This window comes from Bos mutus, chromosome 8 (genome assembly GCF_027580195.1).
Source record: "Bos mutus isolate GX-2022 chromosome 8, NWIPB_WYAK_1.1, whole genome shotgun sequence".
NCBI classification, from domain to species: Eukaryota; Metazoa; Chordata; class Mammalia; order Artiodactyla; family Bovidae; genus Bos; species Bos mutus.
The window spans coordinates 92,510,783-92,582,871 of NC_091624.1; positions in this window are offsets into that span (position 1 = coordinate 92,510,783).

The following is a 72,089-nucleotide window of genomic DNA, read 5'->3' on the forward strand; positions in this document are numbered from 1 at the left end:
CTGGAAAAACCATAGCCTTGACTAGATGGACCTTTGCTGGCAAAGTAATGTCTCTGTTTTTCAATATGCTGTCTAGGTTGTTCATAACTTTCCTTCCAAGGAGTAAGCATCTTGAAATTTCATGGCTGCAATCACCATCTTCAGTGATTTTGGAGCCCCAAAAAATAAAGTCAGCCAAGGGAAGTAAGCATGGGGCATTTTAGAGGCGAGAACTCCAAGCAAAGGGGACCACAAGTACAGAGACCCTTAGGTGGGAGCACATGTGGTATATTCCAGAACCAGTAAATTTAGATAAAATTATTGAGAAGATTTAAGATAAATTGGAGCAGGGAAACATACTAGAGCATGATGATGATCCAGGGTGGTGTTTTTTTGTGTGCTAGTTGTTATGTATGGTTCTTGTTTAGGATGAATAATAGAAAAGGAGGAAATATAGAGATTCAGGAGAAATATTGGCTGGAGAAAAGTCTTTGAGCAGGTAAGAGAAGATTTTACAAGCTGAGGACTAGAGTTTGGGCTTAAAAAAGTGCATGGAGGAAAGTCAGAATATTGTATAGGGAAAGAGACAGAGAGGATGATAGACATTGTGTTTGAAGCACAGGAGAGGTTTTATTTGCACTTTTGTTTAATTGCTTCTCTTTTCTCAGTGATAAGGGAAGAGAGGCATCAGCTAAGGATAAGGAGAGCAGGGAGGATTTTGAGTGTTTGAGGAGAGAAAAAAAAAAAGGTATAAAATAGTTGTCATAAAAGAGGGAAAGAGATTATGGAAATGCAGGAAATGTAGTAAAGTTTGATGGGCTGGAAGTTAAGGTAAGGCTTGTCATTATAGTTATATGTTTAGCTTCCCTGATAGCTCAGTTGGTGAAGAATCCCCCTGCAATGCAGGAGACCCTGGTTCAATTCCTGGGTCTGGAAGATCCACTGGAGAAGGGATAGGCTACGCACTCCAGTATTCTTGGGCTTGCCTTGTGGCTCAGCTGGTAAAGAATCTACCTACAATGCAGGAGACCTTGGTTCAATCCCTGGGTTGGGAAGATCCCCTGGAGAAGGGAAAGGGTACCCACTCCAGTATTCTGGCCTAAAGAATTCCATGGACTGTATAGTCCATGGGGTCACAAAGAGTTGGATATGACTAAGCAACTTTCACTTCACTTACCAACCGTCATTAGGTTGATAGAGAGTTGGATTGGTTAGGGTTAGATTTTGTTGTTGTTGAGTGGGCTGATTCTAAGGGAGAGACGAGAGTGATTCTAGGACTGTCTTATGAATCACAAGGATAATCTAGATAAGAATCTAGGTAAGAAGAGAAATGAGCTATTAGAGATGAGAGTGTTGGAAACAATGCAGAGTTACTCCAAACTGTAAAAGAGTTTTTCAAAGCAGTTGTACCAAAGCAGTACTTCTTAAACATTTTATGGTATGTCAGATAGGTTATAAAGCTTGTAATAAGTAAATGATCTGGGAGTTCTAGCTGTTCATGCCTAACCAGGCCTCCTAGAGGGCTAGAAAGATCAACATAGCCACACATTTATATTTTTATTCACTGCTGATTACTGTACAGTCCATTTTAAAAGCTGTTATATGAAAGAAGGTCATAATAGACAAGGAATGGTCATTTAAACTGAGATTATGGCAGAGTCAGGCCTTCATTTTTAGGGTAAAACCTTGTTGTTGGTGGATTTTTAACCAAAGGAGTTGAAAATAGATTTGGCTTTAGGGTAGAAAATGAATTTTCATGGGACAAAGGTAGCATGGAGAGGTTATTCAAATAGGAAATTACTGTGGCTTTTATTAAGTTGGGAGAATTGGAAGACTTGTGAGAAGTAATTGGATTCTTAATCTAGCCATGGGATAATATTAATTAACTTTAATAATTGACAGGATATAAAATTAAAAAGAGATGGAGGAATCAGAATTGATACCTCAAATTTCTGCTCTTATTATCTACATGGGTACAGAGCTAACAGCTGACTGAAAATATGGAAGTAAAGTTTTTTGGGGAAAAAAATCAATGTAATTTGGGACAAAGAGAAAGATTGAATATATGGTAAAGGTGATGGATTGAGGGAAAAGATCAAGGATGGAGCTATACATTTGAGAATAATCTGTATAATTGCATATAAAATATACGCCTATATGCCTCACAAAGTCATCAGTTATGCATGCAGATTTGTTCATTTACATGAGTATATTTCTTGTAAATTAAACTAAATACAACATATATGTTAAAAAACATTTAAAAATAGAAAGTAAGCAACGCTGGATTCTCTAAAAGTCCTTCATCAGGCAGATGACTAAAAAATGATGGTGTCTAGTTGCCTAGTAGAGTTACTATCAAAAGTAGGAGATACAAAACACAGTGTTTGAAATTGCTTGAATTTAAATATATTTGCCATATTTAAATAATATGTCATTTCATTTTCCTAATCTCTACAAGTAGGTTGTTCATTGAATTTAATTAAATTTAAATGAATTACACTGAGTATCATGGCATATAGTTTTTCTTCTTCCAGTTTTTTTTCCCTTAGCTTATACGTTTCTGAACATATGAGAATCATGTTTCCTCCTTTGTGTACAATGAACTGATGGCCAACTCTAATTTAGAAGCTTTTAATGAGACAACCTGAATGAATTCAGAGCTCCGCACACACAAAGCAATACAGATTGTCACTCGAGAGATGTTTTAGATTTATAATGCACCCACAGAATCCAAATATGCTGGATCTGCAAAATAAAAAGGTGAGGAAGGGAACAGCCTCTCTTAGGTTTTATTTTTATCTTGCATGTAGGATATTGGATATTAATTTTCTTGTTTCTTGGATACCATTTCTCCTTACTTGTTGAGGCCCATATTGTCTTTAGATTCAACCAAGATTGAAGCATGAACAATTATCCTGCTTGTTCCCCTTCTCTGCCATGAATCCACCTTAAGGTGGATATATCATAATTTATTTGGTCATTCTCATTCAGGCATTTCTTTTTTTTTTTTTTTTAGTTGTAAAGAATGTAGTAACTTAAGTCTGTGTACTGAGTTGGACAAAAAGTTTTTTTGCATTTTTCCAGCTCTTATGGAAAAGCCCAAATGAACTTTTTGGCCAACCGAGTATTTGCCTAATTGTGCACTTCAGCCATGCCTCATAAATGTTAATATGAGGTATTCTTATTGACTTTGTGATATAAATATTATAAATAATTGTACTTTTGATTTTCTTGGAAGTTTAAATGGATCCTTTAATAATATTTGAAAATTTGGATTTTCCCCAATTATTATCTTAATAAACAGAGCTTAAACAAACAACTTAGGCAAAAATTTTATGTATTTGTTTCATGATAATTGTTTTCCACCAGATTTGAGTTATTTGTCTTCATGAGAATATATGCTTTTACTGGCTTTTAAAACAAGTAAAGGATTATGCTAATTAATATACTCACTAGAAATGTATGTGTGTATGTACATATCTATGAGGGAGATATTGGCACTTGAGTAATAACCATCATTAATTTACATCACAGATAAATGATAACCCAAATCCTTCACCATACCTACTTTTCTAGCATGATCTTGGGAAACTTTCCCTACCTAATTCACTAAATACTGGACACACTTCAGGGCCTTTATTCATGGTGTTTCTTCCACCTGGAATGTTCTCCTTTGCTCCTTATACCCTCAATCTTGCTTATTCTTCAGTTCCCTGCCTAAATTGTACCTCAGTCAGTAGGAACCTGATTTGCTCTTTAAGGTAGCCATTCCTCCAGATACTTTACGTTCTTCCAGCCCCCTTCTACTGTATTTATTACAGTTCACAAAATTTATCTGTTAGGCTTACTTCACTCTGTATAATTGAAAAGCACCAATACAGTATACTAATGCATATATATGGAATTTAGAAAGATGGTAACAATAACCCTGTATACGAGACAGCAAAATAGACACTGATGTATAGAACAGTCTTTTGGACTCTGTGGGAGAGGGACAGGGTGGGATGATTTGGGAGAATGGCATTGAAACATGTATAATATCATATATGAAACCAGTTGCCAGCCCAGGTTCGATGCACGATACTGGATGCTTGGGGCTGGTGCACTGGGACGACCCAGAGGGATGGTACTGGGAGGGAGGAGGGAGGAGGGTTCAGGATGGGGAACACGTGTATACCTGTGGTGGATTCATGTTGATATATGGCAAAACCAATACCATATTGTAAAGTTAAAAAATAAAAAAAAGCTTAAAAAAAATATATATATATATCTGTTAGGACTTGCTTATTCTCTGTTCCATTCCCTAGATTTACATCTCCCTTGAGACTTAGAAATATTGTCCTTTTCATTCATCATTGTACATTCAGTTCTGAGTATGGTGTCTAGAAATTAATAGGTTTAGATGAATATTTGTTGAATTGTTAGGCAAATGAATAATGAAGAAATGAATGACTGGAGGTAAGAGACTCTTATATTTTCCTTTTCCATGAATAACTAAAGGAAACTAAATACATGTAACTAATAATATAATACTTCAGAATTCATTGTAGTTACATGCTTTATTATTTTTAAGGTTAGTCAATGTATTATCTAATTAAGAAACATCCAAATTTAAACAAGTAATCACCAGCTCAATGATAGAGTAGTATTTTTTCGGTTCATGTTGTCATTGTCTTATTTATTGGCATTGAACCAGATAAAATCAGGAGGCTATATTTTACCATTAGAAAACCTACCACACAATGAAAATATTTCATCAATTTAATAAACATTTCTCAAATGATATGTAAGAGAAATGATTATTTTCATAGTAATATTGAAATTTCCAAGTAATTGCAATTGCAGTAAAAAATTAATTGCTAATGAACTGTGTTTGAGATCTAAGTAATGCACAAATATTTTTTTGACAGAAGATCTTTTTATGTTAACCACTATTAACTGTATCCTGAAACAAATAGGATTTTAAACTATTTTAGTTCATTTTTTCCCTGAAGTTTTGCTGGCTCGTTACTATTATCATATAGTGCTATTAAAGGGCATAATTTTGTGATTGTCACTTATAAAAATGACAGCTTTATTTGAGTAGTAGGAATGATTTTTTTTTTTTCAATTGTGTAGCCAGTTCATCCCTGCATGTCACCATAACAGTCACACTGAAGCCCTAAAGAATTTGGCTGCTCTTGAGTTCACAGTTCTCAGACATTACGGGTGTTTCTTCTCTTCCTGCTTTCTCTTCTGTTCTGCCTTTTATCTAAAAGAGACACAACCATGAATTTGAACAAAGTGGTGTTTCTATCCTTAAATAGCTAATGGTTACCTTCAAGTGACCTTCAGAGGTGTCCTGTTTACCACCCTTTTTGTGGGTGCTCAGATTTCAGTTCAACTTTACAGGAGATACACGTCCACTTTTAATGACAGGGTCCCTGTTGCTCTGATGAATGTCTGTCCCCTAGTCCTGATTGACACCAGCAGGCTGTGGAGGATGACAAATTGTCAGACAACAGATCAATCTGTTTTCTCCATTAAGTAATGAGGAATGAAAGGGCATAGGCTTGGGGTGGGGGGTGCTTTCTGCGATTACCTGGAGGCCTACTAAAGATGTTTGTAAATCAAGCATGTCAGCAGTATGCATATGCTTATTATACATGCAGTAGTGTGCATGTTTGAGTGATGAGGATCGAATACTCAACAGATACCTTCAACAATAAAACCACAAATAAAAATGATGAGAAGAAAAGTATTGAACTAGCTGTGAATGTAAAACTTAGTATCCCCTGGGGATGCTAAGAATACGCTGAGTAAAGAGATGGAAAGTATTAATAAAACCACCAGAATAATAGACATTTGAAGAATAGGGAACTGTGTTAATTATTAGTTATTACCTTTTTTGCAAGTGTCTTTTGATTGACAATGAGGATTCATGGGAATAGCTTGAATTATAAAATATTTGTCATGGAGTACATTTCATAAAGACTGTGCCTGGGAACTATCATGGAATATGTATTTTGTCCAATTTTGTCAACTCAAAATTCCAAAAGAAGAGAGACCTACTAAAAAATAGGTAGTTTTCAGGGAAATGATAGATATTTTTTATTTTCCTTGACTCAGCAAGCTAGAATTTATATGCCACTTTTTGGTTACATGATGTGCTTATGAAACAGTAAAGAATAAAAGTTAGGGGCTTAGAATGGAACTATGCTAACACTCTGGTTATTAGGTGACCTTAGAACCTGCCTTCCAGGATGGGTATATACTATTTTTTGCTTGTTCTCTTGGTTTCACAGTAGACACAGTGTAGTAGGCTTAACCAGAAAGAGGAATTTCTTAGAAAGACAAAAGGAACATTTCTAACTATCTAAGGAATGGGATACAATTACTCCATAGAGACAGATTTTAGCCTGGGCCTAGGGAAATTAATCCATCAATCTCTCTCTCATTTGCATTATTCCTTCCTACAATCTCTTCTGTTCTATTCATACAGACTATATATATATATATATATATATATACACACACACACACACACATATATATATATATGATATGTATGATATATATGATCTATGATCATATATATATATATATGATCTGTATAAAACCAGATAGGTGTTTTCAATATTTTCATCATCTTAAAAAATAATCTCTCTTTAACTATCCAGCAACATAAAAGGAACTACTAAATCTATGTTCCAAATTTCCAAACCAAACTTTGGTTAACAACTCAAGTCAGGTGCATATCTAGTTGTGCTCAAAAAAAAAAAAAGAAAGAAAGAAAAGCCAATTAATTTAAATGTACCTATGAGCATACAGACAAAGAAGAGACTGTTCCAGAAAATGGGAGACAGATGCTCCCAAAGAAGGCTGCCTTAACAGCCAAAACAGTAAGATTCTCTGATAAAGAATGTTTTTGAAAAATTCCAGTGCAAGTAATAATTGTATACAGACCTTACTTCTCATAGAATTTTAGTTCAAGATCATCAGTGCCTCTGGGAAAAATGATGACCCCTAAAACAAATCCAAACATATTTGAGATTGTAATAAAAATTTAATTACCAGAAAATTTAAGGCCAACACACTTATTTTCATTGTACATTTTTTAGGACATGCTTTATTAATTGCAGTGAGAGAAACTTAGTTTTAAAGTTAGGTCTTAAAGGATTATAGATGCCACTGGTGTTTGGAAATGATTTGAGTTAGTCTATACTAAATGGCAACAAAAATTTAAAAAACAAAGCAGCAATGAGAATACACATTATGAGGGACCAAGGGTATTGAATTACTTGCAGAATTTGCTTGTGAAAGGCTTTAAAAAGTGTAGGTATAAGAATTGAAAGAGACACGTGTACCCCAATGTTCATCGCAGCACTGTTTATAATAGCCAGGACATGGAAGCAACCTAGATGTCCATCAGCAGATGAATGGGTAAGAAAGCTGTGGTACATATACACAATGAAATATTACTCAGCCATTAAAAAGAATACATTTGAATCAGTTCTAATGAGGTGGATGAAACTGGAGCCAATTATACAGAGTGAAGTAAGTCAGAAAGAAAGACACCAATACAGTATACTAATGCATATATATGGAATTTAGAAAGATGGTAACAATAACCCTGTATGTGAGACAGCAAGAGACACAGATGTATAGAACAGTCTTTTAGACTCTGTGGAAGAGGGTGGGGTGATTTGGGAGAATGGCATTGAAACATGTATAATATCATATAAGAAGTGAATTGCCAGTCCAGGTTCGATAGAGGATACAGGAAGCTTGGGGCTGGTGCGCTGGGATGACCCAGAGGGATGGTATGGGGAGGGAGGTGGAAGGGGTTTCAGGATTGGGAACACGTGTACACCGTGGTGGATTCATGTTGATGTATAGCAAAAACCAATACAATATTGTAAAGTAATTAGCCTCTAATTAAAATAAATAAATTTAAATTAAAAAAAAAGAAATATATGTCTAGGAAAGGTTCATTTAACTTCAAAAAAAAAAAAAAAGTGTAGGTAGAAAACTATTTACTGAAACAAGTTCCTGACTTCTAAATTGCATTATTTCAATTTCAATATATTAAGTTCATTTGAAATGAATGAAAGTCTCAACAAAATGCTACCATCAAATATATGTGGTATTTTTATCATGTTTCCTGATTTCTTTTTGTTTTTTTCAATATAAGACTCTTGAAATTACAAGTTTATGCTAGAGATCATTTAGTATAAATTTCCTATGCTCCATAGGAATTTTTCCTGCTGTACTTCCCTCTGTTACTCCACAGACATTTCCATGACCTGAACCAACTGTCAGGGTTCCCAGATACTCTATTTATTTGCCATATAAGGCCACCCCAAAAAACTGAAAAAAATGATAGTTTAAATTACATATAATCAGAGTTCTGTCTTTGTTAGAGAAACTAGTATAATAGAATATTACACACTAAGTTTATAATGAGACAAAACTAACAGTATATTGTCAAAAAGAGGGGAAAATCTTATAAAATTTGCAAAAAAAGATGCACTAAAAACTTATCACATGGCTAAAATCTCTTACACTAAGGATTTTTAAATTGTACTTATGAAGACTCCAGAGAATTTAAGATGATTGGAAAAACATAGCCTTGCATCATAAAAAAAAAAAAAAATATTTGGTGAAGATATAGAAAAAGGTAACTCTTGTTCACTGTTGGAGGGAATGTATATTGGTACAGCCACTATGGAAAACAGTGCAAAATTTCCTCAAAAATTAAAAATAGACTACTAGAGGGTCCAGCTATTACACTTCTGGGTACATATCCAAAGGAATTCAAGAGTCTTCTCTAGCATCACAATTCAAAAGTATCAGTGCTTCAGCGCTCTGCCTTTTTTATGGTCCAACTCTCACATCTATACATGACTACTGGAAAAACCATAGCTTTGGTTATATGAACTGTTATCTGCAAAATGATGTCTCTGCTTTCTAAAACACTGTCTATGTTTGTCATAGCTTTTCTCCCAAGAAGCTCTTTTTGAGTGAGAACATTTAGCCATCTGTTATCTAAGCAATATTCAAATATATTGTTATTTATTAGATATTACTAGTGTTATTAGATATAATCGTCCTCCTGTGCATAAGATTCCCTGAACTTGTTAATTTTATAACTCCTTTAACAAATATACCCCCATTTTCCTCTTTGTGATCCTACGGATTATGTGACCCCATGGAGTCGTGTCTGACTCTTTGCTAGACTGCCAGGCCCCTCTGTCCATGGGATTCTCCAGGCAAGAAGATTAGAGTGGGTTGCCATTTCCTACTCCAGGGGATCTTTCCAACCCAGGGGTTGAACCCCATCTCTTATGTCTCCTGCATTGGTAGGCAGGTTCACCAGCACCACCTGGGAAGCCCCTTCCACACCCCAGGCCCTGATAATCACCACTTCACTCTCTTGTTTCTCCCAATTTACCTGTTTTAGATTCACATATAAGTGATAAACAGTATTTGTCCTTCTCTGTCAGACTTATTTCACTTAGAATAATGCTCTCAAGTTTCATACAAATTGTTGTAGATGGCAAGATTTCCTTCTTTCTCATGGGTGAATAATATCCCTTTGTGTGTGTGTGTGTGTGTGTATGTATATATATATGTGTGTATATATATGTATATAAGTCTAAACATACATACATATATATATATGTATGTTTAGACTTCCCTGGTGGCTCAGACAGTAAAGAATCTGCCTGGAATGTGGGAGACCTGGGTTTATCCCTGGGTTGGGAAGATCCCCTGGAAGAAGGCAAGGCAACCCACTCCAGGATTCTTGCCTGGAGAATTCCATGGACAGAGGAGCCTGGCAGGCTAGCAGAGTCAGACATGACTCCATGGGATCTCAAAGAGTTGGATATGACTGAGTGACTAAGTGTGTGTGTGTGTGTATACATTTATATATATCACACCATCTTCATCCATTCATCTGTTGATGAGCACTTAACTTGTTTCATATCTTGACAGTGAACACGTGGTACAGTAATCTCTTTAAGATCTTAAGTCAAGGAAATATTTACCAATAACCAGATATGGGCCACATGTCTGAGAGAATTCACATGAAGCCCTAGAGAATCAGCAGCTCAGGAGAAACTGAGGGGTGATGGAAACTCTAAAGGGTCTCACTGAATAAGCAAAGATCAGGACCGAGGAAGAGGGCCAGCTGTAAGAAAATCCATCACTTTTGACATAGGAAGTCCAGTTAGTTTTTCAACACCCCCACAGCACACATACAACACATACACCTTAAAAGGGAGAAAAGGAGTCAGCTTTACATCAGCCAGATCTAGAATGCAGAAGATGAGTAGAGAGCAGTGAACAGTTAGGTGCAAACAGCCTAGCTCTTTTTATCTTTTACCACCCAGGCTCTTTCCATCATCTGATGAGTGGGGCATAATATAATCAAGAAAGTAGAAGCCTGTCTGCAGGAGAGGTCTCAAGCAGCTGTGGGCCTCGCTGGGGCAACAGGAATTAGCTATAACTTACAATTGTATTGAAAGTTTTGACTATTTCATTAGACTGGACATTTAATTACTGAATTTAAGAACTGATGACAGAGGGACTGTAAGGCATTCTATTACTTAAAATTAATCAAAGACATAATGGCTCTGCCAAAGTTTTCATCCAGGAGTGTGGAGAAGCTCTGTCTGAATAACATTTAAATGAACAAAGTAAGTTTACTTTTGTCTTAGTCATCATGAATTATATTAGACACCAAAATATCCCATTTGGTGATAATTCTTAATGCAGTATATGTGAAACTTGTGGTATTCAATTATTCAACAATTGTCTACTCTGAATACTGTGTGATGATTACATTCCTAAGTATTGGAGATAAAACATGAACTTAACAGAAATAATCCTTCCTGGACTGTTAACAGAACTTTCAGTACAATGGTAGAGAAAAATAAATAGACTTATTGATAACTTAATTTGGGCTTGAGTAATGAGAAAAGGGATCCCAAATTAAGATGTATCCAGATAGAGGTCTGAAGGCCACGTAGACAGTAGCCTAGCGGGCAGACTGAGAAAGAATTTTCAGGTAGAAGAACTAGTCCTGATACTGAAAGAGAACATGGGTCATACAAGGACTTAGAAGTTGAATGGGTGTATGAATCCTATTTTAAAAATAGAAGTATAGCATGATTCTGGAGAGAATTTCAAAAAATCAGACTAGAAAAAGAGAAATCCAGATGACAAAAAGTAATACAAAAGGTGCTGGCCAAGTGTGACTTCATTTTAAGGGCAATCAGCAGTCACTGAAAGATTTTCAATAGTTACTATATTTGCATATGGAAAAAAGAATTTTCTGAAAATATTAGTGGGCATTTTTGGCACCAGCTGGTATTAAGGGAGTTATTTTAGATGGGCAAACAATGTTGTGCCCACATATATTAATAATTTAAATACACGTACTTAAACCCTACTGTCAGGAAAATTACAGACATTTTATTTAATCCTGTTTTGCCATGATGAAATGTATTAACCATTTTTGTTACCTTTACCTTAGAGGTAAGAATGCTGAATTACAAAGTGGTAAACGTGTAGTTCATGGATCCACACCTAGAAAGTGGTAGAGCAGGAAATAAAGCTCAAATTTTTAACTCCAAAATCTAGACCATTCTGTTACCTACTGCCATAATTCTAGACAATATGAGGAGAAGCTGAAACATTTAACTAATGATTAACTAAAGCTTAATCATTTAACCGATTCAAGTTTCACATTCAAGTGAACTCATGTCAGTTTTACTGATCCAAGATCACTTGCTTTTAGCATCCAAAAATTCTTGCACTATTTTCAGTTTTATGGACATGAACTTATAACTACAGTCTGCTTTTCCTTCTCAGTTGTAAAATTATTCCTATTTACCCTCTATAATGTCCATGTATTTGTATGGTTGCTGCTGCTGCTGCTGCTGCTGCTAAGTCGCTTTAGTCGTGTCTGACTCTGTGCGACCCCATAGACGGCAGCCCACCAGGCTCCCCCATCCCTGGGATTCTCCAGGCAAGAACACTGGAGTGGGCAATCAGCAAATTCTCTTCTCTCTAACAATATATATTCAGGCAGTCTTCAAGGCCTTTCTCATACAGTTCTAGTTCTGGGACCCACAGGTTTTATTAGAATACTCCAACAGTAACATTATACTGTAGGCCTGTACATTAGAATGATGTATCATAGTAATTCTAATGCAGTTATTCTAGTATGATTTAGATTGTAATCCTAAAGCATTATCTAGATATAACACTAAAGCAATCTCTGAGGAAATTTTGTTCATTCCAGCCAGGGAAAGGCAAGTCCTATTTCTATTTCATGCATGAATTATTAAATATATACTTAAAGGGATAGCAGCCCTTTTAATTTGGCAAAGCTCATGGTTTTAATTGGTAAAACTGACAAATGACCTAAAGTTTGCTGCATCTAGACCCAAGGGAAACAAAAGAAAAGGAAGCAAAGAATGCATACTTGGCCTGGAACTGAGCTGTCTTTCTGTGAGTAAAAAAAAAAAAAAAATTCTAGCAATTGTTTGACAGAGCTACCAATTAGTGTCCGACTCCATAGAAGAGATCATAAAGTTGAAGGAATTTCTGCACAATTAAGGGATGTAAACATAGGGACTTTTGGAAAACACAACTCAAAGAAAATAATGTGTCAGGCCCTTATAAGTGACTGAACATGCTATTAAAGCAGATGAAAACCTAGTGGAGCAGTACTTGCCTGCATTAAGATGGAAGCCACCTACGGTCCTCAGATTTAATACTTACCATTTCATCTTGGTGACATTTAGTTTAACCATGTTTTAGTAGAATACAAGGCAGAGGGCAGCTTCTGTTCCATACTCTAGTGCTTCTGAGATTATCCCCTTATCCTCGAAGCTCTCTAACTCTATATTCTTCAGAACAAAAGATGCAAAAAAAGAGACATAGTATGTCAACAGAATACAGATAAACAATTTAGAACATCCAGACCCCCAAAGACACAGAAATTATGTGGTGGTTTTACTTTTGCAGCACAGATCCAAGTAAAAGACCTAAGTCTGTAGAGTCAGTCTTTGCAAAATCTGAGTCACTTTCAGGATAAATTGTAAGGTGTTTTTTCCTTATATTTTTTTTTTTTTTTAATACCAGTTCAGAAAAGTTTAAAGAAAAACACTATAGACATCCCTATAAAGAAAATTCGCTCAGTTATGTCCAACTCTTTGCAACCCCATGGACTATAGCCTACCAGGCTCCTCTGTCCATGGGATTTTCCAGGCAAGAGTATTGGAGTGGGGTGCCATTTCCTTCTCCAGGGGATCTTCCTGACCCAGGGATCGAACCCAGGTCTCCTGCATTGTAGGCAGATGCTTTACCATCTGAGCCACCAGGGAAGTCAGATAGAATTTTTACCTATTTGCTTTATCTCTTTGTGTACAGGGGAGACACACACACACACACACACATGCTCACACAAGTATAGTTGTTTTGTTGCTGAACAATTTGAAAAGAAATTGCAGCTGTAAGTATATTTTAAATCCTTCAGCATGCATATCCTAAGGAAAAGGACTTTTTCCTATATAATTAATTATGGATAAGACGTATAGTTCTAACAACTAAGAAAATTAGCAAGTATATAATATCTAATATTGACAGAATACTCAAGTTTTCTCAATTGTCTTTGATTTACTTTCCAAATGAGAATCCAATCAAGGTCCACATATTTCATTTTTAAATAATCAATTTAATTTTTCAGAGCAGGCTTCAGTGTATAGCAAAACTGAACAGAAAATACAGGACAGTTCCAACATATATATTTGTAAAACTAATTTTATGTGTTTTTGGCTGTGCTGGGTCTTCACTGCTGCGCGGGCTTTTCTCTAGTTGCAGAGAGCAGGGGCTACTCTCTAGCTGTGGCGTGTGGGCTTCTCATCGTGGCCGCCTCCCTTGTTGCGGAGCACAGGCTCTAGGCACATAGGCTTCAGGAACTATAGCATGTGGGCTCAGGGGTTGTGGCTCCTGGACTCGAGAGCACAGGCTCAATAGTTGTGGCAAACAAGCTCAGTTGCTCCATGGCATGTGGGATCTTCCTGGAATCCATGGATTGAACCCATGTCCTCTCCATTGGCAGTCCTCTCCATTTACCACTGAGCTACCAGGGAAAACTTCCAAAATATAATTAAAAAAAAAATTCCCTTAATCCATTTTAATCTAAAATATACTCCTTGCTTTTTAAAATTCCATTGCCTTTTGAAGAAACCAAGGTTTTATAGAAGGCCTCACAGTCTGGGTTTGTTTAATTTCTAATGGTATCATGTAATATGTAACCCTATTCACCTTATTTTCTGTAAACAGAAATAAATAGCTCTAAGGGCTTATTTTCAAGTTAAAATTTTTTCACAACACTACTTTATTCGTAGGAGACACTTTATAATTGCATCACATGAGGAGGCATAGATGTCAGCTTCTCACAATATTAGTGATGATAAGTTGGATAACTTGTTTAAAGTGATAACCTGTAGGTTTCCTTAGTTTAAAAGTCTGGTATTCCCCTGTGTGATTTATGAATAATCTCTGGGGTGATCCCTTGTCACTGTGGGAATATCTTTTCTCTCAAGAACTTTTAAATCCAGTAGTTTTTGATGAAGCATGACTGAAACAATCGCAGGGATTTGAAATTGATAATTTAGTAATTCTGTCATTCATTTTACATTTATGAACTGGCATTACTCTGTAAAGAGCTTTTCCTAATTAGCACTTTGTGATTTTTAATATAAATTATTTGATTGTACCTTGGAAAAAAAGTATTGAAGGATTACTTACAGGTATTAGCATTAGGGTAAGACAAACTGGAGCACTGGAAGGAACAGGTGGGTATTTATCTTTCCTTTATAAAATTTTGTATTGTTCTACAATAAATTGGGCACACATAAATATTGTAATTAAAAATTAAGACTGAAAATTGATCATTCCAATTTCAAGTGCCATTTAATTACTAAGTTTACAAATAAAAATCTATAGTTTTGAGCATTTAATGTGTGCTGGCCAATCTGTAAATTAACAACTATCCTTGTAAGTAGAAATCACTGTTTTGCAGAGGAGGAAGTAGATAAGAAAATGTATGCAGTTAAACATATTGTCAAATACTTAATTACTGATTAAGTTTCAGAGCCAAACTAGAACCTAAATATTTCTCTCTTCAGAAAAAGCTTTGCTTTCTGTATTTTTCTTTATTAGCTCTCTTCATGGAACCATAAACTTCACATCAAATTTTTCAATGCATAGAACTAAGGTGAACTTAGAATCTTTTGAAAGAAAATGGATTTGATTAGCTTGTTAGAATGTACTCAGAATTTGATTTAATTCAGTTATGGTGAAGGCGATAGATCAGGAGACTATTGCTACTCACAGTCTCCAAAAGAACAAGGCACGCCAACCACTCAGGGCCATACGGGGAAGCACCCGAATTTGTCAGGTATCAAATGAACTGGCATGAGCCAGAGGCTTTTTTGTGGTTTTTATGGGAAGAAATAGGGCAAGCAGAGTAGGAAAGCTGAGCCGGTTTAGGATTGTATAGTTTAAATAATTTCAGGGATCTCTGGACTGTATGGCTTCCCAGGTGGCTCAGTGATAAAGAATCCACCGCCCAGTGCAGGAGATACAGGTTTGATCCCTGGGTCAGAAAGATCCCCTGGGAAAGGCAATGACAACCAACTCCAGTATCCTTACTTGGGAAATCTCATGGACAGAGAAGCCTGGTGGGCTACAGTTCATGAGGTCTCCAAAGAGTCGACACAGCTTAGTGACTAAGCAACAACTGGACGGTATGGGTGATTGCTAGTGGCCTGGTACCTGGCCCTGAGGTGATTTAAGGCAGGAGGAGACAACACACAGCACACAGTGTCCTGGGATTGTAGGATTCCGATCAAAGGAGAGAGACCAGGGATATTCACTTGGGATTGATTGGTTTGCCTTTAAAAGGTGTGTTTACTGACAGATTGTTTGCTATTTCTGTGAATTAGCTATAGTTAGAACTGGACATGGAACAACAGACTGGTTCCAAATAGGAAAAGGAGTACGTCAAGGCTGTATATTGTCACCCTGCTTATTTAACTTATATGCAGAGTACATCATGAGAAACACTGGGCTGGAAGAAACACAAGCTGGAATCAAGATTGCCGGGAGAAATATCAATAACCTCAGATATGCAGATGACCCCACCCTATGGCAGAAAGTGAAGAGGAACTAAAAAGCCTCTTGATGAAGGTGAAAGAGGAGAGTGAAAAAGCTGGCTTAAAGCTCAATATTCAGAAAACGAAGATCATAGCATCTGGTCCCATCACTTCATGGGAAATAGATGGGGAAACAGTGGAAACAGTGTCAGACTTTATTTTTTTGGGTTCCAAAATCACTGCAGATGGTGATTGCAGCCATGAAATTAAAAGACGCTTACTCCTTGGAAGAAAAGTTATGACCAACCTAGATAGCATATTGAAAAGTAGAGACATTACTTTGCCAACAAAGGTCCATCTAGTCAAGGCTATGGTTTTTCCAGTGGTCATGTATGGATGTGAGAGTTGGACTGTGAAGAAAGCTGAGCACCGAAGAATTGATGCTTTTGAACTGGTGATGGAGAAGACTCTTGAGAGTCCCTCAGACTGCAAGGAGATCCAACCAGTCCATTCTGAAGGAGATCAGCCCTGGGATTTCTTTGGAAGGAATGATGCTAAAGCTGAAACTCCAGTACTTTGGCCACCTCATGCAAAGAGTTGACTCATTGGAAAAGACTCTGATGCTGGGAGGGATTGGGGGCAGGAGGAGAAGGGGACGACAGAGGATGAGATGGCTGGATGGCATCCCGACTCGATGGACGTGGGTCTGAGTGAACTCTGGGAGTTGGTGATGGACAGGGAGGCCTGGCGTGCTGTGATTCATGGGGTCGCAAACAGTCGGACATGACTGAGCAACTGAACTGAACTGAAAGGAAAGGGTCAATCACCCTCTGAGTCTGCAAAGTCCTAAGATGGCAAGACATAGTAAAATATATCAAATTTAAAACCATATTAGTACAATTAGCAGTAGGCATGTTGAAAAGTTAAGAAACTATGATGAATAGGTTAGAATTCCCTGTAAAGTTATTCAAAATTGTGAGATTCTACACTTATTAACACATAGCCAAAAGTAATGCAAACTTATTAAAGAGAATGTATTAATTAACAAATGTTAATTTCATATCAGAGGATATGTCTGTTAAGCACTGGATTTTATTTTTAATCAATGAAGAAACATAAGATACATATGCTCAGTTCAATTCAGTCTCTCAGTTGTGTCCGATTTTTTGTAACCCCATGGACTGCAGCACACCAGGCCTCCCTGTCCATCACCAACTCCCAGAGCTTACTCAAACTGATGTCCATAGAGTCGGTAATTCCATCCAACCATCTCATCCTCTGTCGTCCCCTTCTCCACCTGCCTTCAATCTTTCCCAACATCAGGGTCTTTTCAAATGAGTCAGTTCTTCACATCAGGTGGCCAAAGAATTGGAGTTTCAGCTTCAGCATCAGTCCTTCCAATGAATATTCAGGACTGATTTCCTTTAGGATGGACTGGTTGGATCTCTTTGCAGTCCAAGGGACCCTCAAGAGTCTTCTCCAACACCACTGTTCAAAAGCATCAATTCTTTGGCACTCAGCTTTCTTTATAGTTCAACTCACATCCATACATGACTACTGGAAAAATCATAGCTTTGACTAGATGGACCTTTGTTGGCAAAGTAATGTCTCTACTTTAGCATATTAAAAAATATGCTGTCTAGATTGGTTATAGCTTTTCTTCCACATGTACATAATAAGATAATATACATATAGAAGTGTATTAGGAAGATCTTGCCAGTAATATAACTATAATTTTACTTTTAGAGAAACCTAAATATTACTTGGGCTTCCCAAGTGGCTTAGTGGTAAAGAATCTGCCTGCAATATAGGATAAGCAGATTTAATCCCTAGATCAGGAAGATTCCCTGAGGAGGAAATGGCAGCCCACTCTAGTATGCTTTCCTGGTGGCTCAGTGGTAAAGAATCTGCCTGCCAATACAGGAGATATGGGTTTGATCCCTGGGTTGAAAAGATCCCCTGGAGAAAGAAATGGCAACCGCTCCAGGATTTCTTGCCTGGGAAATCCCATGGACAGAGTAGTCTGGCAGTCTTCTCCATGGGGTCATAAAGAGTCAGTCATGACTTAGTGACTAAGCAACAGCAACAAAAATATTCCTTGCGTTAAACTATCAGCAATGTTTGGAGTTTAATGTATTTAATGGATATTAGCATATGGGTTCTGGATGCCCCTACACTTTCTTTGAAGAGGTTAATGTTTGTAAGTACTTTACCCGTACTTTGTATGCCATGTGAACAGTTTGTATTGTTTACCATATTGTCGTGATAAGAGGTACCGTTTGCTCCAAAACAAAGTAAAAAATATTTTACACGTTCACTCCCACGTATTTATTAGTTTTAGTAGGAGTCCTGTTATTGGCATAGAGTGAGAGTTCTACATTTATCAGATGTCAGTGGCAAAGATGTGAGATTTACAAGATGTTAGGTGGCTTCCATCTGGGTAGCACTGGAGCATCTGCCAGTGCGTATGATCAAGCAGAGGACTCAGACAGCAAATGCTGAAAAGCAACAGTCTGACTCTCATTCTGTTGGATAAACAGAATATTTTTGGCTCCACCAGCATATCAGTGGAACTAAAATAAATGTGCAGCAATCAAATCAGCTTCTAAAAAAAGTTACAACTTTATTTTTAACAGCCAGCATATTAATATGGAAATGGCAAATGATAAGAAATCACTTTTCTAGAATTTAAATGCCACTGTTAACTGCATCTATGATAAGCTTCAGAAACCTTCTGCTCTGAATAACCATTTCTATAGAAAGGTGTACCCAAGTTATTCATTTCTTTGTGCTTTAGTCTGAAGCTCTGCAAAATGGAGCAAATAATACCAAAATCAGTTTTAGTATAAGAATTAAGATTTTGCAATGTGTTTCAAAAGGAGATGCACTGATCACTTGTTAGCTTCATTCACTGGCCCCTGAAAAGGACTGCATATTACAAAATCATGGAGGAAAAGAGATATTCTATAAAGTTACATGTACACAGGTCAATTCATATAAACAATGTCCACTTGTATTTCTTTTTATATATATATATATATATATATATATTTTTTTAGATTTCTTTTGCTTTTAATATTAATTTTTACTTATTTTAGTCCCAGTTATTTTACTTCCAAGTATTTTTACCAACCTGTCCTTTTTGCCTATCTCATAGTAAATTAATTTTACAATGATGCAAAAAGTAAGAAAATGTGTTTTAGGCTTTATCTTTCTGTACAATGTGCATTTTATTATGAAGACTTAAATGTGCAAAAAAAAAAATCAGAGTAGGGCAGGGACTCTTATATAATCTATAAACCTATATACTAATGTTTTTCCATATTTAATTGATAGATGTGTTTTACCTTCTTATTAATTTTTTTGTGAAGTATTAAAACACAAATCCCCTATGCCATGCCAGTAGCTACTTTAGTTTGCATCTTTAAAATCATGAATATTCTCTTGAATAATCACAAAGACATTGTCACATCTAAGAACATTAATGTTAGTCTGTTTTCTTTCTCTAGTTTTAAACAAATGGACTTCAGCTTTTACTTTTATGGACTGTATTCTGCAATTACTCTGAATCATATTGCAGGTACAAAATATTACTTTACAGTCTTCTAAGTGAAAATAATTATTTGTAGCCCTGAAAGTACGCTTTCAGTCATGTCTGACTCCATGGACTATCGCTCCCCAGGCTCCCCTGTCCATGGAATTTCCCAGGAAAGAATACTGGAGTGAGTTGCCGTTTCCTTCTCCAGGGGATCTTCCAGATCCAAAGATCAAAGCCACGTCTCTTGCATCTCTTGCATTGGCAGGCAGATTCTTCTACCACTGTAGTAGAATTCTTCTTCTACCTGGGAAGCCCATAGGCCTGAAAGTATATACTAAATATTCATGGTAGAGCCAAGAACTAGTTTACAGAACACAGATTTAAAGATTCAAGTGCCACCTTTTAAAACCATGTGCATAGTCTCCAATGCATCATAAAATATTAGAATGTATAAATTATTTTAATGATAATTTAGGGTGTAATGACTTAAATCAATTCAGAGATAAATATTTAGGTCATGAAAAAAAAAAAAAAGGATCAATCAATGGCATATCTACTTAACAGTCCTCGTGGGGATTCTGATTTCTGAAAGCATTACTTTTGGCCCTTTAATTATTAGTATTTTAATTGTGTGAGTACCTTTATTAGACTATGTAAAATTATCATTATAAGAACACACAGGCAAAATCTGTATAAAGCTAGCATTTCTAATGTTTCTGTGACAGGTGGGATCATGTCAAGAAAGCCCAGGTTATCCTATGTTTTCCATTTTTGAAGTGTTTCAATCAAGGAAATGAAAGAAGTATACAAGTGTTCATGATTTAGTAAGAACAAAGGACAGGAAAGCCTCTCCTTCCAATGATTTCAGCCTTCAGAGCAATGCATGGGTCTCAAGAATGTGCCCCTCAGCAGCTGAAACCAGGAGAACCTCTAGGAATCTTTCAGCAACTCATATGGAAGCTATTTGAATACTATAAACCACTGCTAAGAAATAAATAGGCTGAGGAAACCATTAAATGGCATATGAACAAATATTAGCAGATTATGTAATTCAGAGTAATACTCAGAAAATCTAAGGTGGCAAATAAGAATGACTTCCAGGACTTTCTACCTAAGTTATCTATGGTGAGCTGTGTGAAGTCAGTCGTCTACCTGGTATCTACCTTTCGGGGTGCAGGCATACTGCTTTGCTCCTTCAGTTGACTCCATCTTCTTCCAGACACCCACTTTTCTAACTGGGGAACTGCTCAGAAAAGTGAGCGCTGTCTCCTTTCTCTCACTTCCTACTACTTCTTCTGTCTCAGAGTAATTTCTTCCTACAGTTTTTTGTTACTCATAAAAATTGTTTCTACTAAAGTAATTTCAGTAACTGTAAGATTGTATACAGAAAAAAAATGTTTCTAGCAATTTCTTCTTGGTGGTCTGAAAATAACTGTATTAATTAATTGAACATCTAAGAGTTAAATGCTTTTTGAATAGTATTTGGCTACCCTCTTTGAATGGGGTCACTGGGAGGAGAGGAAGGAAACACATGCAATATAATACCTTTGTAAATTCTTCTACTGTGTCCTCTGGAGTAGAAATGATGAGATTGGGCGTTTGTATTAAGGGATGGTATAGAAATGATAAAAATAAAGGGAGAAGAGATAATCATTACTTTTATATATTGTATATGTGGAAAAGCTACAACGCACTGTGGTCTTATGTGTGAGAGAGATTCTGAATGCTTCAGACCCAAAGCACAAATTCTGGCTGGGTTTCATATTTTCACCAGATGTCCTACATGGGAACTGGTGATTCTCAAATCCTTGATCTTGTTTCAGATTCTGAGGGCACAGAGACAAGGCACTTCTTAAATAATGCAACTAGTGCAATCTCCTAGATAAATGGCAAATTAATCAGTCTCTAAATCCTTGTTTTTTGAAGACTTGTGCATTTTTAAAGAAGACAGAGTAAATTGTTTAGTGACTTGGTACCATTGATTTTCATTATGGATGGTGTTGGCTGGGTCTGTGTCAGGTCATCAGGGAGAGATAGCCTTTGCATAGCTAAATGAAATGGGAAAAGAGGCATTTCTAGTTTCATACTCAGGAGAAGAAACTCAAAGTCATAAAGAAGTTTTGCATGACCTTCCTTTAAGAACAGCTTTTGCCCACCACATGGTTTTTAGGGAATGACAAGAATCTCTCAGCACAGATAGCAACAGGATGTCTCAGCTTCAGTGGTGCAAAAAATTCCCCACATGGGACAATTTTAAAGAAAGATGAGTCTGGAACAATATGAACAGGATAATTTAAAATATTCTATTGAAACCCATAGTGAATTTCATGTCTATGGTTGAACATGTTTAGAATAGAACAATCAAATCAAATGAACACTACTTGCTTCAGCTGGTGCAGAGAGCTGAAGTTTTGTGTTTTCAAAAGTTCCACTTAAGTTAGGTTTTCTGTGGTCTGATGAAGGTTTAACCACACATTTCATCTCCCAAGGCAGAATTCGTTACAGTTAAAATGCCTCTTGTTAGTCCCAAGATAGGTATTCTTTTCTGAATGGAATTCTCACACATTTGACTTGGACATAATATTGTTTTCAATTTCTACCCAAATTTCTCTCATCTTTCTCCATTTTGCTGAAAGGTTGGTTAAACTTTATTCACTGTTGATTCAGTTTTTTTTTTTTTTTAATGTAACCAACCTTACTTATTTATTCCCCAACCCAGATTTATTTAGTTTATATAAGACTTCAGCTTCAGAGTTTCTGTAAATGAAGTGTTTTCAGAGACTTCAATGTTTTTGAAATGAAATCTATAATTTTTGTGCTTCACAATGGCGCTTCTGCTGCTTTTTTTTTTTTTACAAGAAATCACACAGTTGTCATATTGTGACAACTCATTGAATTACTCCAGAGGAAACTGTGGTTCTTAAAGGATTTTCAACTTGATTTTTTTAGATATATGCCACAGCAATTCCCTTTTTTAATGATAACTAAATGATTTGAGTCAGCAAGCTGTTACACAGTTTAGTAGAAAGAGAGGAGTTGTGCCTGGCTGGAATTAGGTATTTGTGAGATTTAGCCCTTCTAATCTATGATAATTTTCTTCTGAATATAGTGATCAATAGCTATTAAATAAATATATAAATTAAAAACATATTAAGAACACTCCCACATAATGGCAAACAAATGTTATTAGATGAGATGTTATGATACAATATTTCAGAAAATGTCATGGTAATTTTAGAGTCTATAAAGGTTTTTGATTCACTGACTGATGCTTTTGAACTGTGGTGTTGGAGAAGACTCTTGAGAGTCCCTTGGACTGCAAGGAGATCCAACCAGTCCATTCTGAAGGAGATCAGCCCTGGGATTTCTTTGGAAGGAATGATGCTAAAGCTGAAACTCCAGTACTTTGGCCACCTGATGCAAAGAGTTGACTCACTGGAAAAGACTCTGATGCTGGGAGGGACTGGGGGCAGGAGGAGAAGGGGATGACAGAGGATGAGATGGCTGGATGGCATCACTGACTCGATGGACGTGAGTCTGAGTGAACTCCGGGAGTTGGTGATAGACAGGGAGGCCTGGCATGGTGCAATTCATGGGGTCACAAAGAATCGGACACGACAGAGCTACTGAACTGAACTGAAATATGCCTTATATAAAGTTTAATCAAGGCCTGTTTAGAAGACAGTTAATGGTACTTAATACTTTTTTTTGTTGTCCATGTCATAAAAACAGTCCCAAGATATCAAATAATGATTTTCATTTTCATCAGGTCAGTGAAGAAGGATTTTAATATTCCCTTGTATATCCATTTGAATGTTGTTCTCCAGAGAGGAAAGTAAACATTGTGGTTCTAATCTAAAACGTCTAATCCTCTGAATATTCTAAGAAGTGTTCTGAATATTCTAAGAAGTGTTAAGTTTTCATGACAGGAGATCACTTTTTTTTCATTGATCAATTACCATTCCAGGGAACTTCTCAGTTATGAAACCTCAGGTAGACACTTTCAGAGAGCAGAAACGGTAAAGTCTAATTTCATTTGCTTTCAAATTATTTGTGCATTCACATTTTGCCCTTATGTTTAATATTATGACTCGTTTTATCTCTTAGTTACAAATTTTTGTCCTGCATAGTATGAAAAATAATTCATCAGGAGTATTCCTAGAAGTTCATGTAATAGTTTTGATATATAAAAAGCTTTGTGACACCATTCCTGCCTTAGTTATTCTTGATAATAGACTGCAAAATAAGGTATTATTTAAGAGACAGAGAAATAAAGGGAGAGACCGAGAAAAGAAGGAAAATGGAGGGAAGGAGAAAAAGGAAAAATAATAGAACAACTGGAAATTTGACAGACTTCACATGATATTTCCATTGTTTATCAATATGCAAGAATAATTGTATGATTAATTAGTTAAAAATTAATTGTCAACCTTAAAACCACATTGATAATGATGCAGTGTTTGGCTATGTGAATTACTACCTCCTATGTTCCTTTGAGTTTGAAATTTATCAATATGGATTTCTTACACAATAGGCAGGATGCAACAAAGTTCACTCCAGTTATTGATGACTAGGTCGTGTTTTGGGGGGAATACATGAAAGAGAATATGTATTGAACATATTAATATTTTCATCACTTGCACAGTAAATGGTTCTCTTTTTTAGAAAACATTTCTGTATAGAAAACAATGGTATGAATTAAATATTGGTAATTGGTGATGTAAATTATTTATCAGTAGTTTACTGGTGAAAATTTAGAATATGTATGTAATACATGCCATGTATATTCTCTCTATATAATTCTATGTATATATTCTATATATGTAATTCCGTATATATTACATACTTATATATTTATAATTAGAGGTGTTGATTATATGGGGAAGATAATGTTGGTGGGGTACTTCGGAAGTTTCATATGAAGCAGAAACCAAGTGTGTGTGCACTTGTATATTTCTGTACTTAAGAGAAAATTTACACATTTTCAAAATTCAGGATGCATACTGAGGCCTAGACATTAGGAGTGAGAGCAGGTGTTAACACACTTACAGGGTCAAAGAAGAGGAGAAGAGGAAGCCCAATGGTGAAGTTTGGAGGATGAGTTCAAGAGCATGACATATGATAGTAATTGCCTGGTCAAATTTTGGATGTTAGTAGTTTTATAAGTTCTTGTGACCTCAAGGCAAAAGTAGACAGATTTTTCAGGGCCAGAGGATGATTTGAGTGATAGGGATTGGAGAATAAGAAAAAAAAAAAATTGGATATTTTGAAGTCAAGTAAACTGTCTTAAAAACCCTGATAAATAACATAGATATTTTACTGGAGAAAATCTAATCAAATGACTGGAGCTGGCTCCTACTTGTCTTTAGATAAGTCTAGTCTTTCTCATAACATTCCAGTTTTACATTCTACTTGCTGGTCTCCATTTGTAGACTATATGCTCTTTGAGGATAATGTTCATTAATCATCTGATTCATTTATAAGTGAGTTGTCATGGTTTATCAATATGATGAACATTTGAGTTGGAAAAAAAAAATTGGATTTCAACTTCCTAAGATGTTATTTATTAGTTGTTTGAATGTAGGCAAATTAGTTGAACTCTCTGAACATCATAGTCCTTAGATTACTTTGCAGAATTGCTGTGAGTATTAGGGAGAATGTCAATAAAAGGAGTTGAATTGTATTCCATCCATAAGTTTTAATAGCTGGTAGATATATTGGATACCCACAGTGTCTGACTCATGTAGATACTCTATTTATCCTTCTCTAAATATACTTGCTTCACTGAATGGCTTAGTTTGGATTCACGCAATAGTAGAGACAGAGACAAAGAAGTAGTTGTACCTGTTGCCCTCCTCGTGGGATTTAACTATCCTGAACATCTGGAACAAGCAAGTTCCCGTGCATTTGGAGAAGGTCAGAGCAGAAATGCATGCAACAGACTCTGGAAGAACCTGTCAGTATATGCGGAACTGTCTCGTGCTGTTGTGCTGAAATCACAGCAGCTTTGTGGGATATGGTACATAGCACAAAGAAGGGTCTCTACAACAAATAAATTGTGACAGTTGTGCTTAGCATTTCAAAAGCATAGATATTAGAAGCGGGGAGGTGGTTTTCTGCTTTATATCTGTATTCTGCATACCTAGCATAGTTTCTGGCTCGTATTAGATATTTAAAAAGAGTTTCTGATTTAAAATACATTAATCTACTAACAGTGTCCTACAGAACTGCCAACAAGTGCATGCTTATATTTTATGGTAAAGGGCAGTGTACCATTCTTCTTAATTAGCTCAGCATATTGACTGACACTGTTGTTGAAGTAATCCTCATAACTCTTTTGGTTTTTAATTACTATCGTAATATCATTTTGAATTACCTAAATGTAATATTCTTGGTCAGTAATCAATGATAAAAGCCTACAGTATTATAAAGTATATAACATATCTTTTGTGATTATATAAATGCTATTTTATAGTAGAGTTCTAATGGATTTATTTTCATAAGGACATGAGAATACAAAAAGGCCATTTAACAGAAAGGAAAACAATTATGAAAATTCTCTCTTGACAGCAAGTTATTTGTATCACTTGTAAGGTGATACCTTTTTACTTAGATATGCCGTAATAAAAGAAGCCCTCTCCAAATGTGTATACATAGGATGCTATTATTTTAACTATTACCTGGTTTATGTAATTTTTATTTTTATTGTTTCTATCATCTTTTCAGAGAAAAATATTAAAACGTCATGGTATTTTACTATGAATTAATGTGGTTTCTCTTATATACAGCTTTGTGTTTTGGTTTCTATGAGCTTTCACAAGGAATGTTTAAGCCCAGCAGTTCTGTGCAGTACAACTATCTTTTTTAACAAATTTCTCAAGAAGGAATCATGGTCATTCTTGCACACTAGATCTTCCCACTGTGAGAAGAGAAGGTGCAACCGCCTGTCATCTTATAGGAGAAAGGGGAGTTGTTAGAATATATGCCAAATGTATTGTCTTTCAAATAGCAGAGTAGAAGTATGGTGTTTGGAGAAACAGTGTCAGCAGAATAGGACAGCATTACCTCTTGCAAAAACACAGTCTCAAAAGCAAGAGACTGGAGAGGTGATAATCTTTCTGACCCTCAGAACTCTGTGTTAGAGTTTCGTCGTGTGGCTGAGTGTTATTTTTTTTCTTTTGTTTAAGAATCAAGATACCAGATAAATCACTAAACCAGGAATGAATTTGAAATTAAGATCACTTAAGTTTTTCTCATGCCAATAAAATCCCTCCCTGCAACCCCTAATCATAAGTGTGTCTAGTTCATAAAATACACTGACTAAAACATGTTGAAAAAAATTCAAACAAGTACACTTAGAATAATAAATATTGATGATACTAAGCTTCCTCATTATCTGTTTATTTTAATATAATTGACAACTGCTTTATCTTTTTTTTCAAATTGATCTTAATACAGAACAAAAATGCAGATATAAACACATTTTTATATGATAAATTAGTGTCTGGGACATTTGAATGCTTCTTTGTAAACAAACACGGCTTTGTAATAACAATTGTGGCGTGATTAATTCAAAAGGCTAATGACCTCATAGAAGATGCAGTTTTATGCTTGAAATTATAACGGATGCCACGTAACACACCACTCAAACAACCTTCCTGTTTCTCTCCTGTTAGGCTACGGGGATTACAGACACATTCTTGTGGTTCGGTTGCATCCAGTTAGGCCCATTAGCAGGAATGTCTTTTCAACTCAGGTATGAAGCTGCAGTTTCTAACCACAGAATGTCTTTGCACTAGGAAAAGACACTTCTTAAAGTCAGTAGAGGTTTTTAAAAGTCAAGAGAAGCTTTACAGAATGTCCAGGAGCAGCATCTCAAGGGAGAAACTGAAGGGGATGGGGACCAAAGGGAGAAACTGTAGGAGAAAAAATAGGATGTGGACCAAGTTATGTAGGATTCAGGAGGTACAGCCTGTCTTCAACAAACTGTTAACTCCTGCTCTGTTGTTCCATCACCTGGCCTCAGAGCCTTTCAGTTTGCTTTCCGTTTTAAATTTCTTTGGGCTCAAATGTCCTTTTTCCTCCTTCACCTCTATTTCCCAGCAGAAGATTGAAATAAATAGAGGTGAGCAAGTCTAGAAAATATTGCAGAGTTTGTGTTAGTATTTTAGCAGGAAGAGCTTTTCTGCAAGACTGCAATAAAAAGAATTACAGTCTATATTCTTCTAAAGCTGCCTTCGGACTCCTTCCAGCTCTGATCTAATAAGAGAAGCCCTCTCTAAAGGTCTCTTCCCGAACTATCCAGGGATCCTCCTTTTGGCCCCTTTCCAATTATTCTTGCAATTAGCATTTTGATTCTTTGTTCTTGTTATTCAGTCACCAAGTTGTGTCTGACTCTTTGCAACCCCAGGGACTACAGCCCACCAGGCTTCCCTGTCCCTCATCATCTCCTGGAGTTTGCCTTGGTGATGCCATCCAACCATCTCATCCTCTGTCACCCTCTTATTCTGCCTTCAATTTTTCCCAGCATGAGGATCTTTTCCAATGAGTCAGCTGATCACATCAGGTAGCCAAAGTATTGGAGCTTCAGCTTCAGCATCAGTCCTTCCAAAGAGTATTTGGTGTTGATTTCCTTAAGGATTTACTGTTTTAATCTCCTTGCTTTCCAATTTTTTATTTTGATTTTCCAAATTTTGATACTACCTATACTGAATGCTGTCTCTACCTGTCCTTTAAGGCTCTTATAATGTTGTTTGGACTTGCCCAAATATGACTCATAATTTAACAGTAGGTGGAACCAATACTTACTGAGGCTAAATGTTCTTATATTAGAGCTGTGTGAACACTGTGCAAAACCTTTAAAAATTATTTAAAGATTTTTGTTGTTGTTGTGTGTATGAAATTTGTAATGATCAACTTCAGTGAGAAAAGTTGTTTCTCTCTTTTTTTTTTATTTCTTTTAAAATGACCTCACCTTGATTTGTTTCTCAGCTTTGCCTTAGCAAACTCTTGTCATCATATTTATTTAAATATTCATATATTTTTGCTTAGTTCACTAGGAGTTCCTCAACTTTGAGGAGCCTATATTCCCAAGGTCTAAGTCAATGAATGACAGATACTGATTATTCAATACTGTTTGCTCACAAGAATGAAATAAGAAGGCAAGGATATCATTGTACCTTTTCAGATGATAATTAATTTTTTATTTCTCTTATATAAAATTTTTTCTTGAGGCTTTCTGAATAAGTATTTGATTAGTCATGCTGGAGTCTTTGTGTCACAGGTAAGAAGAAGCCTACAATTTAATTTTAACTAATTATTTACTAACATTTATCTAGTGATCCAAATGCTTCACATGTTTTGGGGACCTAGAATATAGAATTTTTTCATTTCTTTGAATTGTCTTTTTTTCTTGTTTTGTCCTTTTTTAAATTAGTGTTGACTCACTTGTGTTTTTCTTTCTTTATCCATTTTTTCTTGGTTTGTATTTGTTTTTTGGATTTATTTACAAATTTATTTTATGTTATTTTTTAATTGAGATATAACTGACAAATAAAATTATGAGATATTTACAGCGTTGTTCAGTCGCTAAGTTGTGTCTGATTCTACAACCCAACTGACTACAGCATGCCAGGCTTCCGTGTCCTTTACCATCTCCTGGAGTTTACTCACACTCATGTCCATTGAGTCAATGATGCCATCCAAACATCTCATCCTCTGTTGCCCGCTTCTCCTCCTGCTCTCAATTTTTCCCAGCATCAGGGTCTTTTCTAATGAGTTGGCTCTTCACATCAGGTGGCCAAAGTATTGGAGCTTCAGCTTCAGCATCAGTCCTTCCAGTGAACATTCAGGGTTGATTTCCTTTAGGATTCACTGGGTTGACCTCATTGTTGTCCAGGGGATTCTCAAGAGTCCTCTGGCACCACAATTCAAAAGCATCAATACTTTGGCACTCAGCCTTCTTTATAGTCCAACTCTCACATCCATACATGGCCATTGGAAAAATCATGGGTTTATAGTGTGCATTGTGACAATTTGATATATGTGTACACTGTGAAAGGATTCCCACCACTAAATTAATTAACACATCCTTCACTTTATGTATTTACTTTTTTGTGTGTGAGAACATTTAAGTTCTATTCTCTTAGAAAATTTCAATTATACATTGAAATATAGTGTTGTCAGATACAGACCATGCAGAAGGGTTTCTAATTCTTTGTAACAGTGTTTGGGAACATTCCTGTTTCCGATCCCAGAGTCCCAGGTATATGTGTACTATGTACTGTGTGTAACTGTACTATGCATAATTGTATATACCCTGTATTATGTGTAACTCGCTTACACGATGAAAAATATCTCACTCCCTTAAAATGTCAAAAGCATCCCCACTGAAAACTTCTACAGAATCTTAAGATAGAAATCAACATTTATTGAGTGTCTATATTGTGCACATCCTTGTGTTTGAACTGTGGAGACAGAGAAGGACTTGGGAGATGTATAGATGTTTAAAGTGCAATTTCTCTTTCTGTGGGAGTTTAAAATCCAATTAGGAGATTACAAAGAACTTGAAAGCTAGAAATATGAAAGTGCTTATGTTCAGATTGTTTGTCATTACTTACCAATGACTAGCTCACTCCACATTCTAAACTCACTTTTCCAATGAATCAGTATAAGCAACATGTGATAAAAGTATGTAGCAAGGAGCACATGTTTCAAGGGACATCAGGTGGACCACTAAGATCATAGAGGCTTTATTCATCTTGTGGAATAATTCAACATTTTGTATTGCTCTACTGATAACAAACAAGAATACTCTCAGGGATATTAGGTACTACATGGCTGACTTTGGGCAATAAGTGAATAGGGGATAAGTCTGGCATAACTTCCTAGATTATTAATTTTATTGGAAAGCTATTTTATAAAATTTTATTTTAGAATAAACATATACATTGTTACCAATTACATTAGAGAATTTATATGAGTTGTAAACATAAAGCAGGTGATTCTGAAGATGTTTAATTCTTCTAACAGACTGCTTTAAGTTATATTCTTAGCCTCAGGGTGTGGAAGGACTGATGTTGAAGTTGAAACCCCAATACTTTGGCCACCTGATGCGAAGAGCTGACTCATTTGAAAAGACCCTGATGCTGGGAAAGATTGAGGGCAGGAGGAGAAGGGGACAACAGAGGATGAGATGGTTGATGGCATCACCGACTCAATGGACATGGGTTTGGGTGGACTCTGGGAGTTGGTGATGGACAGGGAGGCCTGGCGTGCTGCGGTTCATGGGGTTCATAAAGAGTCGGACATGACTGAGAGACTGAACTGAACTGAACTGAACAGGGTATATATGTTTGTTTGTCTCTATTATAAGGGACATGTAGTAGAAAATTTTAAGAACACTGGAATTAATCAATAGTCTTCTAATCAAGCAATTCATTGCTAAAAAAAAGTCTACATCCAAGACCAGAAGAATAGTACGGTTCAGTTCAGTTCAGTTCAGTCACTCAGTCATGTCCGACTCTTTGTGACCCCGTGGACTGCAGCATGCCAGGCCTCCCTGTCCATCACCAACTCCCGGAGTTTACTCAAACTCATGTCCATTGAGTTGAAGAACAGTACAGTGAGTGGCAATGAACCCTTTTAATATTTGTCACCACAATCCTGAATTCTTCCATTATGTAGAATTATTATGCTCACCAAGGAAGTGCTGATAAACGGGTTAGAAAAAAAATGAGATTGAATTAGCTGTCTGAAATTTCTAGGTCCTTCCTGATGAATTGGGGAACTTTCAAACAGACCATAAGCTCAGTCCCGAAAATCAGTTTTCTGAAGGACATAAGCTTTCTTTTTGATACAGAAACAAACTTTTGAAAATAGCTGTAGTTCTGACAGCCATGAGCATGAAAGTGCTGAAATCATAAATAGCTCAAGGAATAAAGGAACACTGAAAGATTCCTGGAGAAATTGATGAGACAATGTAGGTTGCCCACTACCTATACATTGTTTAAGCGATCCAGGTAAGAAACTATAGATGAATTGTAAATGAATACTCAGTGGCTTCTGGTTGAAGAATGATGGATAAAACTGCCAATTAGATGGTACTGATGAATAAAGCACCAAATTCAATGTCTATTAAGGTTTATTTTTCATAAATGCTACCATAATTTAATTAAAGAGACAGAGAAGGTATTGAGGATTTGAACGAGTATTCTTTCAGTTTTTGCTTGCCATGAATAAGCATTTGTATTGCTATTACTATGAATTTGCCTCTTTTGTTATATCTAGAATGAAAATAACACCTTCATCCCAATTGTTTTCATGAGAAATAAAGGAGTAAATACCAGCATAATGTGCTGATAAAGTAAACATACAATAAGCAAGAGCTTTTAATTAAGCAAGGATGGTCTTCAACCATTTCTCTTTATTATTCTCTAGGAAAGAACACAGTCTGCCTGTTTCTGTTATCAGTTCTGATAACAGATTAACAAGATTTCAACCTGTCTAGAATTCTATATTTCTTCCTACCCTGAACCTCAAACAATTAGAATTTTATTTGTCATGATTATTTAAATTATAATCTTTGCAAGGTGGAGTGACACATCAAATTGTTTAGTTCAAACTTTTTATTTTCTCTGTGTAGCCACTTACACTTTGCAAATTTGAATGCATTTGTAAAATATGTCATTTAACAGATATTTTTCACTGACCTGTTATGGTTTGAGTACTATAGTTGTCACTGGGAAGGTAACATGAATTCAGGGATAAGGCACACAAAAACTAAAAGAGTATTTTTAAATACTGTAGCAACTGTAAGAAATAAATACGTTTGGGAACAAAACACAAAAGTAGTTAGTTTACATGTCTGAGTGGGATGGGAAAGGGACAATTTGTAAAGAAGGTTTTTTGGAAATACTGCATCTTAAGAGTAAAGAGGATTTAGGACAGAGGAAAGGAAACCACTTATTCTTGGGCTAGTCTGCCTCTGCTGCAGGTATTTTACATGTTTCAGTATTGCTCAATTCAGATGTTTCTTTCTCATTATCTGCTATCACTCATACCAACAAATAAGTTTTCTGCTTTACAATGAGGCTTATGTATAACTCCTGCTATGCCAGTTAAATGTTATCAAATTGACTTAGGAAGTGAAGCAAACTATGCACTCTCATCAATCACCTGGCATAGAGATAGCACCCCCTACCCCACCCAAATCTGAAGAAGGGAATTTAAAAATGAAAGACTCAGATGGGAAGTAGAATTAAAAAAAAATTTGGCTTTTCTGAGCACTGTCTACAATGGATATTTTTTTGAGGCATGGTGTGATGAGTTCCTTCTAAACCCTTTTTCTCTATTTGAAGGGTTTAATACCTCATGAGTTTTTCCAGATGGCAGAGCCTGCTTACTATTATAAACATTAAAAATGACAAGCATGTGTCTGCTCATCTTTGCAACCAAGGCCTGGGCATATGATCTAGACACTGCCCATCAGATACACTATCCCAAAGTTCACATCAGATGGTAAACTCAAAGGCACGGATTCTCTGGAGAATCTATCCTGACAGCAGGTGGCAGCAGCAGTGGCAGTGCCATCTCATTTGGTCATGTCTGTGACTATGAACACAGTGACATTTAATGTTCCGGAGCAGAGGCTGAGGTTACTACGGATGTTGCCATGGCTACCACATAGCCTTCCCTGAATTTTTACATGTCTCACGTTTTACTCAGCAACCTTTCCAGCAATCCTATATACTTCCTAAAATTCTTTCAATGTACTTTATTCTTAAGGATAAGAGTAGTTTATGTTGCTTGAAACTAAGAACCAGAAATGATTTAAAATAAGGGAGAGGGCCTTGGAAAGTCACTGTAACTGGTATTTTCCACATATGACTATGCCAGGTATGGAAGGAAGTGGCCCTGACAAGGTCTTGCAGACATGAGTGGCTATTTGTTTCATGCACATCTTTTGGACTTTATAAACTCTTTTTAGACTTATTCTCTGAGTTTCATCAATGTTACTAATATTAACTTTTAGTAGATTTTTTTAAAGCTTCTATTCTACCACATTTGTCCTAAACAGGACCCAAGGATAATTTATAAACATATTTGATCAATTAAATGTTTGCTTCTACCACTCTTTGTAATGGGAGCAAGGGGAATTAGAACAGAATTTTCTTTATATGTGGTCATGTCATCAGAGGGGCTTCCCTGGTGGCTCAGATGGTAAAGAATCTGACTGCAGTGCAGGAGACCTGGGTTTGGTCCCTGGATTGGGAAGATCCCTGACAAAGGGAATGAAAACTCACTCTAGTATTCTTGCCTGGAGAAGTCCATGGACAGAGGAGCCTGGCAGTCTATAGACCATGGGGTCGCAAAGAGTTGGACATGACTGAGCAACTAACTATTTATGTAATCAGAAAACAGAGACAATTTTAGCTCAATATAATATAATATAAAAGGTCATATAAGACAAACCCACAACTCACATTATAGTCATTGGTAAGACTGAAAGCTTTTCCTCTAAATTCAAGCACAAGAAAAGTGTTTCCACTCACTGCTGCTGCTGTTGCTGCTAAGTCGCTTCAGTAGTGTCCGACTCTGTACGACCCCATAGATGGCAGCCCACCAGGCTCCCCTATCCCTGGGATTCTCCAGGCAAGAACACTGGAGTGGGTTGCCATTTCCTTCTCCAATGCATGAAAGTGAAAAGTGAAAGTGAAGTCACTCAGTCGTGTCCAACTCTTAGCGACCCCATGGACTGTAGCCCACCAGGCTCCTTCATCCATGGGATTTTCCAGGCAAGAGTACTGGAGTGGGGTGCCATTGCCTTCCTATTCAAAATATTACAGAAGTCCTAGCCAGAGCAATTAAATAGGAAAAAATAAATAAATAAAAGAAGAAGAAGAAGGAAGAAAGAAAAGACATCCAATTAAAAAGTTAGAATTGCATTTCTGAAGCCAAAAACAACTATTCTCAATTCCAGTGTGCACAAATAACTACTAATTACATTTTAAGTAATTTTTTGGGCATATTATCAGTGAAATAGAATAAAGTCTAAGTGGATATTATTTTTATAATTTTCCTCCCATAACATTAGTGAATTAATATCTTAAACTTTAATGAATACTGTTTTAGTCCCTTTGACTGCTATAACAAAATACCAAGACAACAGACATTTATTGGTCATAGTTCTAGAGGCCGAAAACTCCAAGATCAAGGCAATAGCATAGTCTCTTAGTGGGCCCTCTTCCTGGTTCATACCAGACACCTGTTGCTGTGTCCTCACATGGTAGTTTGTGTGTGCTAAGTAGCTTCAGTTGTGTCTGACTCTGCAACACTGTGAACTGCAGACCGCCAGGCTCCTCTGTCCATGGGATTCTCCAGGCAAGAATACTCGAATGGGTTGCCATGCCCTCCTCCAGGGAATCTTCCTGGCCCGAGGATGGAACCGCAGGTGGTTTCTTTACCACTAGCCCCACCTGGGAAGTCCAAGGGGCTTCAGATCTCTCTGGAACCTCTTTGTTAAAAATCTCATACATGACAGTTCCACCCTCATGCCTCAAGCACCTTCCAAAGGCCCCACCTATTGGTACTATCACATTGGTCATTTGGATCTCAGCGTATGAATTCAGGGATGGGAGGACGTAAGTATTCAGACTAATAATATTAAATACTGTAGCATATACTAATAATATATGACAAATACTGATCATATCTCATACTAAAAAAATTATGATCATGCCAAATAACCTATGAAAAGTGAGAGAAGGAATAATTGGTTGAATACATTCTCATATGCTCTTTCTATGAATTTACTCTACACAGAAAATATAGTGAAGGGGATTTTCACCATCTGAGAATATTCTAATCTAGCTCCTTAGTTAATTTATTGATTCTTTCACAGAAAATTATATAATAATCAAGGGTTTTATTTTAATGGTGGGAATTTAGACAAAGATAGAAATAATTGAACAATGAAGGGTAAGAGATGGAAGGTACAGTAGCAGAAATATGTATTTTTAAAATCAGAAACACCATTTGTAAAACACTGGTAACATATAGGGTAAGCAAAAAGTCTTGACTTTCTGGTCAAATTAACTCTGTGACCTTCTACTATTGAACTGACTGGAACCAGTGAGACGGTAACTGAGAAAAATGTCACAATACAAATGGACTGTTACAGTGATTTTCTTAAGAGGTTACTAAAATATTAGGATCAAGTGACTTAAACAGATCTCAAAGGAATAGTAACCTCTCAGTGTGAATAAGCCTTTCTTCATACACTTAGAAATATTGATCTCTGTGATAAGTAAAATAATAACCTGTAAGACAGTTCTCTATTTGACCTGCAAGAAGACATATCAGTATGGCCCTCAGGGTAAATGATGTTAAAATGAAGAAAAAACTTTATTCCTAGTTTCACCTTACTACAAGTTACTGATGTATATTCAGACAGTGTAAGAAAAAGATAGTAGGTAGTTTAAGCTATGACTGTTAACAGTCTAAGACAATGCCAGCTCATACAGTGGTTTGCTAAAAAGGTTTTTTTAAACCTCACCCTTTGATTTAGGTACTACCTAAATAGAAAGCAATGTAAAAGCAGTTCTCTAGTCTCTAAGATTAATGGCTTGTTGAATAGCTACTATAAGAAATGGTAACTTGGAAAGAAAGGAAGCAGATGGCCAGCCTCAGATTTTTTAAAAGGAAAAATATTTATAGATATGATCGTCAAGATTTAAGCTCAAATCCACCAAATTTATTGAGTACCTGTTATGGCCCAGAGACTATGCTAGGTACTTAAGTATTTATTTATCTATCACGGACTCGATGGACTTGAGTCTGAGTGAATCCGGGAGTTGGTGATGGACAGGGAGGCCTGGTGTGCTGCGATTCATGGGGTCGCAAAGAGTCGGACACGACTGAGCGACTGAACTAAACTGAACTGAAACCTCACAAAGTATGTATTTATTCATATGCATTGAAGTTGATAATTAACACAGAACAGACGTACCTTTGGTTCTTAAAACTGATATTCATTAGTAGACAACTTGATATGAAGAACGATAAACTTGGTTGAGGAAGAAACAAAATCTATACATTGAATTGTCAACTAAGTAGTTTATTAAGGAGTTAAATACAAATAAACATATGACAAACACTACATAAGAATTTTAGGGTTAACTTTAAGCCTCTTCTCACTGTTCTGCCATTTCTGTCCTTAATTGATGTTGCAGAACTTTGTGCATAGCAGGCAATGTTGGAAGGACGAACCTTGTTGATGGTGCAGGCACTCGGTCAATACTAAAAGCCGCATGCCTTCTACACATGAACGCCTTCTGAAAATGTCCTTTGCTTTCCTTTCTATCATTACTTAGTGCAGTGAGGGACACCTGAATATTTCTAGGAAGTGTTTTCAATTTATTCAAAAGCTTATTCTTCAATGTCCATTTTATATACTTGCAATTGTGCACTAACTACAGCAGGACTTTTTGCTTAATCCCTTTCATTCCAGCTGCATTTGAGTGACAACAGCAGTTGCTAATGTATCGTATCAAAGGTTGTCCTTTTAGAAACTTAAATGAATTAGAAGGTCTTGTGTACAGGAGGACAGACAACAATTTAGATGTTGTAGAAAGGGCAGCAGAATGTATTTACAAATAGCAGTTATGGAAGCGGCTTAAATGAGTGTGAATGGAAATAGCTTTAAGTTTTCTCGTTCTTAAAAAAAAAAAAAAAAAAAGAGTCATTTTATTTAGGGCTGACCTAGCTCAAATATTCCTTTGGACATGGCTTTTGAAGTCTTTAAAAAACACTGACACCATTTCACTCATCTATCCTCATTCCCATAAATCTAAGGAGGTTTGGCAAAGTTTTGCAATTATGGTGGGTGAAATAGGGACTCCATATATCACACTCTATGCAATACACCAGAAAGACAGGCATTTTCATCTGTCTAAATTTACTTTTCTTCTTAACAAAGGAATCCCCTTCCCACCAGGGCAGTGTCTCAACATTTGTAGGTCTGGGAGAGTGATGGCATAATCTGTGATTTAAAACAAAAATTGAATTAGTTATAAACTTCTAAAAGTCAGTGTCTTTTTATGTATTAAAAATGGTAATGTTTAATATCCTTCAAAAAATTGGATAGTATGGTAAGGCAGTTGTTATTGCTACCAGACATCATATGCAATTCTCTCTATACTTTTTATTGTCTTCTGAACACTGAAGCATTTTGGTCAGCTCCCATTTATTACTGTATTCACATTGCTTTTCTTTATAGTAAATGTAGATGAAAATAAAACATATCTTGAACCTATGCCTCTATTTAGAGTGAGGAAATTAAGAATAGACATAGAAGGCTATAATTTACACTGGCTGTAGTAGTTGATACTGTGACTTTTGTAAAAACTCATTATTGTGTTTGTGTGTGTATATGTGATGGATATATATTCACATCTATATATATTTATATTACTATCTGTATCAAGCTTTTCAGTGTAGTCACTTAATGACTGGAACTTTTTTTTTTTTTTTTTTTTCATTTTAGTTGCTTCAGTGGCTGTTATAAATCAGACACTGGAATAAAATTTAGTGAATAAATACTTAATACTTAAAATATAATGAAATTAGATCAGGAGGTAATGATCTGAAAGGAAATCTTACCAAAATGTTTTCTATGTCTCAACAAAATGTTTTCTACTGACTTTAGGACTTGTTTCAACTAGACATTAAATATTTCTCCTTGGCATAATACTGGCAAAACATTAATGCATTTAATATTTTTACTTTCTCTACCATAGATTCTGTCACCAACCTATTTTATGGCAAACCCTTTTTTTAAAAAGAAAAGAAAATGCTCTCCAGCAACCTGAACGGTGTGGAGCTAGACAGAGATGAAACGTGGTGATGAATAACGATTTAGCCGACGATCCCAGGGACAGCATAGAAGGAGGTCACTAGGAGACACAGAGTCAATTTAGAAAATCGGAGTCCAGAAAGGAAGAAAAAATATTGGAAAATAGGATTTACAGTTGTTTTCCAAGAGGCAAGGTCCTAGGAACAGTTTTAAGGTCTAACTCTGCTTTTTTTCCTTTTGGTCCAGAATGACTTGTAACTGTGCCACATGTATGCATACAGAATCTTAAAGGCATTACTCTAATCTGCACCTGATCTAGGAAATTAACTATAGATGAATTTAAGTCATATTTTATAGTCATATACCTTGATTAGACTTGTATGGAAGTCTTGTTTCCTTGACTGAAATAATATAAAACATCAGTTTTTATTATTAGACTGGAAGATACTCCAATTTAATCAGGCACACAATTAGTAAATTTTTATATGATAAAGGTCTACAAATAACTAGTATTACCCAGGTTATTATTAAATAAAAGGTAAATAATTATTTATTATATTAAGAATAATTTCTTCATGTTTCTCTACATATTTGTGGAATATATTGTTGTAAAATATATTTTATTAATTATTTTTATTTAATAATGCTAAACATTAATTTCAGAAAAAGATATTATTTGGATGAACTCATGTTTAGGAGAAGAAAAACATCTCACCCTAGGGCATAGTGATATGCACATTACTTTTTTAAGATTTCCAGTAAAGAAATGAGCTTGTTTTAAAATACAAGGTAAGGACGCAGAATTCTGTGTTGCTTGCAATTCCTTTGCCGTGGCTCTCATTCACATATGTTATGGTGCCTTCACTTGATTAATGTTCTCCTTTTATAGAACTGATAGAGACCTCAAACACACACTGAAAAATACAAACAAAACCGTTCACTGAAACAAAGCAACACATTTAGAAATGCCACAGATAGAATTTCCACAGAACAGAGCATACAAATAAATAACCTGTACATTCATATATAAGGCTTCTTAAATTATATATTTATGACAATTATGGAAAATTCTATATTTATCTTACAACTTGATACAAAATGGTAGCTTAAGAGTCAGAAGGTCTAGTTAGTAATGGATGTGTCATTTGTGGAGAACTGTGGGAAGATTACTTTGTATTTGTGAACCTTCAGAGAGCAGGTATTAAGCTAAATCCTTTCAACAAGCTTGTGCTAAGAGACTTGTGATCTGGGGTTATACATGTATACAGTGGTTTCTTTGGTTATATGAGTTCTTTGCACGTACTGTCTGTTTAGGAGTAAAATTCCCCTGAGGTTAGAGACTTCAAGTTTCTTATAATGCACCTTAAAAAGGTTAATATCCTTTTGAAAAATAAATAATTTTGAAAAAAATCATTTTTAATCCATAGTTTCAAACTGCGATGCTAAAACATTTCTTTTTTTGAAGGCTAAACTGATATCTACTATCAGTTTCTGTGATTTGCTTCCATCAGAGAGCAGCCTGACGTGGATAATTGTATAATTCTTCATTTTTTATGCTTGTATGTCACCTGAAAAATTAAGGAAACTGTAGCATGTTCATGGAGGTTCTCTTCATGTCTACAAGGCCAATAGGCAATACTTCTCTTGTCCTAAATTAATAAGAATTTAATTGGATTATATTTCTCAATACATCTGCACCAATCTGTTCAGTTCAGTTTGGTCTCTCAGTCATGTCCAGCTCTTTGCGACCCCATGAACTGAAGCATGCCAAGCTTCCCTGTCCATCACCAACTTCTGAAGCTTACTCAAACTCATATCCATTTGAATTGGTGAAGCCATCCAACCATCTCATCCTCTGTTGACCCTTTTTCTCCTCTTACGTTCAATCTTTCCCAACATCATGGTCTTTTCCAATGAGTCAGTTCTTTGCACAAGGTGACCAAAGGATTGGAGTTCAGCTTCAGCATCAGTCCTTCCAATGAATATTCAGGACTGGTTTCCTTTAGGATGGACTGGTTGGGTCTCCTTGCAGTCCAAGGGACTCTCAAGAGTCTTCTCCAACACCACAGTTCAAAAGCATCAATTCTTCAGCGCTCAGCTTTCTTTATAGTTCAACTCTCACATCCATACATGACTACTGGAAAAACCATAACTTTGACCAGACGGACCTTTATTGACAAAGTAATGTCTCTGCTTTTTAATATGCTGTCTAAATTGGTCATAACTTTTCTTCTAAGGAGCAAGAATCTTTTAATTTCATGGCTGGAGCCACCATATGCAGTGATTTTGGACATTCCAAAAAATAAAGTCTGTCACTGTTTCCACTGTTTCCCCATCTATTTGCCATAAAGTGATGGGACCAGATGCCATGATCTTTGTTTTCTGAATGTTGAGTTGTAAACCAGGCTGTTTAGTTTTTCTTTGCTGTCTGCCATATGGGTGGTATCATCCAGCTTGTGCTTCATCTAGCCTGGCATTTCAAATGATATACTATACATATAAGTTAAATAAGCAGGGTGACAATATACAAGCATGACATACTCCTTCCCTGATTTGGAACCAATCTGTTGTTCCATGTCTGGTTCTAACTGTCCTAGTGCACCAATACTGTATGAGTATAAAATACATATGTTTTATGTCCATAAATGGGCTTCCCTGGTGGCTCAGACTGTAAAGCGTCTGCCTGCAATGTGGGAGACTTGGGTTCGATTCCTGGGTCAAGAATATCCCCTGGAGAAGGAAACAGCAATCCACTCCAGCACTCTTGCCTGGAAAATCCCATGGATGGAGGAGCCTGATGGGCTACAATCCATGGGGTCGCAAAGAGTCGGACACGACTGAGTGACTTCACTTTCATGGCTATAAATATACGTGTGGGTCTATAGCAACAAATCTATAACTACATGTGTAACTGTGCAACCCCATGAACTGCAGCACGCCAGGCTTCCCTGTCCTTCACTGTCTCCCAGAGTTGGCTCAGACTCATGTCCACTGAGTCATTGATGCCATCCAACCATCTCATCCTGTGTTGCCTTCTTCTCCTCTTGCCCTCAGTCTTTCTCAGCATCAGGGTCTTTTCCAAAGAGTTGTCTCATTGTATCAGTTGAACAGATTACTGTAGCTTCAGCTTCAGCATCAGTTCTTCCAATGAGTATTCAGGGTTGATTTCCTTTATGATTGACTGGTTTGATATCCTTGCTCTTCTAGGGACTCTCAAGTGTCTATATGTATTATCAGTTCAGTTCAGTTCAGTCGCTCAGTCATGTACAACTCTTCGCAACACCATGAATCGCAGCATGCCAGGCCTCCCTGTCCATCACCAACTCCCGGAGTTCACTCAGACCCACATCCATTGAGTCAGTGATGCCATCCAGCCATCTCATCCTCTGTCATCCCCTTCTCCTCCTGCCCCCAATCCCTCCCAGCATCAGAGTCTTTTCCAATGAGTCAACTCTTCGCATGAGGTGGCCAAAGTACTGGAGTTTCAGCTTCAGCATCATTCCTTCCAAAGAAATCCCAGGGCTGATCTCCTTCAGAATGGACTGGTTGGATCTCCTTGCAGTCCAAGGGACTCTCAAGAGTCTTCTCCAACACCACAGTTCAAAAGCATCAATTCTTCAGTGCTCAGCCTTCTTCACAGTCCAACTCTCACATCCATGCATGACCACAGGAAAAACCATAGCCTTGACTAGACGAACCTTTCTTGGCAAAGTAATGTCTCTGCTTTTGAATATGCTATCTAGGTTGGTCATAACTTTCCTTCCAAGGAGTAAGCGTCTTTTAATTTCATGGCTGCAGTCACCATCTGCAGTGATTTTGGAGGCCCCCAAAATAAAGTCTGACACTGTTTCCACTGTTTCCCCATCTATTTCCCATGAAGTGATGGGACCGGATGCCATGATCTTCATTTTCTGAATGTTGAGCTTTAAGCCAACTTTTTCACTCTCCTCTTTTACTTTCATCAAGAGGCTTTTTAGTTCCTCTTCACTTTCTGCCATAAGGGTGGTGTCATCTGCATATCTGAGGTTATTGCTATTTCTCCCAGCAATCTTGATTCCAGCTTGTGTTTCTTCCATAATCCAGCATTTCTCATGATGTACTCTGCATATAAGTTAAATAAACAGGGTGACAATATACAGCCTTGACGAACTCCTTTCCCTATTTGGAACCAGTCTGTTGTTCCATGTCCAGTTCTAACTGTTGCTTCCTGACATGCATACAGATTACCTAAGAGGCAGGTCAGGTGGTCTGGTATTCCCATCTCTTTCAGAATTTTCCACAGTTTCTTGTGATCCACACAGTCAAAGGCTTTGGCATAGTCAATAAAGCAGAAATAGATGTTTTTCTGGAACTGTCTTGCTTTTTCCATGATCCAGCAGATGTTGGCAATTTGATCTCTGGTTCCTCTGCCTTTTCTAAAACCAGCTTGAACATCAGGAAGTTCACGGTTCACGTATTGCTGAAGGTATATGTATTATACCTAGTTATAAATAATATACATTTTAGGGATCCAGACATTCGTCAAGAAAACAGCATAAATGTATGTTGTTGAAGTCATATGATGCATTTAAATATATACCACTTTGATATAGTTATTATATGTAAATATTTTAAGTAATCATATATCATAATTATTTAGGGATGTATAGGTTAATAATGTGGAAAAGGCAATGGCACCCCACTCCAGTACTGTTGCCTGGAAAATCCCATGGATGGAGGAGCCTGGTAGGCTGCAGCCCATGGGGTCACACAGAGTTGGACATGACTGAAGTGGCTTAGCAGCAGTAGCAGCAGGTTAATAATGAATCTCCCTGGAAGGTTTAGCTGTTTACTGAACATAAAAGATTATTAAATACACCAAAGATAAAATCTTCCGATTTCTAAATGTTTGATTTACCTGAAAATATACCTTTAGTAGAAAATATCTTCAAATCTTGGACATAATTTCATCTGTTAAAATTATAATATCATACTTGTCCAAGAGTTACTGAAATGATTAAATTAGAATATCTATGTATAATACAAGACAAATTGTTTGAGGAAACACTATAATAATAAAACAGTAAAGCTGTGTTGAGGGATATGTAAAACTATTTGATTTATTTGTTGTGTTTAGAATGACTCATCCTCTAACTATTTGAAATCATGTTTTCAGTTAGTTTCCTGAAGTAAAATACTTGAAATTTTTGTTTTAATTTAACTGTTAAATTTAAAAAAAAAGCACTAAAAATATAACCTAAATTTTATTCAGTTGCCTTTCCCCCCAAATTAATCAGTTATTTGATGAATGTTTAAAGCATCTAGTCATAATTCCATTGGGTTATTTGATGAATGTTTAAAGCATCTAGTCATAATTCCATTGGGTTGTTTGTTCAGTTTCTGCTGAAAAGTAATCAAGAAATTTTTATTTCACATTTGTTCCTAGATGAGTAGACCCTGCAATTAAGCTGCCTTTAAAATCTGTAATATAATAGATGTTTTGTTAGAATATTAATGTATTTTATAAATGCAATGTATTTTGATGTTGTTAAAGTGTTACATTAGCCATTGTATCTAATTACAAAAAGATTTGGCTCTTGTGAAATGTATACATCTTGTAGAGTGTGATTAAAGGCTGTTATTTTTAGGGATGTAATTTGGGGAGCAATTTTCTATAAAACTGCTTAAATTGTTACTTTATAAATTTGAAATCATTTGGCACAATATTCATTTAACCAAATTACTGTTCTAAGAGCAATTCCACCTTCTAAATGGTTTTCAAAGAGTTAGTGAGTATGTGGCTCTCATTAACCTCTAGCATTTATGGCTTGAGTGATGGTTGTCCTTCTCTGCACAAGTCATATAGTTTACTTAACAATTCTTGGTTCTGGCCTTTATCTATAGCTCCAAAAGTTGCTAACATTGATTGAACTTCATTTATATACAGTTTCTTCAAGGAGAAAAACCAATTTTCAAGGTTAAGATTCAAGTCTTCTTTTAACCAACCAGTAAAGTAAAATGGATAATTCATTTATTCTTCCATTAAAATTATTAAGAGCCTACTATTTATAAGATATTAGCAGGTGAATCAAATTCAAGGACACAAAGTTTAAGACTTTATCTTTAAGCAAAGCAGATTAGGGGAGAGTTTCTTGCAAGATGGCAAGATTGGAAAAAAGCTTTAGGAATGCTCAAGTTATAGAAATTAACCAAATGTTATAGAGGAAATGGCTTTAAAACTATGTTTGTAAACCAAGCTACAGGGTTGAGAAACTTGAGGATTTGTTTAGCGTTGACAATTTGTAATTGCGTGGTGTTCAAAAAATGAGAAAAACAGACATGTAATATGTCAGTAGGGGCAGAATACAGCAGGTGTTATTAAAAAATAGAGAGAGAGAGACTACAGATATTCTTCAGCAAATAGTGGCTTAACATAGATGTGAGTAGCAGAAGAACATGAATAGAGGCCCTGGTGGCTCAGATGGTAAAGCATCTGTCTACAATGCAGGAGACCTGGGTTCAATCCCTGGGTCGGGAAGCTGCCCTGGAGAAGGAAATGGCACCCCACTCCAGTACTATTGCCTGGAAAATCCCATGGAAGGAGGAGCCTGGTAGGCTACAGTCCATGGGTTTGCAAAGAGTCGGACATGACTGAGCAACTTCACTTCACCTCATTTTGGTATGTATAGAATACATTTGGAATAGAGAAAAATAGAAATGTAAGGAGACTGAAAAAGGAAGATGGCACTAAGAATATGAAAAGTATTTTCAAGAGACACTGAAGAATTGATAGGACTTCAGTTCAGTTCAGTTCAGTTCAGTCGCTCAGTCATGTCCGACCCTTTGAGACCCCATGAATTGCAGCACACCAGGCCTCTTTGTCCGGAGAAGACAATGGCACCCCACTCCAGTACTCTTGCATGGAAAATCCCATGGATGGAGGAGCCTGGTAGGCTACAGTCCATGGGGTCACTAAGAGCCGAATACGACTGAACGACTTCACTTTCACTTTCCACTTTCATGCATTAGAGAAGGAAATGACAACCCACTCCAGTGTTCTTGCCTGGAGAATCCCAGGGACAGGGGAGCCTGGTGGGCTGCCGTCTATGGGGTCGCACAGAGTCGGACCTGACTGAAGTGACTTAGCAGCAGCAGCAGCAGGCCCCCCTGTCCATCACCAACTCTTGGAGTTCACTCAAACTCATGTCCATCGAGTCAGTGATGCCATCCAGCCATCTCATCCTCTGTCCTCCCCTTCTCCTCTGGCCCCCAATCCCTCCCAGCATCAGAGTCTTTTCCAGTGAGTCAACTCTTTGAATCACGTGGCCAAAGTACTGGAGTTTCAGCTTTAGCATCATTCCTTCCAAAGAACACCCAAGACTGATCTCCTTTAAATGGACTGATTGGATCTCCTTGCAGTCCAAGGGACTCTCAAGAGTCTTCTCCAACACCACAGTTCAAAAGCATCAATTCTTTGGTGCTCAGCTTTCTTCACAGTCCAACTCTCACATCCGTACATGACTACTGGAAAAACGATAGCCTTGACTAGACAGATCTTTGTTGACAAAGTAATGTCTCTGCTTTTTAATATGCTATCTAGGTTGGTCATAGCTTTCCTTCCAAGGAGTAAATGTCTTTTAATTTCATGGCTGCAGTCACCATCTGCAGTGATTTTGGAGCCCCAAAAGATAAAGTCTGACACTGTTTCCCCATCTATTTCCCATGAAGTAATGGGACCAGATGCCATGATTTTAGTTTTCTGAATGTTGAGCTTTAAGCCAACCTTTTCACTGTCCTCTTTCACTTTCATCAAGAGGCTTTTTAGTTCCTCTTCACTTTCTGTCATAAGGGTGGTGTCATCTGCATATCTGAGGTTATTGATATTTCTCCTGGTAATCTTGATTCCAGCTTGTGCTTCTTCCAGCCCAGCACATCTCATGATGTACTCTGCATATAAGTTAAATAAGCAGGGTGACAATATACAGCCTTGACGTACTCCTTTTCCTATTTGGAACCAGTCTGTTGTTCCATGTCCAGTTCTTACTCAGAAATTAGAAGTAAATGAAAAGGAGAGTCAAATTTTATTTGATTTTGACAATTTGATTATCAGGGTTTCTGGTCTTACTAATAGAGAGTGATATCATAGAAATAAATAGTTGTTAGGAGAAATATTTCACATCCTGAATATTTTGAATGTGACACCTGGGCACATATGCTACTATGAGACTGAAGAGAGGTATAGTGAAGCCTTTGAGAACTATCAGGGTTGAAAGCAAACTTGTGTGAGTGATTCTAATAGAGGAGGTTACATGGAATTATGAGATTGCTTGAATTCTTTGAGGGTTCTTGGAAAAACAAAATCAGTCCAGGAATAATTTCTGGGAAAATATAACAGGTGTTTAGAAGCAAAAATGCAACAGAAAATAAGAAAAATGAAAACAGAGAATTAGGACAGTGAAGAGAGAGCGTCTTTCCTCAAAAGAAGAAGGAAGAAGGTTTTGAGGACTCACCAAAGTTAAAAGGAAGGGCCAGAATGCACCATCTCCTTGCATTCATAAACAAAAAGACTAATTGTTGAGCAGGGAGAGTCCAGTCTCATTAAGAATCTTGTGGACATTTTGACTCTCTTCCTAGGAAAATATAAACTATACAAAAAATTATATTTCAGATGACTGATGAATCTTTAAAGTTTATCCAGAGCCTCTAACTTAAGGAAATGTTGCAAAAAAAAATATCTTTTGATAACAATTTCAACAAGTTTCAAAGCACAGGTTAAGTTTATATAATGGATTATGGTTTTGTTTAGTCGCTAAGTGGTGTCTGACTTTTTGCAACCTGAAGGACTGTAGCCCCACTTCCCTGCATCCCCCGCCAGGCTCTTCTGTCCATGGGATTTCCCAGGTAAGAACACTGCAGTGCATTGCTATTTTCTTCTTCAGAGAATCTTCCCATACCAGGGATTGAATTAATGTCTCCTGCATTGGCAGGTGGATTCTTTACTACTGAACTGCCAGGGAAGCCCCATGATTCCTTATAGACCTTTCTTTTCAGATTCTATCTCATTTACAATAACTTACTTTGTTTTCAACTTTCTCCTGATTTATGATTAATTTTAAGACTTACTATAAGGATAGAAGTGTGTATGAATGGAATGGCCAGTGGTTCTGGTTTACAGCCCTCAGTTCAGTACATCACTCAGTAATGTCCGACTCTTTGTGATCCCATGGACTGCAGCATTCCAGCTGTCCTGTCCATCACCAACTCCTGAAGCTTACTCAAACTCATGCCCATTTGAAACGGTGATGCCTTCCAACCATCTCATCCTCTTTTGACCCCTTCTCCTGCATTGATATTTCCCAGCATCAGAATCTTTTCCAGTGAGTCAGTTCTTCTCATCAGGTGGCCAAAGTATTGGAGTTTCAGCTTCAGCATCAGTCCTTCCAATGAACAACCAGGACTGATCTCCTTTAGGATGGACTGGTAGGATCTCCTTGCAGTCCAAGGGACTCTCAAGAGTCTTCTCCAGCACCACAGTTCAAAAGCATCAGTTCTTCTGCACTCAGCTTTCTTTATACTCTAACTTTCACATCCATATGTGACTATCGGAAAAACCAAAGCTTTGGCTAGACGGACCTTTGTTAGCAAAGTAATGTCTCTGATTTTTAATATGCTGTCTAGGTTGGTCATAACTTTTCTTCTAAGAAGCAAATGTGTTTTAATTTCATGGCTTCAGTCACCATCTGCAGTGATTTTAGAGCCCCCCAAAATAAAGTCTGTCACTGTTTCCCCATCTATTTCCCATGAAGTAATGGGAAAAGATGCCACGATCTTGGTTTTCTGAATGTTGGGTTGTAAGCCAGCTTTTTCACTTTCATGAAGAGGCTTTTTAGTTCTTCTTCACTTTCTGCCATATGGGTGGTATCACCTGCCTATCTGAGGTTATTGATATTTGTCCCAGTCAAGCACAAGCTTGATTCCAGCTTGTGCTTCATCCAGCCTGGCATTTTGCATAATGTACTCTGCATATAAATTAAATAAGCAGGGTGACAATATACAAGGTTGATCTACTCCTTTCCCTATTTGGAACCAGTCTGTTGCTCCATGCTCAGTTCTAACTTCTTTCTTAACCTGCATGCAGATTTCTCAGGAGACAGGTTAGGTGATCTGGTTTTCACCTCTCTTTAAGAATTTTCCACAGTTTGTTGTGATCCACACAGTCAAAGGCTTTGGCATAGTCAATAAAGCAGAAGTAGATGTTTTTCTGGAACTCTCTTGCTTTTTTGATGATCCAAAGGCTGTTGGTAATTTGATCTCTGGTTTCTCTGCCTTTTCTAAATCCGGCTTAAACTTCTGGAAGTTCACTGTTCATGTGCTATTGAAGCCTGGCTTGGAGAATGTTGAGCATTACTATGTTAGTGTGTGAGATGAGATGCTTCCCAAGGCCCCACTTGATTTCACATTCCAGGATGTCTGACTCTAGGTGAGTTATCACACCATCATGATTATCTGGGTCATGAAGTTCTTTTCTGTATAGTTCTGTGTGTTCTTGCCACCTCTTCTTAATATCTTCTGCTTCTGTTAGGTCCTTACCATTTCTGTCCTTTATTGAGCTCATCTTTGCATGAAATGCTCCCTTGGTATCTCTAATTTTCTTGAAGAGATCTCTAGTCTTTCCCATTCTATTGTTTTCCTCTATTTCTTTGCATTGATCACTGAGGAATCTTATCTCTCCTTGCTATTCTTTGGAACTCTGCATTCAGATGGGTATATCCTTCCTTTTCTCCTTTGCCTTTAGTTTCTCTTCTTTTATCAGCTATTTGTAAGGCCTCCTCAGATAACCATTTTGCTTTTTTGCTCTTCTTTTTCTTGGGGATGGTCTTGATCACTGCCTCCTGTACAATGTCCCAAACCTCCATCCATAGTTCTTCAGGCACTCTGTCTATCAGATCTAATCCCTTGAATCTATTTGTCACTTCCACTGTATAATCGTAAGGGATTTGATTTAGGTCATACCTGGATGGTCTAGTGGTTTTCCCTACTTTCTTCAGTTTACGTCTGAATTTAGCAATAAAGAGTTCATGATCTAAGCCACAGTCAGCTCCCGGTCTTGTTTTTGCTGACTGTATAGAGTTTCTCCATATTTGGCCGCAAAGAATATAATTAATCTGATTTTGGTATTGACCATCTGGTGATGGCCTAATCCCAGGAAAATTTCATTCCTTAGCCAATCACTGCATGGTTAAAATAGATAGAAGGAAATAAGAACACTCTTAAATGGAAACTGCAGAAAATACTGTATATAAAGTCCTCAAAGCTGTGGAGGTTTGTACCTTTGATAACATTTAAAAATGGACTCTGTCTTTTTTTTTCTTTCCTGCTCAGTATTATCCTCTTTTAAGGGAAATCTTCTGAACTATCATCTTTAACAATTCATCCACCTCAGGGAAATTTCAAAAAAGAGTAAAACCCTGTAAGAAATATTTGTGTACAACTGAATGATTTATTAAGGAAGTGCTTCTAAATGAAATCTGTAATGGAGTGAGAAAAGCAGGCAAGAAGTGGAAGAGGCCTAGAAGCGATTTCAGGAAAAGTGCCAGACTCAGCTTGTTTCATCAAGGAACTCTGGACAATACATTAAACCTCAAAATCCACTCCAACTGGAGGCAGGGAGCAAAACTTGCTAATACTGCTTCATCTGCATAGTTGCTAGTGTTGAAAGGCTTGGGGAGGGAGAGTTAATAGTAATCTCCAAGGCATTTAGAGATACCTTCAATGCAGGTAAAGCATTTGCAGTGTTCCTTGTGTACTGCTGATGATATTGTTGAAACGTTGATAATATTATCCAAAGAATATTGTGCCTGGTAATATTCTTTTCTCTGAAATAAAGTTTGATATTAATATAGTCACTGTAGCTTTGTTTACCTGAGGGTAAGCCAGATAGAAGCTCAATTGGTAAAGAATCCACCTGCAATGCAGGAGACCCTGGTTTGATTCCTGGGTTGGGAAGATTCCCTGGAGAAGGGATAGGCTACCCACTCCAGTAGTCTGACCTGGAGAATTTCATGGACTGAATGCTCCATGGGTTCACAAAGAGTTGGACACAACTGAGCGCCTTTCACTTTCACTTTTCAACCCAGATAGACATTTTTTATCCTTTTACAATTAACCTGTATATATTTTTATATTTTAAATGGATTTCTTGAGAGTGACATATAGTTAGGTCTTGTGTTCTTTATTCAAACTGGCAATCTCTGTTTTTAATTGGGTCATTTGAACTGATTGCTTTAAGTATGATTATTGAGATGATTAGGTTTAAATATATTACCTTGCTAAATCTTTATATCTTATATCATCTGTTCTACATTCCCTTTTCTACTCTTACTACCCCCTTTTTTATTTTTAATGATCTATTTTATCTCCTTTGTTAACTTCATAGCTATAATTCTTTGTATTGGTATTTTTGTGCTTACTGTAGAATTTCATCTAGATCTTTAATTCATCACCATCTACTTTTAAATGACATAATAGTAATTCATTGTAAGGTGAATTTTAACTTTTAAGGTGACTGATGAATACAATCACCTGAATATTAATTTCTATGTTTGAGCTTTGTTTAGGGATGCAGGTTAGTTATTTGGGAACAGTGTGATCATTTTAGGGTTCTGATTTTTAAAATTTTGTGAAGTGAGATTGGAGCAGTATCTGTCTAGGCTTGGACTGCAAGGAGATCAAACCAGTCAACCCTAAAGGAAATTATTCCTTGAAATTTATTGGAAGGACTGATGCTGAAGCTCTAATACTTTGGTCACCTGATGCAGAGAGTTGACTCATTAGAAAAGACCCTGCTGCTGGCAAAGATTGAAGGCAGGAGGAAAAGGGGATGACAGAGGACAGTGGATGAGATGGTTGGAAGGCATCGCTGACTCAATGGACGTGAGTTTGAGCAAACTCTGGGAGATGGTGAAGAACAGGGAAGTTCGGCTTGCTTCAGTCCATGGGGTCCCAAAGACTCAGACACGACTGAGTGACAGAACAACAACAAACTCTAGAGGCAAAGTTCATTTTTGGAATGTTGTGGTTTTCCAGCTGGCTACTCGGAAATATACTATTTTGAATCCCATTTGAGCAATGGATACTGTTTCATTTAAACCATTTGATAGCTTCTTTTCAGAAGAGTTTGTAAAATATCTATCTTTTAAATTAGTTGAGACTGTTTCTGAAGTATAATTGACCTATAATACTATATTAGTTCCTGTTTATACAATGTAATGATTCAATTTAATATTTCTATACATTTCAAAATAGTCACCACAGGTCTAGTTACAAATTGTCACCACACTAAAATACTACGTAACTATTGACTCTGTTCCTCACACTGTACATTTCATACTCATGCTTCACTTATATAGCAAATGGGCATTTGTATCTCTTAATATCCCTCACCTATTTCTCTCCTCTAGCACCCTCTCCCTGCTGGCAACCACCTGTTCATTTTCTGTATCTATGACTGTTTCTATTTTTTTATGTCCATTTGTTGTTTTTTTTTTTCAGATTTGACATATAAGTGAAATCATACAATATTTGTCTTTCTCTGAGATATTTCATTTAGCCTAGTATCCTCTAGGTCCATCCTTGATAACACAAATGACAATATTTTGGGTTTTTTATGGTTGATTAATATTCTATTATATATATATTTTATATATATCATATTTTCTTTATTCATTCATCTATTGATGAGCACTTAGGTTGCTTTTTATCATGGCTATAATAAGTAATGCCATAATGAACATAGGGGTGCATGTATCTTTTCAAAATGTATCATTGTCTTTGGCTAAATACCCAGGAGTGAAATTGATGGGTTAATGGTAGTTCAAGCAGAAAAACAAACTTATAGAAAAGGAGATAAGATCTCTGTTTACCAGAGATGGAAGGATGAGGGGATTGAATGAAGGAAGCAGAAAGATACACATTTCTACTTATAAGATAAATAAGTAGTAGGGATTTAATATATAACATGATAAATATAATTGCCACTGTTATATTTTTTTATGAAAGTTTAAGAGTAAATCCTAAGAGTTCTCATCACAAGGAAATATATTTTTTTCTGCCTTTAAATTTTGCATTATGGGCAGATTCTTTATACCACCTGAGCCTCTGGAGAAACCCATTATTTGATGATATATATGAGTCAAATCATTATGTCGTAAACTTTATATAGTGCTATACGTGAACTTCCTGATGTTCAAGCTGGTTTTAGAAAAGACAGAGGAACCAGAGATCTAACTGCCAACATCCACTGGATCATGGAAAAAGCAAGACAGTTCCAGAAAAACATCTATTTCTGCTTTATTGACTATGCCAAAGCCTTTGACTGTGTGGATCACAAGAAACTGTGGAAAATTCTGAAAGAGATGGGAATACCAGACCACCTGATCTGCCTCTTGAGAAGTTTGTATGCATGTCAGGAAGCAACAGTTAGAACTGGACATGGAACAACAGACTGGTTCCAAATAGGGAAAGGAGTTCGTCAAGGCTGTATATTGTCACCCTGTTTATTGAACTTATATGCAGAGTACATCATGAGAAACGCTGGACTGGAAGAAACACAAGCTGGAATCAAGACTGCCGGGAGAAATATCAATAACCTCAGATATGCAGATGACACCACCCTTATGGCAGAAAGTGAAGAGGAACTCAAAAGCCTCTTGATGAAAGTGAAAGTGGAGAGTGAAAAAGTTGGCTTAAAGCTCAACATTCAAAAAACGAAGATCATGGCATCCAGTCCCATCACTTCATGGGAAATAGATGGGGAAACAGTGGAAACAGTGTCAGACTTTATTTTTCTGGGCTCCAAAATCACTACATATGGTGACTGTAGCCATGAAATTAAAAGACGCTTACTCCTTGGAAGGAAAGTTATGACCAACCTAGATAGCATATTCAAAAGCAGAGACATTACTTTGCCAACAAAGGTTCATCTAGTCAAGGCTATGGTTTTTCCTGTGGTCATGTATGGATGTGAGAGTTGAACTGTGAAGAAGGCTGAGCGCCGAAGAATTGGCGCTTTTGAACTGTGATGTTGGAGAAGACTCTTGAGAGTCCCTTGGACTGCAAGGAGATCCAATCAGTCCATTCTGAAGGAGATCAGCCCTGGGATTTCTTTGGAAGGAATGATGCTAAAGCTGAAACTCCAGTACTTTGGTCACCTCATGTGAAGAGTTGACTCATTGGAAAAGACTCTGGTGCTGGGAGGGATTGGGGGCAAGAGGAGAAGGGGACGACAGAGGATGAGATGGCTGGATGGCATCACTGACTCGATGGATGGGAGTCTGAGTGAACTCCAGGATTTGGTGATGGACAGGGAGGCCTGGCGTGCTGCGATTCATGGGGTGGCAAAGAGTCGGACACGACTGAGCGACTGGTCTGATCTGATATATCAGTTATATCTCAATAAAACTTGAAGCAAACAAAAGAAAAAAATATTACCTGACATGTACTTTATAGCATGTATATTCAGTCTCGGTAAATGTTTCACATGCATTTGAACTGTGATTAGATTTTACAGATGTTGGCTATAGTAAATGGCAGGTTAGGAGAGATGGTAGACAATAATATTCACTTTTTAAATATTCTTATTTATTTATTTGACCATTTTGATCACCTTACAGTCCAAGGGACTATCAAGAGTCTTCTCCATTTGTGTTTTATTTAGAGTTTATAGTCCATTTGTATTTAATATAATTATTGATATCATTAGTTTTAAGTCTGCATCTTCTATATTCATTTTCTGTTTGTCCCACCTGTTCTTTTTTCTTCTGTTTTCACCTATCTGATTCTTTATATATTTTTATGATTAGGCTTGATTTAGCACTTTAGTATTACATTGTATTTTCTTTATTATCAGTATTGTTAATGATATTTTATTGCATTATATAAAATATTATAATCTAATTACTGTATCTATGTTTCTATTAAGTTACTAGCTCTACCAATCAGGCAGCTCAGATAGAAACCTCTTGTTCTTGGACTTTAGTTTTAACTTACCTCTGATCAGGGTACCAGGTCTACTTTTACATTACCAAATCTTTTAAATCCATCACCTCGTCTTTAAAATTAATCAGTATGACTGCCATTTTTCAGGATCATATCACCTTTTACCTAATGAAGTATAATAGCCTAACTAGTTTGTCTTCTTAGTTGCTAATTCCCAGTCTATCAATTTCAGATTAATTTTGAGATTCATGGTCTCATATAATGAAATGGGAGATCAAGTGACATGTGAGATCAAAGTACTTTAAAGATAAGGTTTTATATGGATATGTTTGTCCTGTGGATTTGTTCTATAATGGAGAAGCTACTGTGAGAAAAGAAGAATGGACAGAAAGAAAAATTAACTGGGGGAAAAGAAAGAGAATATTGAGGACTCTTTTCAGTGAGTGTAGGTATTATGTGTAAGGATTATGTATAAAATCAACAGTGGTGATGGAAACCAACGGCTAGTGAGTGGCTAGAGGATCTCTTAACTGTAGGAGGAAAAGAGTATGCTCCCTGGAGAAAATCATCTTCAGTTTATGTTCTTTCTTTGTGTCCTTAATCTGCTCAATTTCATGGTTATTTGCAGATACTAAGCGCTCTAAATGGTTTAGTGGAAAGATAACTAGATGACTAAAGATGGGTGAATAAATGAGACACTTTTGTTTATGTTTCATTTCACTGGGACTAAGGCCTGACATTTCCCCCCTAGTGTGGCAAAGAAAATTAAGGTTTTCAAAGGAAAGCATTTCTGGAATGTTGAGAAATGTAGAGTCATTGCCATAAAGTGAAGAATATAAAAAATGCAAAAATTCCAGATTGGTAGAAAGAAATATTGAAATGGCTAAAGGCATCATGAATGACATGACATTTACACAGTGGCTACGTAAATTTAAATGGTATGTCATAGAATTCAAGTAAGTTGGACTTGTATTTTCAAAGTGTTTTCTTTCAAAAATATTGTATGTCTGTTATGCTAATTGTAGAAATTAAAAGGTGATACTAGCAAATCTATTTTAATCTGAATTAATGTCTGGCAATCTTAAAGTTCAAAATTAAATTCAAATATATTCATGTTCCCTCAACATTGCAATGTTCTTATGATCTGATAGTATTCTAAAGCTTTGGATATGTTATGACATGTTATTCATACAAAATTAATTATTGAAAAAAATTGAAAGACTTATCAACTGGATACTTAATAAGCAATATCATCTGGGATTTCTGCTTAAAATAGAAGTAGACTTTTTTCTTAATTTATCTGTATATATGTAAAAGAAAAGAGAATTCCATGGACAGAGAAGTCTGGCAGGCTACAGTCCATGGGGTTGCAAAGAGTTGGACATGACTGAGAAACTAACAGAGAAAAGGAAAGAAAGTGAAATTCTCTCAGTTGTGTCCAACTCTGTGACGCCACAGACTGAACCGAATTCTCCAGGCCAGAATACTGGAGTGGGTAGCCATTCCCTTCTCCAGGGATCTTCCTAACCCTGGGATTGAACTCAGGTCTTCCCAACCCAGGCATCAAACCCAGGTCTCCCACATTTCAGGTGGAGTCCTTACCAGCTGAGCCACCAGGGAAGCCCAAGAATACTGGGGTGGGTAGCCTATCCCTTATGCAGCGGATCTTCCCCACCCAGGAATGGAACCTGGGTCTCTTGCATTGCAGGCAGATTCTTTACTAGCTGAGCTACCAGGGAAGGCCCTTTTGGTAAGGTTTTTTTTTTTTTTTTTTTAATGTTTCTTTCCCTGACTGTACCCTCTGTGAAAGTATAGTAATTGCCAACTGATTGCTACCCTGCTTTCAACAATGCTCTGGATTATAACTGCTTCACAGACTGACCCAATCAAATTCAAGGTTTTTAAACCAATACATCCTGAGGTAGATGTATGAGCTTTTTTTTCTAAATCTAGGAGGGCCCTTTTCAAACTTCTCCTTCCCCTTTTCTACCTTCTCCTTCCCCTTTTCTACCTTCTCTTTCCCTTTTCTGTCTGGCAAATTAGCTGATCCACAATTTAGCCACTGAGTCTATCAATTCCTCCCAATTGCCCTTTCACTCAATCTCCACTTCTTTTGAGAGCAACCTTAGGCTTCATAACTACTTAGCAAAGAAAAAACCCTGTGTCACTTTATTAGGCTTATAGTTGGACTTCCCAGGTGGTGTTAGTGGTTAAAAAACAAACAAACAAACAAACCTGCCTGCCAGTGCAGGAGGTGTAAGAGACACAGGTTCAATCCCTGGGACAGGGAGATCCCTTGGAAGAGGAAATGGCAACCCACTCCAGTATTCTGGCCTGGAGAATCCCATGGATAGAGCAGCCTGGAGGGCTACAGTCCATAAGTTGAAAAGAGTCAGACATGATTGAAGCGTCTTAGCACAGCACGCACAGTAACATTTTATTCAATGAGCTTTAAAATATTTTTTTCTCATTGCTTTTGTCTTGCATTCCTTTCTCTTATGGAATAGCCATCCCATCAAGATGACCACAAGAACACATCATCTGTGTAAACTTCACCTGATTCTCTCGCTTGGGTGAAAACTTTCTGGGCCATGTGAGGCCATACATTCATCATTCCTTTGAATTCCTTTAGTATTTATTATATATCACTCTGCATTGTTATTTCCCTTTGTGTCCATATTCTTAATTGCAACCCAAAGAGATTGGGAGTTATTTTCTGGCATGTTCTATGTTTTGAAGACTTTGCTAAAAAAAAAAAAAAAAAAATTACGTACTTTATAGTATATTTATTGGTTCCAGTCACCCTTTGACTAACCATTCCTATTTTTCTATTAATATCTTCTTTTGAAATCTACATCCCTTTGACTACTCTAACCCATTCACATTTATTTGTTTTTCTTCTCTAATTTCATAGCATTTTCCCTTACATTTATCAATATAGACTATTGTATTTCTAATTTTGAACTGTGGTGTTGGAGAGGACTCTTGAGAGTCCCTTGGACTGCAAGGAGATCTAACCAGTCCATTCTGAAGGAGATCAGCCCTGGGAATTCTTTGGAAGGAATGATGCTAAAGCTGAAACTCCAGTACTTTGGCCACCTCATGCTAAGTTGACTCATTGGCAAAGACTCTGATGCTGGGAGGGATTGGGGGCAGGAGGAGAAGGGGACGCCAGAGGATGAGATGGCTGGATGGCATCACCGACTCGATGGATGTGAGTTTGAGTGAACTCTGGGAGTTGGTGATGGACAGGGAGGCCTGGCCTGCTGTGATTCATGGGATCGCAAAGAGTCGGACACGACTGAGCGACTGAACTGAATGTAAATTTACATGTCTGCCTCTATATATTTAAAGGCAAGTATCCTGTCTATCGGGGAAGGCAATGGCACCCCACTCCAGTACTCTTGCCTGGAAAATCCCATGGACAGAGGAGCCAGGTAGGCTGCAGTCCATGGGGTCGCAAAGAGTCAGACACGACTGAGCGACTTCACTTTCACTTTTCACTTTCATGCATTGGAGAAGGAAATGGCAACCCACTCCAGCGTTCTTGCCTGGAGAATCCCAGGGACGGGGGAGCCTGGTGGGCTGCAGTCCGTGGGGTCGCATAGAGTTCGACACGACTGAAGCAACTTAGCAGCAGCAGCAGCAGCAGTATCCTGTCTATGATTTATTTTGCAACCATTCTGCATTCACTGATAGTTTTCTCTGATGCCAGTTATCATCCTTTTCCCCAACAGATACCAGGGTTTGAGAGAATCTTAAACAGTTAGTACATGTGTTGTAATAGATAAATGTATGAAAAATATTTTATTCAGAACAAATATTTACTGATATTGTTCATGTTCAATAAATATTTTATTATTTTCTTGGATTAATAATAAGTATAGAAGATTCATGTATATTTGCAATTTTAGGCACCATTTATCTGACCAGTTGCAGTAGTATGAATTTATGAAGAATAGACTCAGCTACTGAGTACCTACATTTCAGTTAACTTGTTGAAATTATTTGTAATATTTAGTTTTCACTTTCCCCGAATGTAAAATGAGGCATTTGGTTAACTGAAAGCTGTTGATTTTGCACTAAACAAATCATGTCTTTCAAATGAGTCTGAGTGAGAAAATTAAATACATTTTTTCCATGAGATTTACACTTTTATGTGCAAGTCAGAACTGGCCTGCATAGCGGGTGAAATAATGCTACATGGTTCAGGCTCCTAGGCCCCTATGTTTCATAAATGTCTATAATATATCTCAAAAACATTGTACACACTGTGACAGAATCCAGAATCCAATAACTCTCTGCCTAGGAAAAGTAGTTTCCCTTTTTTGAAAAGCTTGTCTGTTTTGGTGAAATCATAAAATCACTGGATGAATAAGAAATCTGAAATAAAGGCACAGGCATCCTTCCTTTATCCTGACCTTGCTTCTTAACTTATCAGAGTCACCTAGTTGGCCAGCCAGCATGCTCTTTTTTTTGCCAAATTTATTTTTTAATCATTCGATGTGACAAAAAATTGCCATTAGTACCAGAATACTTAGACAGCAATAATGGTTTGCCACATTGAAAGGAAATGTCTCTAGAGCTTTGTCTGTGGGAGATCAGAGTCCTGTCAAAACATTTTATTCCGTTGGATTAATCTCTTAAATATGTTAGAATACTTCCATTTATAGAACTCTCTTGTGACTTATAAGCAGTGATATTCAGGTACTGACAAATGGATTGATAAAATCTTTCTGTGGCTTAACGATAGAAATAGAGCAAGACAAGCTAAGCTTTTTCTTTTTCTTTTTGCACTAGTTGTACAGGAATACATTGGTCTTAAGGGGTCAAACCATTTCTCCTTTGAATTTATATGATTCTATGATTTGCCCTTCCATTCTGTGATGCTGAAAGAATTTTTTAAATATTAGGCAGTGATTTTTTTTTTCTGATATAGGAATTTTTAAAACAAATATTGTATGAGATTGTGTTTATCTTATGCCTAGGACATTAGCATCTGGAGACACATACTGTTATATATTATATGAAAACCACTGCAAAAGGTATTATAGAAGATAATACACTTCATAATTCCACATAGCATCTGAAAAAATTCCAAGATACTTCTTGACTAACCACCTTTTATTGCAATTAACATAAGTAGTGCTCCTTTTCTTAAAATCTGTTTTTATAAATATTTTAACACAATTATATTAAGATTTTTCATTCAATATGGCAAAGATATTGGCTAACCTCCATGATAAGACTATTAAAATTGTAGTAGAGAAATAAAATGACATTATTAAAGAGACTATGAGGACAGCAATTTAGCAAATCTTTAGATTTTATAATATGGAAGCGACTTTTGCTTCCATTCATTATTATTTCATTGGTAAAGGAATTGACCCCCATGAAAGAAAAAATCACTGGAAAAAAATACGTGAAACAGCTGTTTAGATATTGGGCAAAAGGCAAACAAATGGAAAGAATGGAAACAAAAGAGGCCATATCTACTCTTACCCTGGCTTCCTACCTGGAGGCACTTTTGGCAACACCACAGAGAAGGAGAAAAACCAAGCAGAACATAATAGTTGTAATGGAGTTAGGAGACTGAGATCAAAGTTCAGCCGGCCTGGGACACTGGAAGATTACTGAAAGTGAAAGTGAAGTCGCTCAGTTGTGTCTGACTCTTTGCGACCCCATGGACTGTAGCCCACCAGGCTCCTCCCTCCATGGGATTCTCCAGGCAAGAGTTCTGGAGTGGGCTGCCTCTGAGCCACCAGGGATGTAATGGTGAAAAATAGGAGCTTCTGAAATCTGCCTAGGGGCCTACTGGAGTCTGTTGCTAAGTAGTGTATGCATAGGGCGAAATTCCCAAAACACAAAGCAAACTATCAGTGACATAAAATGAAATCACTCAACAGTATATAATGTTAGGAAATATTTAATTTCTAATTAAGTGGAGAGAATTTGTTGAAACTTGGGGCATTCTGTAGATGCTCCAAAAGGGTTATATTTTCTAGGAGGACTAAACACTATATACTCAAGAAATACCCTAACAAAGCTGATGTATAAACCTCAAGAGATTAAGCTGCTCTACAGTTAACTTTATTCCAAAGCAATGATTGCTTTTCAAAAATAACAGAATCCAGACAACATCTATTATTCACAATATCCAACATGTTCAAAAAGAAGGAAACTCTTAACCTAGCAAAGGACACCTATGCTATGCTATGCTAAGTCACTTCAGTCATGTCCGACTCTGTGCGACCCCATAGACAGCAGCCCACCAGGCTCCCCCATCCCTGGGATTCTCCAGGCAAGAACACTGGAGTGGGTTGCCATTTCCTTCTCCAATGCATGAAAGTGAAAAGTGAAAGTGAAGTTGCTCAGTCGTGTCCTACTCTTAGTGACCCCATGGACTGCAGCCTACCAGGCTCCTCCATCCATGGGATTTTCCAGGCAAGAGTACTAGAGTGGGTTGCCATTGCCTTCTCCGAGAGGACACCTATTTTTTAAAAAAAAAAATACATCTAACCTTGTATATATATCACTTTCCTGGTGGCTCAGATGGTAAAGCTTCTGTCTGCTGCTCCTGCTGTTGCTAAGTCACTTCAGTTGTGTCCGACTGTGTGCGACCCCATAGACAGCAACCCACCAGGCACCCCCATCCCTGGGATTCTCCAGGCAAGAACACTGGAGTGGGTTGCCATTTCCTTCTCCAATGCATGAAAGTGAAAAGTGAAAGTGAAGTTGCTCAGTCGTGTCCAACCCTCAGCGACCCCATGGACTGCAGCCTACCAGGCTCCTCCGACCATGGGATTTTCCAAGCAAGAGTACTGGAGTGGGGTGCCATTGCCTTCTCCGAAAGGACACCTATTTTTTTTTTTTTTTTAATACATCTAACCTTGTATATATATCACTTTCCTGGTGGCTCAGATGGTAAAGTGTCTGTCTGCTGCTGCTGCTGCTAAGTCACTTCAGTTGTGTCCGACTCTGTGTGACCCCATAGATGACAGCCCAGCAGGCTCCCCCGTCCCTGGGATTCTCCAGGCAAGAACACTGGAGTGGGTTGCCATTTCCTTCTCCAAAAGTGTCTGTCTACAATGCGGGGACATCTGGGTTCTAGCCCTGGGTTGGGAAGATCCTCTGGAGAAGGAAATGGCAATCGACTCCAGTACTATAGCCTGCAAAATCCCATGGGCAGAGGATCCTGGTAGGCTACAGTCTATGGGGTCACAAAGAGTCGGACAAGACTGAGCAACTTCACTTTCAACCTTGTATATGGGCTTCCTTGATAGCTCAGTTGGTAAAGAATCCACCTGCAATGCAGGAGACCCTCATTCAATTATGATGAAAGACTATTTCTTAATTTAGGGAACTTGACCAGGATGTCTGTTCTCACTATTTACAGACAATAATGTCTTGGGTTTTCCAGCTATTTTAATAAGGTGATATAACAATATAGAGAATAGAAAATAATTGATAAATTTGTTTTTATTTTCTTTTATTTATTTATTTATTTACTTTACAATATTGTATTGGTTTTGCCATACATCAACATGCATTCGCCATGGGTGTACACGTGTTCCCCATCCTGAACCCCACTCCCAACTCCTTCCCCATACCATCCCTCTGGGTCATCCCAGTGCACCAGCCCCCAGCTTCCTGTATCCTGCATCGAACCTGGACTGGTGATACGTTTCTTATATGATATTATACATGTTTTTATTTTCAAATACCAATGTCATTTATGCAGAAGAGCCTAAGGAATCTCCAAAAAGCTATTATAACTGGTAAAGGAATTTAGTAAGTAATAATAAAGATGTAGAGAAACTAGAGCCCTCATACAATGAAAATGAACATGTAAAATGAATCAATCCCTTTAGAAAATAATTTAGTAGTTTATTAAAATGTTAAACATATACTTAACATAAAATCCCCAAATTCCAGAACTAGGTAGTGACCACTTAGGACATATGAAAACATATGTACATATAAAGACTTTCTGCAAATAATTATAATGGTTTAATTGTAATAACTCCAAATGGAAACTATCTAAATATATATCAACTGGCGAATGAGTAAGCTAGATCCACATAATGAAATACTAATTAGAAATAAAAACTATTGATATATGTATGTATAATATATAATGTATATATATGATATATAATGTATTTATATATAAATATAATATATATGAGGGTCCTGGAGTCTCCAGCGGGGGCGTGGGTTGGTGGTGGCCCACTGCAGGGTTGGGGGCACTGAGTATAGCAATGCATGCATGGGACCTTTTGAAGGAGGTCACAGTTATCTTCATTACCTCCACCATAGTTTGGCCTCAGGTCAAATAATAGGGAGAGAACACAGCCCCAGCCATCAACATAAAATTGGACTAAAGATTTAATGAGCAGGGCCCTGCCCGTCAGAACAAGACCCGTTCCCCCTCAGTCTCCCCCATCAGAAAGCTTCCGTAAGCTTCTTATCCTTCTCATCAGAGGGCTGCTGCTGCTGCTGCTGCTAAGTCGCTTCAGTCGTGTCCAACTCTGTGCGACCCCATGGACTGCAGCATACCAGGCTCCTCCGTCCATGGGATTTTACAGGCAAGAGTACTGGAGTGGGGTGCCATTGCCTTCTCTGTCATCAGACGGCAGACAGACTGAAAACCACAATCACAGAAAACTAACCAATCTGATCACATGGACCACAGCCTTGGCTAACTCAGTGAAATTATGAGCCATGCCATGTAGGGCCACCCAAATGGATGGGTCATGGTGGAGAGTTCTGACAAAATGTGGTCCACTGGAGAAGGGAATGGCAAACCACTTCAATATTCTTGCCTTGAGAACCCCATGAACAGTATGAAAAGGCAAAAAAATAGGACACTGAAAGATGAACTCCCCAGGTTGGTAGGTGCCCATGTGCTACTAGAGATCAGTGGAGAAATAACTCCAGAAAGAATGAAGAGATGGAGCCAAAGCAAACCAATAGCCAGCTGTGGATGTGACTAGTGATGGAAGTCAAGTCTGATGCTGTAAAGAGCGATATTGCATAGGAAACCGGAATGTTAGGTCCATGAATCAAAGCAAATTGAAAGTGGTCAAACAGGAGATGGCAAGAGTGAACATCAACATTTTAGGAATCTGCAAACTAAAATGGACTGGAATGGGTGAATTTAACTCAGATGACCATTATATCTACTACTGTGGGCAAGAATCCCTTAGAAGAAATGGAGTAGCCCTCATAGTCAACAAAAGAGTCTGAAATGCAGTACTTGGATGCAACCTCAAAAATGACAGAATGATCTCTGTTCATTTCAAAGGCAAACCATTCAATATCACGGTAATCTAAGTCTAGGCCCCAACCAGTAATGCTGAAGAAGCTGAAGTTGAACGGTTTTATGAAGACCTACAAGACCTTCTAGAACTAACACCCCAAAAAGATGTCCTTTTCATTATAGGGGACCAGAATGCAAAAGTAGGGAGTCAAGAAATACCTGGAGAAACAGGCAAATTTGTCCTTGGAGTACAGAATGAAGCAGGGCAAAGACTAATAGAGTTTTGCCAAGAGAATGCACTGGTCATATCAAACACCTTCTTGTGACCACACAAGAGAAGGCATCACAGGACATTACAGGATGGCAATACTGAAATCAGACTGACTATATCCTTTGTAGCCAAAGATGGAGAAGCTCTATACAGTCAGCAAAAACAAGACCAGGAGCTGACTGTAGCTCATTACATGAACTGCTTACTACCAAATTCAGACTTAAATGGAAGAAAGTAGGGAAAACCACTAGACCATTCAGGTATGACCTAAATCAAATCCCTAATGATTATACAGTGAAAGTGACAAATAGGTTCTGGGGATTAGATCTGATAGAGTGCCTGAAGAACTATGGATAAGGTTTGGGACATTGTATAGGAGGCAGTGATCAAGACAATCCCCATGAAAAAGAAATGCAAAAAGGCCAAATCGCTGTCTGAAGAGCCTTTACAAATAGCTGTGAAAAGAAGAGAAGCAAAAGGGAAATGAGAAAAGGTAAAATATACACATCTGAATGCAGAGTTCCAAAGACTAGCAAGGAGATATAAGAAAGCTGTACTCAGTAATCAATGCAAAGAAATAGAGAAAAGCAACAAATGGGAAATACTAGAGATCTCTTTAAGAAAATTAGAGATACCAGGAACATTTCATGCAAAGATGGGCACATAAAGGACAGAAATGGTATGGACCTAACAGAAGCAGAAGATATTAAGAAGAGGTGGCAAGAATACACAAAAGAACTATACAGAAAAGATCTTCATGACCCAGATAATCATGATGGTGTGATCAGTCACCTAGAGCCAGATATTCTGTAATGCAAAATCAAGTGGGCCTTAGGAAGCATCACTATGAACAAAGCTAGTGGATGTAATGGAATTCCAACTGAGTTATTTTAAATCCTAAAAGATGATGCTGTGAAAGTGATGCACTCAATATGCCAGAAAATTTGGAAAACTCAGCAGTGGCCACAGGACGGCAAAGGGTCAGTTTTCATTCCAATCCCAAAAAAAGGCAGTGCCAAAAATTGTTCAAACTACTGCACAGTTGCATTCATCTCACATGCTAGCAAAGTAATACTCAAAATTCTCCAAGCCAGGCTTCAACAGTACATGAACCGTGAACTTCCAGATGTTCAAGTGGATTTAGAAAAGGTAGAGGAATGAAATCAAATTGCCAGTATCCACCATATTATCAAAAAGGCAAGAGAGTTCCAGAAAAACATCCATTTCTGCTTTATTGACTGTGCCAAAGCCTGTGACTGTGTAGATCACAACAAACTGGAAAATTCTTAAAGAGATGGGAATACCACACCACCTGACCTGCCTCCTGAGAAATCTGTATGCAAGTCAGAAGCAACAGTTAGGACTGGAAATGGAACAATGGACTGGTTCCAAAAAGGAAAAGGAGTACGTCAAGGCTGTGTATTGTCACCCTACTTATTTAACTTATTTGCACAGTACATCATGAGAAACGCAGGGCTGGAGGAAGCACAAGCTGGAATCAAGATTGGTGGGAGAAATGTCAATAACCTCAGATATGCAGATGACACCACCCTTATGACAGAAAGTGAAGAGGAACTAAAAAGACTCTTGATGAAAGTGAAAGAGGAGAGTGAAAAGGTTGGCTTAAAGATCAACATTCAGAAAACTAAGATCGTGGCATCTGGTCCCATCACTTCATGGCAAATAGATGGGGAAATAGTGGCTGACTTTATTTTTTTGGGCTCCAAAATCACTGCAGATGGTGACCACAGCCATGAAATTAAAAGATGCTTACTTCTTGGAAGGAAATTTATGACCAACCTAGACAACATATTAAAAAGCAGAGACATTACTTTGTCAACAAAGGCCCATCTAGTCAAGGCTATGGTTTTCCAGTGGTCATGTATGGATGTGAGAGTTGGACTGTGAAGAAAGCTGAGCGCTGAAGTATTGATGCTTTTGAACTGCAGTGTTGAAGAAGACTCTTGAGAGTCCTTTAGACTGCAAGGAGATCCAACAAGTCCATCCTAAAGGAGATCAGTCCTGGTTGTTCATTGGAAGGACTGATGCTGAAGCTGAAACTCCAATACTTTGGCCACGTGATGCAAAGAGTTGACCCATTGGAAAAGACCCTGATGCTGGGAGGGATTGGGGGCAGGAGGAGAAGGGGACGACAGAGGATGAGTTGGCTGGTGGCATCACCGACTCGATTGACATGAGTTTGGGTAAACTCCAGGAGTTGGTGATGGACAGGGAGGCTTGAAATGCTGTGATTCATGGGGTTGCAAAGAGTTGGATACTATTGAGTGACTGAAATGAACTGAACTGATACCAAAGTAAAACATGTATTTCTGCTTTATTGACTATGCCAAAGCCTTTGACTGTGTGGATCACAATAAACTGTAGAAAATTCTGAAAGAGATGGGAATATCAGACCACCTGACCTGCCTTTTGAGAAACCTGTATGCAGGTCAGGAAGCAACAGTTAAAACTGGACATGGAACAACAGACTGTTTCCAAAAAGGAAAAGGAGTACATCAAGGGTGTATACTGTCACCCTGCTTATTTAACTTATATGCAGAGTACGTCATGAGAAATGCTGGGCTGGATGAAGCAAAAGATGGAATCAAGATTGCCGGGAGAAATATCAATAACCTCAGATATCCAGATGACATCACACTTATAGAAGAAAATGAAGAAGATCTAAAGAGCCTCTTGATAAAAGTGAAAGAGGAGTCGAAAAAGTTGACATAAAGCTCAACATTCAGAAACCTAAATTCATGGCATCTGGTCCCATCAGTTCATGGCAAATAGATGGGGAAACAGTGGAAACAGTGTCTGACTTTATTTTGGGGGCTTCCAAAACCACTGCAGATTGTGATTGCAGCCATGAAATTAAAAGACACTAATTCTTTGGAAGCAAAGTTATGACCAACATAGACAGCATTTTAAAAAGCAGAAGCATTACTTTGCCAGCTAAAAGTCCATCTAGTCAAGGCTTTGGTTATTCCAGTCGTCACATATGGATGTGAGAGTTGGACTACAAAGAAAGCTGAGCACTGAATAATTGATGCTTTTGAACTGTGGTGTTGGAGAAGACTCTTGAGAGTCCCTTCGACTGCAAGCAGATACAACCAGTCCTAAAGGAATCAGTCCTGCGTGTTCATTGGAAGGACTGATGCTGAAGCTGAGACTCTAATACTTTGGCCACCTGATGTGAAGAGCTGACTCATTAGAAAAGGCCCTGATGCTGGGAAAGATTGAGGGCAGGAGGGAAGGGGACCACAGAGGATAAGATGGTTGGATGGCATCACCGAGTCAGTGGCACATGAGTTTGGGTGAACTCCAGGAGTTGGTGATGGACAGGGAGGCCTGGCATGCTGCGGTTCATGGGGTCACAGAGAGTCAGACACAACTGAGTGACTGAACTGAAGTGAACTGATACCAAAGTATAATACCATGAAATTTCAGGGTACCAAAGAAAATTTTTCCAAGAAGAGTTAGAATATCACTTCACAAAGTAGTCAAATAAATAACTTGAAATCTGACTCTTAGAATTTTTATTAGAAACTTGATGATAAAAGAAAATCATGGAGACAGACACTGCAAAAAAGCTTTTTGAACTTACCAATGTTACTTAACAATATCTTTAATTATATTATTAATAATGGAACTCTGAAAGCATATTTTTAATGCACTTTTCTAAGAAAGTTTCTTAAAGATGTTTTCCAGTTAAACTGAAATAAATAGAAACACATGAGCTTACTATTTTACAAATACTGCAACTCAAGTCTAGATATAAAGAAAAGAATTTGGCCTTGATTACAATAGTTAGCAAATATACGTCAAGAAGAATGTCTTTAAAGAAAAGGCTGATGAATTCCAAACATAATATAGAATGACTGCTGCTGCTACTGCTGCTAAGTCACTTCAGTCGTGTCTGATTCTGTGCGACCCCATAGATGGCAGCCCACCAGGCTCCCCCACCCCTGGGATTCTCCAGGCAAGAACACTGGAGTGGGTTGCCATTTCCTTCTCCAATGTATAAAAGTGAAAAGTGAAAGTGAAGTCGCTCAGTTGTGTCTGACTCTTGGTGACCCCATGGACTGCAGCCTACCAGGCTCCTCCATCCATGGGATTTTATAGGCAAGTGTACTGGAGTGGGGTGCCATCACCTTCTCTGATAGAATGACTAGTAATAGATAAAAACTGTAAAAAGAATAACTTAAGGTCCATCAACAAGTGAATGGAAAAACTGTAGTATTGGTATATGTGCTCAGTAGCATCTGACTCTTTTTGATCCCATGGACTGTAGCCCGCCAGGCTTCTCTGTCCATGGAATTTTCCCTGAAGTGGGTTGTCATTTCCTATTCCAGGAGATCTTTCCAACCCAGGCATCGAATCCTCTCTCTTGGGTCTTCTGCATTGAGAAGTGGATTCTTTAACATTAGCACCACCTGGGAATAATAAAGGAATTACTGTTTTTTGCAACAACATGGATGAATCTCAATCGCTATGTTGAGAAAAAAGGAAGTAAAGTGCCAGGTTTACATATTTTGTAAAGTTTTCAAAAATGCACATTAGCCTACACAGAAAGAAAGCTAATCAGTGGTTTCTTGGAGATAGAAGTGAAAAAAGGTATAGTTTACAAAGTGGCATGATGGAATTTGGGAATGTCCTGGAAAGATCTGTTATCTTAATTGTGGTAATACTTGCACAGGTTTATACATATGTCAAAGTAGAAGCAATTGTGCACTTTTAACAAGCGAAATTTAATACATTTCAATTATAGCTCAAAGAAATTGTAAAAAAAAAAAAAATAAAATCATATTTGAGTTGAGAATACACTTGACTAGCTTTTCTCTTCTCCAACATGTCCCTGATTACAAAAATCCACTTGGTTATTCAGTAAGATGTCAAAGCTCTGGTCCTATTGAGCATCAAGGAAAGATAAATGTGTCTTCTATTATGCAGGTATGGAAATATATTTTGTAAATAACTTTTTTAAATACGAAAAAAATCAAACCTTTGTAGTATACTAAGCACATTGTAAATGTGTTAATTCTCCATCTCTTGTAACCACTTAAGGATAGCCATCTTTTGGAAGGATGATTTTTGAGGGATTTGTTTTTAAACTCTGTAAAACTTTTTTTTTTTTTTTTTGCTTGAATTTGAGGTTAAACTTTTAGTAATAAATCAGAGACTATAAGTGCATACAAATTTTTTATGTGTCCTGATGTTTCAGTTATTTATTGCTCTGTAACAAATGGCCCTAAATTTTCTTGTGTAAATAATAATAATTATTTTACTCAAAAATTTCATCTTGGACGGGAGTCAGTGGAAGCAAATCATGTCATTTCACAAGGTGTCACTTAGGCCAGCTCAACTGCTGCAGACTGAAATCACATGAAGACTGTCCTGTTTACACTTTTGTGGTTGATTTTGGTAGTCCGCTCGGATCTCAGCTGAAGCCCTCTGTCAGAACATCCACATATGGCTGCTCTGTATCCTCATAGACCGTTAGCTGGTTTCCAGGAGCTACCATTCTGCAAAACCAGGTGGACGCTGCTTATTAGTTATCTCGTGCTATGTAAATACCTCCAAACTTAGTGGACTGAAACTACAACACGTTACCTCGCAGTTTCTTTGGGTCAGGAATCTGAACATATTTTAACAAAGTGTTAAACAGTGCTGTGTGAGAGTGTTTCACAGGCTATAACTCAGGTGTTAACTTGGGTTTTAGCCTTCCTAAGTTTGGGGAAATTAGCCAAGATGGTATGCTCAGGCACTCTCGCCCACGTTTTGCTAATAAAGACTAACAGCTGAGCTCGCTGGTAGCACTGCGCATGCGCGTCACAAGGTACTTGCTTGGTCACGGCCTGCTTTGTACTGTAGGCCTGTATGCGCCCCACCTGAGAAGCAGCAGCATTACTGCTGCGTCAGGGCTGTGTCTGTTCAGTCATCCGGGAGAGGAGAGAATATAGCGTGTCTACTGCGTCACCCGGGATAGAGGCTGTGCTTGGCTGCCGTGCCAGCCAGGAGAGAATAAATGTATCTGCAGTTCCTACATCTCCTCGAGTCTCCTTCCGGCCTTAGTTCGTGCCTTGCCTACCCTGGTGTCAGCGCACCGTGAGAACAGCAGGACAATTGGCCTTGGCGTCAGGGACAGGATCAGCAATAAACTAAGGTTTGATTGGACACATTTCGTTCTAAACTTGCTCACTAGGTTGTTGGCACAATTGTTTCTAATAGGCTGTTGGACTGAAGGCAGTTGTTTCCCACTGGCTGTTGGCCAAAAGTCATCCTCGGTTCTTCAGTATGTGAGCCTCTGCAACTCGGTAACGTGCTCCAGCAATGTGTGCCTGCTGAGCAGGCAGTAGAGAGAAAGTCCAGTAAGAGAGAAATCAATCTTCATTCCCATTATCTCATGACCATTAGGAATTCCTTTCTGAAAATAAGCATGATTATCAGTATCTTAAATATGAAAAAGAGGACGTTAGGAAATATTTGAGGATAAAATAGAAGACTTTTAAAAAAAAATACATCTATTATTTTTCAGATTCTTTTCCATTATAGGCTATTATAAGATATTGAATAATGTTTTATATATGGTAGTATGTATCTGTTAATACCAAATTTCAAATTTATCCCTCCCCCACCTGTTCCATTTAGTAACCATTAGCTTGTTTTCTATATCTGTGAATCTATTTCTGTTTTGTAAACAAGTTCATTAGTATGATATTTTTAGATTCCGCATATAAGTGATACCATATGATATTCATCTTTGTCTGACTTCACTTACTGTGAAAATGTCTAGGCCTGTCTATGTTGCTGCAAACTGTAGTATTTCATTCTTTTCTATGGCTTAGTGATATTCCATGTGAATAATATCATATTTTCTTTATCCATTCATATGTTGATGGACATTTAGGTTGCTTTCATATCTTGACTATTATAAATAGTGCTATTGTAAACACTGGAGTGCATGCATCTTCTTAAATTAGTTTGCATCTTTTCCAGATATATGCTCACAAGTGGGATTGCTGGATCATATGGCAACTCTATTTTTAAAGGAAACTCCCTACTGTTCTCCATAGTGGTTGTACCAATTTACATCCTGACCAACAGTATAGGAGGGTTCCCTTTTCTCAGCACCTTCTCCAGAATTTATTGTAGACTTTTTAATAATGGCCATTCTGACCAATGTGAGATGATTCCACATTTTCATTCTGATTTACATTTTTCTTATAATTAGAGGCATTGAGCAATTTCTCATGTACCTCTTGGCCATCTATATGTCTTTTTTGGAGAAAAGTCTGTTTAGATATTTTGCCTATTTTTGATTAGTTTGTTTGTTCTTTTGTTATTGATCTGTATCAGCTGTTTATATATTTTGAAAATTAAGCCCCTATTGGTCACATCATTTGCAAATATTTTCACCCATTCTGTAGATTGACTTTTGTTTTGTTTATGGTTTCCTTTTGTATACAAAAGCTTGTGAGTTTATGTCCCGTTTGTTTATTTGTGCTTTTATTTCTTTTGCCTTAGGAAACTGACCTATGAAACTATTGGTATGATTTCTATCAGAATGTTTTGCCTATGTTCTCTTACAGGAGTTTTATGGTGTCATGTCTTATACTTAACTCTTTGATGCGCTTTTAGTTTATTTCTATATATGGTGTGTGGACGTGTTCTAACTTCATTGATATATGTGTGGCTGTCCAACTTTCCCAACACCACTTGCTGAAGAGACTGTCTTTTCTCCTTTGTGCATTCTTGTATTCTTTGTAAAAGATTAACTGACCATTAATCTTGTGTGAACATATTTCTGGGCTGTCTGTTCTGTTCCATTGATCCACATCTTTTGTGTGTGCACCAAGACCATGCTGTTCTCCTTACTATAGCTTTGTAGTATTATCTGCAGTCTGGATGTGTTATGCCTCCAGCTTTGGCTTTTTTCTCTCAGGACTGCTGTGTCAATTTGGGGTCTTTTGTGGTTCCATATACATTTTAGAATTATTTGTTTGAGTTTTGTGAAAAATGTCATGGGTAAATTGATAGAGATTGCATTAAAT